This window comes from Lissotriton vulgaris, chromosome 9 (genome assembly GCF_964263255.1).
Source record: "Lissotriton vulgaris chromosome 9, aLisVul1.2, whole genome shotgun sequence".
Lineage (NCBI taxonomy): Eukaryota > Metazoa > Chordata > Amphibia > Caudata > Salamandridae > Lissotriton > Lissotriton vulgaris.
This window is the reverse complement of record NC_141697.1, coordinates 219,581,476-219,653,564: the sequence shown is the minus strand read 5'-3', so window position 1 is coordinate 219,653,564 and position 72,089 is coordinate 219,581,476.

Genomic DNA, 72,089 nt, shown 5'->3' with positions numbered 1-72,089 from the left:
TAAAAACAACAATCACACGTGTTTTTGTTAAAAAAGAGAGGAAAACCTCCTCATTATAAGGTTCAATAAACAAATCAATTTCTCACGGTTGTCAAATTAAATCAGCATTAACACTTAAAAAGCATATTATATGCATCCAAACATATAAAATAACATCTCATACAATTTATAACAACATAATTAAGACAATTTAATAAAACATGACCAAGAGCCACGCGTTTCGGTGGTCGTTTCAGGTCCAAAGCACCTTCTTCAGGCTTTCATAAAAATCATGTGACAGAGGGAGAAGTTGTGTCTTGATATTCTCAGAGCACCTCAAACACTAATATTACAGTAAAGAAGTTGTAATAATAGTTGCAGTGTAGCTCAAAATATTAAATGTGAGGACTATAAACACTGATAGAACTGTAAACAAATTGTGAAAATTGTTTCAATGTATTGGAATAACTTATTTCATTTCATTGAGAACATGTTTATATACTACTGACAGATCTTACATCTTGCAGATGGAAAATGTCACTTACACAGTAGGCATTTCTTCTTGGCATGTAGTGATGTAGATTCACATGGTTTCCATAGTCCTACCATATCGTGTTGTGTTAGGATGTTTGCAAGTTGTTTTTCTTTGAAGAAGTCTATTTAGTCACGTGGTAAGGCTGTCTACTCCTTTTGATGATATTGTGCATGGGAATCAACTCTATGGTCAGGGAGTTGCCTGACTTAATGTCATACAAACAGCATCTCACCCATCCCACTTGTTCTCAATGGGGTTCCCTTATAGACTTTGTAATCCTCCCTTAATGTACATTAGCGTGTTTGTTACTATCCCATCAACTTCCTGCCTTCCTCCCATCTTTCTCACACCTCCTGCTGTCACACCATGAATAAGACGGAGCACATTATATTAAGTTCAGCATTAGACATGCAGGATTTTTTTGAAAACAGGCCAGAAACGGCCACGTGGCGCAGGAATAAATATGAAAGTCACGGGAGAATTAACAGATTGGCCTACCACAGAGCTAGGATTATACCTTACACTACGATTGAATGCGAGGAAGCACAGGCCACGTGGCGTAGCAAAAAAATGCGACACAGAAAGTGAAAATTTCTCTATTATTTGTGAACAAGATCTATTAAGGCGAAGAAGGTGTAAATCAATGTGAATAAAGGTCTGCACTTTTGAATGTAAAATCCTCAAAAAATTTATCTGGTTCTGGATGTTGAGTTATGTAAGAATCTGCAAACTGGGTCATGATTGCACGTCCCCCTGAAGACAACGATACGTTCAGATGTCTCCACTATTAACTATTGATGCTACTTTCTGTGCCTACCATGGTGAAATATGAAAGAAGATTTGAGCAAGTTGACAACTTGCTACAAGAAATACAGTCTGTTTCCTGTAGTGTGTTTGGATTTCCAGCCCATTACACAGATGTGTCCAACATGGGACGTATTAGTCGATCGGCATTGATGAGTAGATACAAAAGACATACTTATATGTACAAAATACATACTCTAGATAACATCGGGACGATTGCACGTCCTCCTGAAGACGACGAAACGTTCAGATGTCTCCACTATCAACTTTTGATGCTACTTTCTGTGCCGACCATGGTGAAATATGAACGAAGATTTGAGGAAGTTGACAAATTGGAACAAGATATTAATTCTGTTTCCTGTAGGGTGTTTGGATTTGCAGGTTATTAAATAAGGTAAAAAGGAATTGTAAAGTATGAGTCCATAGAGGGAGTCTAAGAAATGTCAGCCACATGCAAGGAAGGCTGCAAAAGCTCAAACTACACACTCTCGACTCTGTGACGTACTTACAAAAAATAAGAACACAGGGCTCTTATGAGGCCCTGTAATTGGAATGAGCAAGTTGACATTTCCTGTCGCTTAACTTGGTATAAGAATTAAAGTGGCTCTGTATATGAAAGAAGATTTGAGCAAGTTGACAACTTGGTACAAGACGTAAAGTTTGTTTCCTCTAGGGTCTTTGGATTTCCAGCCCATTATACAGAGTGGGAGTCAGAGTCCGGAGTGGGAGCCTGAGAAACGGCTACCACATCCAAGGTAGGTAGCAAGTGCGCAAATTACCTACTCCCGACTTCGGGTGGTAGAGATGAGAAGTATACGACATACGTATGTGGTAATTCAGGTTTATTGTACAACTTGATGCTGAAAATCAGTGTTCGAGTCTCGGAGTTGCATGCATATCTTGTTATTGTAGAGTAATGACGTAATTTACGCGTGCCTGAAAATGTATTGTAAATATGGTGCTGATGTAAATAGCTGGTATAGTTTTGGGTTGATTTTGCGCTATATAAATATATATTTAAAAATCAAAAAGAGGAATAGCCCATACTGACTGTCACAGGTAAGTTGGTTGCATACGCTATTTATAGCACAATATACAGTGGCAGGGTGGAGAAGCAGCATTTTACAAACATAATAAATACAGAGACACATATAGATAGTTGAAAATGGGACTGGGCACGTGTATTCAACTCCATTTTATTACGTTGCTGGTGGTAACAAGTAGAATAGTAATCATGATATCCTATACAGATAGTTGATCATAACGGTTTATGACTTGTGTTGTGCAAAGGTAGGAACATTGTATGTGAAATAATGTACAGAACATTCTATCGTAAAGGGTTCATGAGTTGTGGTGCATCGAAGTAGGTGCGGTTTGCGTGGAGCCTGTGATGATGCATGGTACAGGCAAAGCATACTGGTAAAAATGTGTTTCGACCTTTGAATTTTGCCTTAACAAGGGCACGTGGTGATTATTTACGGTGTACTGAGTTAGTGGTACGTCTGGTGTTTATCGTGTGCTCACCCTGCGATGATGCGTGGTCTGAGTGGGCTGCACTTAAACCATTTACTGTTGCATACTGGACTATATGAACTTTGAGGGGAGGGGGTAACTAGCATTGATTGTTATCAATTGCTCTGTAAACTAGGTCTACTGATTGCTCTCCATAACAAATTAAACAATTGCATTTCACGTAGTGCATTCTAACTCTCTGAAATGGGTACGTATGTCTGGTGGCGATGTTGAAGGTGATGTCCCAGAATTACTTGGTATTGCCGGTGGTGGAGGTACATTTTGCCACAATTTTTCTACATTATTTGTTATCATAGTTCACAGAATGCAATGATTGAAGGAGCTTGCGCATACTAGCAGTGTAACCACACTATTTTTTTCTCTGCTTTAAATTAATCGAGGCTGAATTTCATTCTGTCTGTAGTGTAGATGAAAAGGTAAATTGAAGTTGTGAACCCTACTGTGCACAGTGTATATGGAAGCTAGTAGTCAGAATAGTTATAGAACAATGCTTTTTTCACTTTTTTAAACAAAATCTGAATGCATACAGTATAATTGTCTCTGCATTAAAGAAACCAAGGTTGAATTTCGAAATGTCTATAGTGTAGATGCAAAGGTGAATTCAAGTTGTAAACCTTGCTGTCCGCAGTGTACATCTTAGGGTGGAGTGCATCATCAGCCATCATAGTAGAAGTGGAAGATCGAACATGTATGCTACGTGCATTTGATTATTCAACTACATCTATAAGTGATATAAAATATATTTTTGAAGGAAGCATACTAAAGGGATTTTGTGTAGGTTTTGTTAGGTGTTAAACTTAGTTTGGTTTCCACTGTGTTGGTGGTACCTGAAACAACAAGGTTCTGTGGAGCTTGCGATGATGTGTGCTCCTGGCAGGACGTACTGATAGTAATGTTTTTTGCCTTGTGAATTCTGGATTACTAAGGGCAAGTGGCGATTTTGTGTAGGTTTGAGGGAGGTTCATTTATTTGGTACTGCACTTTATATGTAATGAATGAAGAATCAGTTAAATTCTGCCTGAATATGGCCATGTGGTGATGGCAGGAGGCAGCGGTTAGCAGGAGCCCATGACTACGTGACATTGATTACAGCTGCACAATATTGGTAATTTAGTGTGTGTGAACGCATCGATGATAAGTGGTGGAAAGAGTTAGTGGCACCTGAAACAACAAGGTTCTGTGGAGTCTGCGATGATGCGTGGTCCAAGCAGGACACCCTGGTAGCAAAGTCTTTAAAATCATCAAGTTTTCTGATAAATATTGGTTGTCCATTCACTGAAGTAAGTTGAAGTATATCTCCAAAAAGTCTGATATATTTTCTTCTAAATAAGTTATCTCATTCAATACGGTCACATGGCGATGATTTCTGGTGCACTGAGTTAGTAATACCTTTGGCACTGAGCTTAACGTACCCTGTGATGATGCGTGGTTTGGGGGGAGGCACAGTAATTGAAGTAATGTCTTTTGTCGATTGAATTCTGCATCAATTCGATTTAAAAGGGACAGTATGTCTCACTGTGACATAAAACTGTTCTCTCTTCTTTGCGATGATTTATGGTGCACTGAGTTAGTAGTATCTTTGGCGCTGAGCTTGTACGTACCCTGCGATAATGAGTGGTAAAGGGGGGACCGCATTCAGACCAAAGTCTTTTCTCTATTGAATTCTGCTTGCATTCGGCTACATGGCGATGAATTATGGTGCACTGAGTTAGTAGTACCTTTGGGGCTCAACATGTACGTAACCAGCGATGATGTGTAGTCCGGGCAGGCCGCACTGGGAGCAATGTTTTTTGCCTAGTGAATTCTGCTTTAACAAGGCCACATGGAGATGACTTGTGGTACAGTGAGTTAGTGGTACCTGAAGAACTCAGCGTGAACTCATCCTGCGATGATTTGTGGTTCGGGCGGGTCGCACTGGTACATTGTTTCTTGGCAATTGGAATGAGCCATGTACAGTCGCCATTCCACCTGAATCGTGAGCCCTCACAATGTAGACCGAAGGCAGTTGTCAGCACAGATATTAACAAATGTTTATTTTGTTACAGTTAACAAAATCTGAGGACACAGTTCAATTGTCTCTGCCTTAAATGAATCTAGACTGAATTCAATGTTGTTTGTAGTGCCTCTCCGCTTCTGGTACCAAGTAGTGAACTCTGTTGATCGCAGTGTACATTTGAAGGCAGTACTTAGTACAGACATTGAGGAACATTTTTTGTGGCATCCATTAACAAAATTGTCTCAGCCTTACATAAATAAAGGCTAACTTGAATGCTGTCCGTAGATAGAAAGCTGAATTTAAATTGTGAACCCTGCTGTCCGCAGTGTAGCTTGAAGGTAGTTGTTGACACAGACATAGACAAATGATTTTTGTCACTTATTTAAATAAAATGTGAAGACATATAGTAGAATTGTCTCTGCATTAAATAAATGAAGGCTGAATTTCCTACTGTTGAAACTTTAAGAAAATTTGATGACATAGTGCAATTGTCTCTGTTTTAAATACAGCAAGACTGAATTCAATGTTTTCTCTAGTGCTGGCGCTCCTGGTATCTAGTTGTCAACTCTACTGACCGCGGAATAGATCGAAGGCCGTTCTCAGCACAGATACTGAAGACAAATTTAGATCCAAAGCTGGATTCAAGTTGTGAACCCTGCTGTCCGCAGTGGAGATCGAAGGCACTAGTCAATACAGACATAAGTCTGCGTTGGTGTGACGGTGAGTTTGCAATCGGCCTGTTTTGAGGAAGCACGCAGTCATGGTGGCAGCCACGTGGCAGGGTGCAGACCTTCGCTGTGATGCGGTCTCTTCTCTTTGCAGAAGTGAACCACGCCCAAGGCGTAGACTAATTATTAAACAGGGCTCTATTGAGGGCCTGTAATTGGAATTAGAATTAGAATAAGAATTGGCAAGCACATCTATCGAAGGCAGCAGATGCAGCAGATGCTCAAATGACCCACTGCCTTGTCGGGGAAGTAGTTACCAAAACATTATTATTATTTTCAAATGAAAATCAATTGACTGTTCTCCATAACATAATGTTTTTTTGCAAAATTTGCAAGAATAATAAGGTCTGCAAAATTGGGACGGATGTCCGGATGCAGAGTTGATGGTGCTGTGGAAGTGCTCTCACATAACTGTGGGGATGAGGAGTCTTCACATGTTTTACCTTGCTGACAGTTCCAAATAAGTAGGAAAAACAGGATATTCCATAGTATCTTTAGTTGCGTTGAACGAATCTTCGTAGCTCTGAAAATCTCCAAGTAATTCCTATTCTGAACGCAAAGGCTTGAAGAGTTGCAAAGGAGCTAAATAGTAAAATTCCCTTTTGTCATGAGTATCGCAACTCAGTTTTTGGTGATTAATTGAAATGTCCTTTTCCTTTGTTTCACGAAACATCCTTCAGAACAAATCACAGCATATATACCATTATTGATGTTTTCTGTAATATTCAGTTTAAAAGTATAGTTTTGCCGCACTTCTTAGAGACAAATGTTCTCAAGATGATGACTTCTATTTCAATAATATGTATCCAACATATTTGTTTTCGCAATATCTGTACTTTCTGGCTCTTTTTCAGATAAACATTAAATTTCTTGTACATATTTAAGTACTCGATTTCGTGTTGCAGCAAGACCTAGACTCACCCAAATGATTGTTGTTGATTTGGAGATCTACTACAACTTACTCCTGTATACGGACAACCAGTATTTAAAACACTTGTGCATGAAGATACCAGAAAGTCTTTGGGTAGCATTGGAAATGTTAACATTTGGTCATATTTTGAATATAAGGAACCTATTACAAATATTCGACAGGCAAAATATGCTGATTATGGAACTATTCTTCAAGATATAAGAATTGGAAAAGTGACTGAACATGGCAAACAAGCTTTACGAAGACACTTACTTTCCAATCTATTTCCAAATGAAAATATCGTTCCTGAGAAAATATATATGAGAACTGCAGGAAACAAATCTGTAACCTGCTGAATGCCAACACTGCATGAATGTTCTATATTCAATAAATAAATTTTAAAGTTGGAAAATGAAGAAATGATAACATTGGAAGCTATTGATAAAATAGAGCATGAATGAATCCCTATTATTTTGACAGAAAAGTTGAAGAGGAAATTGGATTCTTTAGAAAAATTGATATCTAAAACTGCTGGTTTAGAAAAGAATCTATAGGCATGTATAAACTGTCGGTAATTTTACGACGTCATTTGAATGAGAAAAAAGATTTAGTAAATGAAACAATGGGTAAAGTTGTCGATTTAGTTAATTATCTTAATAGAGATGGTATTGAATTTTTGAAAATCAAATTTGATAAAATTGAAGAAGTACAGCAATTTAATCATTTTTCAGTTTGGTTTTTGCAAACTTCTTAAAATGTCTCCTTCAGGCTGTTGACTTATGTAAGAAACTGCAAACAGTGTCAATATCTGGGACATTATCAGTGTCAGCATCTATTCTTGGAATGTTGAGCTATTGATTAACATGGGTCCTTCTGCCTACCCCGCCAACACCTGTGGTTGTTTCATGTTATTATTTATTTCACATACACATTGACAACTCTATCTTACACATACTTACTCCATTATCAAACTTGTGTGTGAATAGAAACAATGGAGTCGATGCCCACACAGAATAAAAAAAGAAGAGGAGGAGTGAACTTACTCGTAGCTTGAAAGACTTCTTCAAAGAAATACCACTTATGATAATCCGGACACAATACTGGATGGCAGGAGTATGCAGAACATGTAATTTTACAGTGGGCATGCGATCACATCTTTAGTTTCTTAATACATACACTTGTTACATTTGCAACCTGACAAAGGTAAGTAAGTTCTTGCATTCGTTTTGATACATTCAAAGTGGACCCATCAGCAGCATTCTAAATTTTGAGCCTTTTGGGAAGAAAGTAAAAATTAATTTGTTACTCTATTTCAATTGTATAAAGGTAAATAGCTTTTTGTTATGTTAACTTAAATTTATTTACATAGTAAACATAGTGAACTGTCCTCAGTCAGCGGCAAAGTGGTGTTCAGTCTTTTACTAGGAATAGCCAGCGAACCAACATGGTGGATGCAACTTAGAAAAGATCCTTACCATAAATTTTCCTTATAAATTGCTGAATCTTTTTGGTTGCAGACACCACAATACTTTTCAATAGACTCTAAATGTAAAAAAGATGTACATTAGCACATCATAATAGCAATGAATGAGATGACTTATTTAGAAGAAAATATATCAGACTTTTTGGAGATATACTTCAACTTACTTCAGTGAATGGACAACCAATATTTATCAGAAAACTTGATGATTTTAAAGACTTTGCTACCAGGGTGTCCTGCTTGGACCACGCATCATCGCAGACTCCACAGAACCTTGTTGTTTCAGGTGCCACTAACTCTTTCCACCACTTATCATCGATGCGTTCACACACACTAAATTACCAATATTGTGCAGCTGTAATCAATGTCACGTAGTCATGGGCTCCTGCTAACTGCTGCCTCCTGCCATCACCACATGGCCATATTCAGGCAGAATTTAACTGATTCTTCATTCATTACGTATAAAGTGCAGTACCAAATAAATGAACCTCCCTCAAACCTACACAAAATCGCCACTTGCCCTTACTAATCCAGAATTCACAAGACAAAAAAGATTACTATCAGTACGTCCTGCCAGGAGCACACATCATCGCAAGCTCCACAGAACCTTGTTGTTTCAGGTACCACCAACACAGTGGAAACCAAACTAAGTTTAACACCTAACAAAACCTACACAAAATCCCTTTAGTATGCTTCCTTCAAAAATATATTTTATATCACTTATAGATGTAGTTGAATAATCAAATGCACGTAGCATACATGTTCGATCTTCCACTTCTACTATGATGGCTGATGATGCACTCCACCCTAAGATGTACACTGTGGACAGCAAGGTTTACAACTTGAATTCACCTTTGCATCTACACTATAGACATTTCGAAATTCAACCTTGGTTTCTTTAATGCAGAGACAATTATACTGTATGTATTCAGATTTTGTTTAAAAAAGTGAAAAAAGCATTGTTCTATAACTATTCTGACTACTAGCTTCCATATACACTGTGCACAGTAGGGTTCACAACTTCAATTTACCTTTTCATCTACACTACAGACAGAATGAAATTCAGCCTCGATTAATTTAAAGGAGACGAAAAAATAGTGTGGTTACACTGCTAGTATGCGCAAGCTCCTTCAATCATTGCATTCTGTGAACTATGATAACAAATAATGTAGAAAAATTGCGGCAAAATGTACCTCCACCACCGGCAATACCAAGTAATTCTGGGACATCACCTTCAACATCGCCACCAGACATACGTACCCATTTTGAGAGAGTTAGAATGCATTACGTGAAATGCAATTGTTTAATTTGTTATGGAGAGCAATCAGTAGACCTAGTTTACAGAGCAATTGATAACCATCAATGCTAGTTACCCCCTCCCCTCAAAGTTCATATAGTCCAGTATGCAACAGTAAATGGTTTAAGTGCAGCCCACTCAGACCACGCATCATCGCATGGTGAGCACACGATAAACACCAGACGTACCACTAACTCAGTACACCGTAAATAATCAGCACGTGCCCTTGTTAAGGCAAAATTCAAAGGTCGAAACACATTTTTACCAGTATGCTTTGCCTGTACCACGCATCATCACAGGCTCCACACAAACCGCACCTACTTCGATGCACCACAACTCATGAACCCTTTACGATATTGTTACCAGTACACCGAGAGGATTACCATTTGTTAGGCTTTCAGGTCCAACAGCAATTTTATTACGATAGATGTATGCCTATGGGTTGTGCGGTCTCCTGCAAGTATTTTGAGACCTTTAGCTCCATGCTGCAATGGGTGTTTTCGCAAAAGTCAGGATGTACGGATGTGGTGCATTACTTAGATGATTTCATGGTGATGGGTCCCGCATCGCCGGATGCCTGCGCGTTGGCCCTAAGCCAGCTGGTGGTGATGCTGAAGGCATTTGGGGTGCCGCTGGCACTGAGCAAGACAGTCGTCCCTGACACGTGCATGTCCTTCCTGGGCATTGAAATTGACACAGTAACTGGGGAATGTAGATTGCCAATGGATAAAGTAAAGGCCTTTTCCCTAGCCATTGAAATAGCGTTGGCGTGTCCAAAGGTGACGTTGCATCAGTTACAAGTGCTCGTGGGGCAGCTAAACTTTGCTTTGCGTATCATTCCCATGGGACGCCCTTTCTCGAGGTCTATAGCCAGAGCGATGGTGGGTCTTACCCAGAAACATCACCGGGTGAGGTTAAAAGCAGGGGTGAAGGAGGACCTCAAGGTGTGGCGTGACTTCCGGGCAGATTTCAACGGGCGGGTAGTGTGGCCCGCGCCACCGGTGTCCAGTGTGGATCTAGGATTATACACCGATTCAGCTGGTAGTGTTGGTTTTGGGGCAATCTTGGGCCCTGCCTGGTGTGGGGCAGTCTGGCCAGCGGAGTGGCACTTAGCAGGTTTGACTAAGAATTTAGCCTTTCTAGAGCTCTTTCCCATCTGGGTTGCAGTTACGGTTTGGGCGGAGCGCTTTAGGGACAGGGTCGTGACCTTCTGGTCGGATAACATGGCAGTGGTTCAGGTTATCAATCGGCAAGGGTCGACTTGCCCACATGTGCTGAGGTTGCTGAAATAGTTGGTGTTGGCATGCTTGAAATTGAATTTGACCTTTAAAGCTGCGCATATACCTGGAGTTGATAACCATGCTCCTGACGCTTTGTCTCGTTCCAAGTTGCAGGACTTCCGGAGGTTCCACCTGCAAGCGGAAGAGCGCATGACGACGTTCCCTACATCACTGAGGAAAATTGGAACCCCGCTTTAGCGGGGCTGGTAGGTGCCGCTCTGTGTGACCGGACCAAACGTGCTTATCAGTCATAGTTTAATGTTTACATATCATTTGTGGAACAAGCCAGAGGGGTTAGGATCTTCTCACCTGAAACAATGTATGCCTTCTTACAGGTTCTGTGGGATCAGGGCAAATCAGTGTCTTATGCTAGGGCCGCCTTTGCAGCGATAGGCTTCTTCGCTAAACTGGCGGGGGAGCGGGACCCTGGGGCTTCATTCTTGATCAGGAAGGCCTTAGCGGGTTGGGCCCGATTGGACGGGCCACGGCGGGACTGTCGTAGGCCTATGGATCTCCCGACCTTGATCAATATTCTGGGGGTACTGCCTGTCATTTGCCAGTCACCGTTCGAGGGAATCATGCTGGGGGCGGCATTTTGCCTAGCTTTTTACGGGGCCTTTCGCCTGGGTGAGATAGTTGGAGCTTCCAAGGTAGACCATGGGGGAGGGTTGCAGTTCAAAGATATCTCCCTGTCCTCTTGGGGCTTAGTACTGCGGTTGGGACGTTCCAAGACAGACCAGACGGGACAGGGGGTCACCATCCGTTTGCTGCCAGCTCCTGGGATAGCAGCCTGCCCCGTATCCCGTATGCAGGCGTACTTGGCCCGACGCCCAGCAGGAGGGGGGTCGGCTCTCGTCCATGAAAACGGGGATTTCCTGTCTCAGTATCAATTTAAAGCAGTATTTGGGTTGGGCTTGGGAAACCTGGGTCTGGGAGCAGCGGGCTATTCATCTCATTCCTTTAGGATTGGCGCCGCTACTCTGGCGGCAGGGGCTGGTCTCGCCCCCAACGTGGTAAAAGGTGTGGGTCGATGGACCTCGGACTGCTATAAGCGATATGTGAGGCCTGAATTGTTGTAAAAACATGTGTGTGCACTGTCTAACGGCCTCATCTCTCTCCTTTCTGATTAGTATGCCCGATTCCGTGGTACGGGTACTCGGGCACTCTTTTGTGCGTCGCGCGGCGGTGCGCTTGCAGCGAAGAGAGGTGGTGAAACCAGCCGCATTGGGCGAGATTGAATTCGTATGGCACGGCGTTGGAGGAATGCGTATCCGACACTTGAGGCGGATCGTTGAGGAGCTCAAGGCACGAGAGCACAAATCGCCGGATTGGATTATTCTACATTTGGGTGGCAACGACATGGTGGACAGAGGATGCTTGGCTGTCAAGGAAGCCCTACTAGCAGAGTTTTCCTGGCTGGGGCATGAGTTCCCCTCAACAAAAATAGTCTGGTCTGGCATGATATCACGCAGGGCATGGGGGCCCAGGAGTGCGTCCTAGATCTTTGAACGTCTCGGTGAGGCGATTGAATGGCGAACTAGCAAGGTTGTGCTCAGTGAAGGGTCGCTTGCGCTACCTCCAGCACCGGATGATTTCCGGGGAAGCAATGTACCACCAGGATGGGGTGCATTTGTCGGACTATGGAACTGATACTTTTATCCGAGAACTTTGGTCATTTATTCTTAACGCAGGTGGGGAGGGTGGCAGACCTGTGGGCCTTAGCCACCCTTGTGGCGGAGAAGAGACCTGCGATCAGTAAATAGTGGCTAAACAAGATGTAATGGCGGACAAGGATAGAAGGGCACTTGGCGTAGGAGACCCAGTTGCGAGATGCGAACCAGATGGTGTTCCTCCCTTAGGGTTGGGAAGGTGATGGAGCTGATATGCTCATAAATGTAGTTATGTTGTAACTTGTGATTTTAGATATGCATGTTATTGCTTGTCATGTTTATACAATGTGGTGAATAAACATGGCCTTTTTAACCCCACCTGAATCTCTGGTGATTTCAAATGTGGGAATCTTGCATGTCTAGGGTAGTTGGGCGGCGGGGGCATATCTGGAGGGTACGGGTCCTATGACAAGCGTGGAGAATCACGACGCGCGCACTTAGGACCCAACCTCTCCGGACCCCGCCCGCTTCTGGTCTCTGGTGGCCCAATCGGCGTCCGGCCGACCCATTTCCGCTCCGGCGATATCGCGTGACCCGAGGGTCAGGGGGTGGAGACTCTGGGCCTATTTAGGGTCAACTCCCTGTGACTGGGGTCTCTGTTCCCGCTATCACTCCTGGATACCTGACTGCTCACGCCGGCACCTGGCCATTCTCGTGATCCGTGCCGGCTTTCCGAAACTCCCACCCACCCGTCCCTTAGATTAATGGTTTGGGGGGCGTTCTGCGGAGAAGAGACCTGCGATCAGTAAATAGTGGCTAAACAAGATGGATGGGAGCCCGCTTGCCGGGCTCCATAGGCCAGCTCTGAGGGGGGATATGGCAAGCTCTCCACTGGGAGGAAGTGACCACCGGCTAGGGAGGCTAGGGCGACAGATTTCGAGCCTCCCGGGCGACCCGGGGCAGCCTGGTGGTCGAGAGGTGGGCACCGGTAATGGCGGACAAGGATAGAAGGGCGGGACACACCCCTCTAAGGTGCAGGTGCACGGCACTTGGCGTAGGAGACCCAGTTGCGAGATGCGAACCAGATGGTTTTCCTCCCTTAGGGTTGGGAAGGTGATGGAGCTGATATGCTCATAAATGTAGTTATGTTATAACTTGTGATTTTAGATATGCATGTTATTGCTTGTCATGTTTATACAATGTGGTGAATAAACATGGCCTTTTTAACCCCACCTGAATCTCTGGTGATTTCAAATGTGGGAATCTTGCATGTCTAGGGAAGTTGGGCGGCGGGGGCATATCTGGAGGTTACGGGTCCTATCGACCCGGATGCTTGTTCGTATGTGGATGACATGACATATATCTCACAGACGACGAACTTTGGGAGCATCTGTGTCGAGTCAACGGGATTATTTGTACCTTTGAAAACTTGGGTTACAAATTCAACTTTGCAAAATCGCACATTGCAGAGTACACAGTGTTTTTTTCTGGGCTACGAGCTCAACAATGAGGGAAATGGATATGCTCTTCACTTCATGGAGAAATGCGCACAACTGCGCGCACCGACAACACTGAAAAAATTACAATCTTTACTGGGCTTCTTGAATTTCGGGAGAACATACATTCCGGAATATGCCCAGCGTATCAAGCCTTTGTATGATTTGATACAACCAACTTTTTACAAATCATGCTGGCTGCCTGAGCATTCAGCTATTCTGCAGTCTTTGCAGGCTGATTTTCTCGCTTCTAAATACTTACTGACTCGTGATAACCAGAACAACCTGGTGATAAGAATTATCCCTGGGACGGTGGGTTTCACGTATCTGACTTTTAATGAAGGAGACACAGTACCTATTGCTTACAAGTCACACTTGTACACTTCGGCTGAATTGCCAGGGCTGGCTCTAGGCATGTGCAAGCTGTGCACCTGCACAGGGCCACCAAACCCCAGGGGCCACCACGCCAATATATATCCTTAATATATTAATCCTCTGAGGATGGATCCATATTTGCGTGGTGACCCCTGGCAGGTATTTGGCAGCCTCCGGCTCTGTTCCACTACTAAACACCCTGACCCCCTCCCCTCTTTACTGGCCTGTGTGCCAGTAAAGAGAGTTTTAATGTATTTATTCCGATAATAAAATCATAAAAGACAAATTAAGGAAACGTTACAAAACATATCAACCACTATACAATATATTGGAAAGAAAAAAACATTAACCATGTTATAATATTACACTGAAATCACAGCTAAAACTGATTATTAAACCATGAAAATTTACAAAGACGTAAGTAAACCTGGAGCTAAAAACTAATTTTACACATTATGCACAATTTACAGAATTTGATGGGATCTTACATAGTACAGTTAGGGTGGGTTCCTTCTGGCACTTATTGCCCACGCCCAGCCTAAAAATGTGGCCAAGCATATCACAAATATTTCTGAGGTATTAGTTTTTAACACCCAAATCGCCTCGGAGGACCTTTTACAAGAGAGGCGCTTAAACAGGGGTTTTAACCATGTAGTACGGGGTTCTGAGTACTGCGGGCAGGCAAACAATAGATGACCCTCTGTTTCCTTTTGACTTGGGCACCAACAGCAACAAGGACTTGAAAGTGATTTGCCCCAGGACGAGGTGAAAGAATTCAATGGTAGGGCACCCACTCGAAACTGATGATAAAGTTTCTTGTCCAGTGGTCTGGTGATGATGTCCCAGTAAGTCTCAAAGGGAAGGGTCCAGCTTAAAGCTTAAGAATCTTCCCGTAAGGCTGCCAGAACTGGAAGCGATTACCAAAGAATAACGGGTTGAGGCCCAGAATAATTCTTTGAATTCTTTTTTAGATGGAAAGGTGTTCGTGCCTGGAGAATCCCACAGATGTTTTAAACCCATATCATACAGACTCTTTTTCACCGAACGAAGCCAGGGGATTCATTCAGAGCCCCCCATCGACCTCACTTTCGCTAACTCCTTAGCAAAGAGTATCAGATCCGGGGAAGTCCACAAACGCCTTCAGAGGGCCACTACTCTGAGTCTTGCCATGTCATTAATTGGTGGGCAGCCCATATCATGGCATAGGGGTATCGATGGGGACGATTGGGGTAACCCTACCAAGTTCCGAAGGAATTTGCACTGGGTTCTATAAAGACTAGAAAGGTCCATATATCCCCATAGGTCAGCCCCGTAAAGTATGGCAGCGTTTATTTTAGAATCATAAATTATCATAGCAGGGATGACCCGTTTGGTAATGGATCTCTTCTGCTCACGCAAAAGACAGCCGGTTAGTTGAGCAAATTTCAGCTGTTGGGCCGCGATTTGCTCTTTCCATGACAAACGGCGGTCCAAGGTGACCCCCAGATAAGTCATAGTTTCAACTTGATCCAAGTTGACCCCACTCAATTGTACGTTGCTACGAACGATATTATTCCTGGTTAAAACCATAAACTTGGTTTTACCCACATTTATCAGGAGATCATTTTCCATACAAAACTCCTCAAAACTGTTCAAGGCCCGCTGTAGGCCTATCCGTGTCTTGGATAGGAGTAGGGTGCCGTCAGCGAAGATAAGCATGGAAAATTTGGTCCCTGCTAGTGATGGGGCATCAGTATGGGTGGACGTGAAGAATTTTACTACTTGGTGTATGAAGAGCAGGAAGAGAGTGGGCGCAAGGACACATCCCTGGCGCACTCCACGGGTAACCGGGAAAGAGTCTGTATATTGTCCTTGTCCTCCCCACATTACCCTTGCGTAGTTCTCTTCATACATTCTAATGATCAATTCTAGTAATTCTCCAGGTAAACCCAGGTCCCTCAATACCTGCCACAATTTACCCCTAGGTACTAGATCGAAGGCTGACTTCAGATCTATAAATGCTGCGAAGATGGTACCACCGCCTAGCGTAACCACCTTCCAGAAAATCATACAAAATCACTTATTTTACCAACTTTAATCAATCAAGTCCTGAGTCCTTTTATTTTAAGATGACACAGAAGTCCATGTCCAAGGTTAGACTTACCGATACTAAATTGTTGTATTCGAAGTCCTTTCTAGACAAATTAGCTGTTGAGGGCTACGAGCTATGGAAGGAAACCATTGACCTTAAATCGGTTTGGGGTTCTAAAAGTTGGCAGGCACAAGGCACTGAGGCTTTGCACCGTGCATGTCTCATCCCAAATCATATGTTGTTTTTAAATTCTACTATTTCCCAGACAACATGTTTTGGATTGGCTACTTCAAAAAAGTTGAATACCCCTACTATTCCTGATTTGGAAGAATATTCCGGTTGGAATAATTTCCCGACGTTTTCCATTCGAGAATTGCAAACATTATTGCATAATTCATCCTTTAATGTATCCAATTTGGATCCGAAGGGTTGGCTGATGTGGCACAGAAGCTGGGTTTAACTGAAGGTTTTACGCTAGTCAGGCCTGATCCCCGTTTTGATACTGATCATACTGTCACCACTTACTCAGTAGGCAAATTATGTCAGAATTGGTTACAACATTCTACATTCACTGCAGTTAAACTACATCTCTCCCAGTTAACTGACAATTTCGATTTAAATGATTTCATAAAGGGCCCGGCTAGTGGTAGATCTAAACGGTGGATTTATGCTGTTTACAATGAAATCTGGAAACTTTTGCAAATTGAGGCTGCTAAGCGCCTGAGGGCTATTGATCAAGCTAATTTGGAAAAGGTGCTTGCAGTTGTCGATAACAGTATTAACATGCTTTCTTCCCACATTTACACGTTGAATAATATTGTTTCTTCTGTGGTTGATATTGTAAATGATGAAGTGTCTGTGTTATACCATGGTCAAAATCAATTGCGTTCTGTAATGCAATTTGGTGGACCCTGCAGACACTTAAGGCAGGTAGAGTGCCCTGGAATTATATGAACGTGTCCTCCCTCTTTTCCCCACTTAATTTGACTGACAAACAGCGCTTGCTTTCAATGCGTGACGCATCCTTTTCCATGTTACACATTGAGAGGTTGGAATCTTTAACGTTCTCTGTAGCTGAGGCCACTGCTGCAACGTGGCTTATCCACTGATTAATCACAATACCTTTCGCCTTGTACAAGTTTACTAATTGTATGCAATATATTGCAATAGGGAGATATGAACCATTAGGGAGCTCATTCCTCCACGAGGCATGGTCTCTTCTGTTCACGTATAGGTGCCTGAAAGTCTCCTGACCATTCATTGATATGCAGGCACATCCAGTTACATGGTTCCTGTAATCAGGACCGGCCTAATTTAGCCTGTGTTTTGAAAGGAACTCCGGTTCCCGCAATTGTTCCCACATTCACATTACTGTCAAACGGTAGTTATTTACTGTTAAATAACGAAGAGTGTCGTGGTTTAATTAAAGGTATCGCTTATGTGGTAACTGTATGTTGTCTGTTGCAAAAACGTTCTGTATCCCCCTACGCATGGGAATTCAGATGTTTCCATCTGGCCATGCATCCCAACCTTGAAAGCGGAGTTCAATGGTATGAGTAGAATAAGAACCCTTTTGACTCAAAAAGAGGTGGCCCTGAGTTTGGCCCGAGAAACATTCGTCCTTCACATAGCTAACACGCGCACAGAGGTGCAGGCGCTTTTAAATATTGATTTACCATGACATTTTAGCGAGCTGGTTTATCAAATCTGTAATGCCTCCTCCATTTCTGGCCTGGCTCACTTTTTTAAAACTAGCAGTGGTCTCGTGACTTCATTCGAGAAAATATTTGGAGTCATCCCTGCCTTCTTTCATTCTTTATTTTAAAGTCTGTTTGGTGGCTTCCCTGTTTTGCTAGCATTAGCTGCGGGCGTTTTGGTGATATTTTACTTTATTAAACATGGATGCCCATCCTGCGCTGGAAGCCGCAGAGCCCCTCCTGCCACTGTTTCGCAACCGGATGCTTGATTCCTATGGCACCCTGCCGCTGGCGACTTTAAGCACGGCATTTGGATTATCGTTTCGATTTTCCTATTTCACATGTGTCCAGCCTGTGTTTCATTGCCTGAGCTGCGATTTTGACTGGGCCCTTGATTTGTGTCTCTGCTTGACGGTGTCTCCTAGCGTCGATTTTAATCATCTGATGAGCCCCGTAGTTGCTCAAGAGTTGGTTTGTACTGGCAAAAGGATTATGGCCTTGGCAGCGATGTATGGACTAATGGGTCATTGGGACATACTCGCAGCGGCGCATGAGTTCTTGGCACAGAGCTTTCTTGAGAACCCACCGAGTTGTCCTCTGATGATGCTAGAGAAACCGGTGCTGGAGGAGCATGTATGTTATTTGCCTCTACTTAATTGGATGGCTGAACTGTTTTCGGATGATGACAGTGATTTCATGCTGGAGGCTGTTGCTGCATATTTTGCATATTCAGTCCTGTCCTGAGATGCCTTGGAGACTTTTATTATTCAGGCACGTACCTGTTTGTATTTTTGGAAGGTGCCTTTTTCTTACAAACAATTCTTTTTATACGCACCAGGCCTACTGACTTAAACTAGGGGGCCTTGTATTGAAAAGTTTAGACTATTCCATTTGGCCACTGTAGGCCGTCATATATGCTTATGAAAATTTGCTTAGCTCATATGGCTGAGATACCCGCCACCCCCTCTCAACACAATCCCCAAAGGAGGGAAACCGGAAACAGTTCTTGAAGTTTTTGGAAGAGGGAGGGAGTGACCCTCCCGGCCGTATTTATTAAAACAAAATTAAAACATTATATTAATGTACAATTTCATGACCACATTGCGATGTTTGGCTAACCTTAACAGATTCTCTAATACAGAGGTTCTCCTAGCCGAACTAACATCCTACAAAACATTGACTTGAAATTTTGAAATTGTACATCCTAACGTTTAAGGGCCAACGGCAAGGTCGTAACCGGTGTCAAGATCCCTAACCAGAAATACCCCCCCCACTTGGGAGGGGCGACAGGACTGAGGCGTACCTCCAGTGCAACTACCAATTTCCCTTGACTTGACGGGGGCACCAATAAACTCGACGCCATTTAAAGGTCGTTCGAGGACTCGTGTGAGGTTATCTAGAAGGTAGCGTAGACCTCCCCCCAAACCCCACACAACTTACCACATCTGCCGTCGCAGACGTCACTGGCCCCGGGAAATTCCCCAGGAGGGGGCTGTAACCCCTCCTACCCAGGAAGGGGCCTTGACCGCCTTTCCTTTTCTTTCGGCGACCCATCCTTAGAAGGGACCGCCTCCCCGTTGAGGGGCCAATGGCCACCTCTCCCGAGCGCTCCCATCCGTGTTGGGTGACGCCCACTCATAGGGATCTTCCAATTAGTGCTCACCGATCATGACCTTACCGTCTTGAGAACCCACCGAGTTGTCCTCTGATGATGCTAGAGAAACCGGTGCTGGAGGAGCATGTATGTTATTTGCCTCTACTTAATTGGATGGCTGAACTGTTTTCGGATGATGACAGTGATTTCATGCTGGAGGCTGTTGCTGCATATTTTGCATATTCAGTCCTGTCCTGAGATGCCTTGGAGACTTTTATTATTCAGGCACGTACCTGTTTGTATTTTTGGAAGGTGCCTTTTTCTTACAAACAATTCTTTTTATACGCACCAGGCCTACTGACTTAAACTAGGGGGCCTTGTATTGAAAAGTTTAGACTATTCCATTTGGCCACTGTAGGCCGTCATATATGCTTATGAAAATTTGCTTAGCTCATTATTATTAAACTCTGCTTTCATGTTATGCCCCTGTTCTGGTCTTACCTTACCTTGATTTTTGACCGTGCTCGGATCATTGGGGGGTGTCATATAGCTAATTCTTTTTTATACACTGTGTTAAGTTAGCATGAGCTTATTAAATGTTTAAACACCATTTTTCCTTTTCGCTTCATTTTGCACACAACACATAATTGTTGTTTTAGCTTTCAACCCAGAAGAGCTTCGTGATTTACTTGAGAAATAATATGTTATTTTTCTGATATCAGTTTTACTTGGTACACTGTCTGCACGGTGAGTGCTGAAGGCTCCAAGGATAACTGACACAGTGTTGTTGTGAGGTCTGATCTTCGCACCTCCATAGACATAACACACATGCTGCTGCCAAAATCTGGCTCTAGGCGGGTTTTATATTGTTGTGCTGAACACACACGTACACACTTGATGTTGCTTTGCATGCAAAGAGCTGGTGGAAGATGATGTGATCCTCTGCAACTGAGATTTCGTGGTATGGGCCCGCCCTGCTAAAACTCAAATGAGACCTTCATAGATATAAATATACTATGCTAAATAGGGAGGGTGAGAATTGCAAGGCGCCAACCCCCTCGGGGAATGGCGTCGTTAGTGGCAGCCAAAGGGCCGACCCGGAGTAGGTTCACTTCCGAGTCAGGCGACCCGGAAGTGGACATGGTGCCAGGACCAATAGGAACAAGGGACGGCGGAGCGCCCCGGAAGTAGACGTAGGGCGCGAGGCATAAAAGCCCGCGGCCAGCTTAGAGGCCCCCTCTTTGTCCGCTGACCGCCCAGGAGTCGGACGTCGCCTAGAGAAGATATTGTGGGACCATCGCGTAGGAGTACAGCGAGGGTTAATCCGACTCGTGATCTAGGTTAGCGGGCCGTGCAGTGTGTTATAGATTACGTTAAACGTTTGCATGTTTATTTCTTGATTTACAACTTCTTTGTTGGAGGGATCGGGATCTAGCCGAGCGGGTGTGTGGCAGTCGCGGTGATTGGGACCCCTAAGGGACTGAATTAATTCTGAGATTGAACAGGGTGGGGGCTCGGGATTGGGTCCACATGTTCAGGGGGGGGAGAGCGCTGGCGCATTCAGCTCAATCTGATTCCCTGGGTCCAGGCTCAACCGCGGCGCGGTGGGCCTAAAGGCGTGTAATATCTGTGAAAAGTTTTAACGTTGTTTTCTTTAAGTGCAGGATGCCGCCGAAGAGGGCACCGAAGGGCAAAGAACCCGCAGTCAAAAATGATGAATACCTCGCCTTTACGGAGCTGCTGGAGTTTACAAGAGAAAAAGGCATGGATTGGGTGCTAAAGAATATGAGAGACGGGGCTAGAGCAGATGCGAATTCTCAGGAAGAAAGGGGGAGAGGCAAAAGAGCGAAGCGTACCCCAGAAAAGCTTAAAAGTACGACTAAAGGCAAGCGGCCTAGGCCGGCGGATTCACGACCAGCATCACCAGGTGAGGAGGAGGTGCTAGAGACAATTGACTCGAATTCAGGCCCAGATAAAGACGCAGACGATACTGAAGGGCAGCACGAGGTGGCTAGGCCCACGCAAATAGGAGGGTTCCCCGTCACTTCTGTAGGGGGGTCCAGTCCGCAGGGTATGTTACCACCAGTGGTGGCTCAACCGGGTAGTGGAGTGTCTCAAGTTTGGGTCCAACCCGGGGGGGGTCGCGCAGTTACCAGGGATGCAGTTATATGGGTCACATGGTCAAGCGATAAGTAACGGCCCCATAAGCTCGATGCTTCCTGCCATGGCCTACCCGACAAATGGGTCCCCCTTAATGATGAATGCTTACTCTAGTTTGGGGGGGCCAACACAGGGCCCAATGGCTAACACCGTGGTTGATGTGGCTGGTCCCTCTAATGGCCAGATGCAAGGGGTGGCAGGGGGGCAACCAACAGGTCACCCATTGCTAGCATTCAGCCCGTTAATGTTTGGTTCGTCCTCAATGACCTTATCGCCATCCACGGGGATCACTTGGCACGTGCCAGTAGATATGAAGGAAAGAATACTCAGAGGTGAATATGTAGAGGTGTTTGACCTTCTTAACGCAGGGGTAGCGGCGGGAAAGCCCAAGAGTGGGAAAGAAGGAGAATATAACCAAAAGAAATCGTGGGTGGAGTGGTCCATGAAAAATTGGATCACGGGATTTGCGATCTACGCCGCAGTTATGTTGGAAAAGTATCCGGTGCTAGGCCCACAAATGATGAGCTATATATCCCTGATACATGGTGCGGCAGCAGAGTTTCCGGGCCAAGGGTGGCTAAAATATGATAAAATGTTTAGACAGATGAAAGCAGTACACCCGGGTATATCATGGGACCAGCGGGAGATCAATTTGTGGCACACAGTGTTTTATTCCGCCCCATCAACGCCTAACACTGCTCCCTCTACTCAGAGTCAGTCCTTTCGGAGTGACAAAGGTGTCGGTGAGAAAAAACAGGCCTGCTGGCAGTTTAACAGAAATGAGTGTACCAGGGGGGTCTCGTGTAGATTCAAACACTGCTGTTCGTATTGCGGTGGAACCTCTCATCCTGAGGTCAGATGTTTTAAGAAAACTGGAAACCCCAAAGAACAGTCCAGCCACGTCACCCCAAAGGGAAAACCACCTAAAACTTCCGACAAAGCTACCAACTCCCATTAAACGGCATGTCCTGACACACCTCCTCAGTAAGTATGATAACCTCGAGGAGGCTCAATTCCTACTCCATGGTTTTACACTTGGCTTCCGTATCCCGTCTTCAGCCCCCCCTTCTAATGTCCCGCCCCGTAATCAAAGCTCAGTGTTACGAAATATGGAGGCAGCGCGAGGCAAAATCATGAAGGAGGTGTCCTTGGGACGGGTCGGGGGTCCTTTCAAAGATCCACCTACCCATAATCTGGTTTGCTCCCCGTTGGGTTTAGTTCCGAAAAAAGAGGAAGGTAAATTCCGTCTGATTCATAATCTATCAAGCCCTCCAGGGTTATCTGTCAATGATAAGTTAGACCCAGACCTGTGCACGGTGAGGTATACCAAGTTTGACACGGCCATTGAAAAATTGCAGGCATTTGGGGAAGGAGCATTAATGGCTAAAGCGGATATTGAGTCGGCTTTTAGGTTACTGCCTGTTCATCCTGAAGATACCTGGTTCTTGGGCTTCACATTTGATGGTAGCTACTTCGTAGATTTATGCATGCCTATGGGGTGCTCTATTGCCTGTGCAGTTTTCGAGACATTTGCGAGGTTCCTGGAATGGGCGGTGGAGCAGTTTCTGACCTCGGACAAGTCACATTCAGTAGTGCACTACCTGGATGATTTTCTATTCATGGGTCCCGAGGGTTCCCAGTCGTGCAGGAAGGCCCTTCTGGGCTTCCAGCGCTTGGCTGGGGCGCTGGGGGTGCCATTGGCGGCGGAGAAAACCGAAGGCCCGACCACATGTTTGACCTTTTTGGGCATTGAAATTGATACAACGGCAGGGGTGTGCAGGTTGCCAGAGGCTAAGGTAGATGCCTTTAAGGCCGCTATTGATAGCTGCCTGGGAGCGAGGAAGGTAACCTTACATCAGCTACAAGTTCTTTTGGGTCAACTGAACTTTGCTCTGTGGGTCATACCAATGGGCAGGGCCTTCTCCAGGAGTATAGCGAGGGCAATGTCCGGGTTGCGGGCCAAACACCACAGGGTGAGGCTTTCAGCCGAGGTAAGAGAGGATCTTCTGATTTGGAAAAGTTTTTTGCAAGATTTCAATGGCACGGTGTTGTGGCGAGCAGCCAGCTCCTCTAATACTGACCTTGAGCTTTTCACTGATGCTGCAGGGAGTATCGGCTTCGGAGCTATATTCGGTCGAAAATGGTGCATGCAGCACTGGCCAGACGAATGGATAGAGCGAGGTCTGACTAATAACATTTCCTTTCTTGAGTTGTTCCCCATAGTGGTAGCCTTGCACTTGTGGGGGGATTTGCTTGCAAACAGGCGTATAGTGTTCTGGTCGGACAACATGTCTGTAGTCATGGTAATTAATAACCAGAGGGCAACCTGCACTTGGGTACTCAGGCTGTTGAAAGAATTAGTTTTGCAGTGCCTGAGCCATAATGTCCAATTCACTGCTAAACATGTTCCAGGTGTTGAAAACAAAGCGGCTGATGCATTGTCTCGTTTTAAGTTAACAGAATTCCGGGAGCATTGGCCCCAAGCGGAGACGTCAATGTCAGCCTTCCCAGCGGAGCTATGGAAGTTTGGTGCCCCACAGTTGCCGAGTTGATATCTGCATCCTTGGCCCCCAAGACTAAGAGTATGTATCAAAAGTCCTGGGATTGTTATATGGCATACCTGAAGGGTGTGGGCGTAGTGGACATCTTTGCACCTCAGAGCGTTTTAGGCTTCTTAGTACAGCAAAAGGAGAAGGAGAAGTCGGTAGCATTCATGAAAAGACAGTTGTCGGCGTTAGCATTTTATGCAGGTCTCCAGGGGGTGTCTGACCCGACAAAGGATCAGAGGGTTAGAAGAGCAATGAGAGGTTGGGAGCGCTTGACACCGGGGGAAAAAGATTCCAGAAGACCGATAGACGTAGGGAAATTGATTAAAATCTTGGAGGCCCTACCGTTCGTTTGTTATTCCCCGTATGAGACGCAATTATTCCGGGTGGCCTATGCCTTAGCTTTTTGCGGGGCATTACGAATCTCAGAATTACTCCCGGCGTCCAGGACAGATAGGAAAGGGGGTCTAAGGTGCTCGGATATAATTGAGTCCAAAGGGGTCCTGAGGCTTAGAGTTCGTAGATCGAAGACGGACCCCTTGGGTAAAGGGACCTGGTTACAACTAGGTAGTCCAGTCAACTTGCTGAGGGTATTCCTCCAAGTCAGGCCTCAGGGAGCGGATGATAGATTGTTAATTCACGAGAGTGGTCTACCCCTTACCAGGTTCCAGTTCACACGAGTAGTTAAAATGACCCTGGCTAGGATCGGAGTTGATCCGGCCGATTTTACATCCCATTCGTTCCGAATTGGAGCAGCGACAACAGCTGCTGGCTTAGGCCTACCCGAACAGGTAATCAAGAGATTGGGTCGCTGGAAATCAGCATGTTATGAACGTTATGTCCGCCCGCAATTAGTTTAACAAATCTGTATCATTAACTTTCCGTCCCCTTTGTTTAGACTCGTTCTCATCGTATCTCTTCATGTTTACTTTAGGTACTTCCCCTAGGAGAACCCAAATATGTTGGTGTGGCCACTCCTTCATTCGCAGGGCCGGGGCGCACTTCGAAAAGACACTCAAAGACAGGGTGACCATGATGCGAGGTTGTGATCATCATTGGGTGGGAATAGGCGGGCAGCGCCTTGCGGACGTCCCGAGGGATGTTAAAACGGCTTTGGCCAGAGGCATGCCTTTCCCGGACGTATTGGTGTTGCACTGCGGAGGCAACGATATGATTCCGGGTGGAAGAAGAGGAGTGAAGGAGTCCCTATTCTCCACTCTAGCAGCAGTCAAAAGCATTTTTCCGGAAGCCATAGTAATGTGGTCGGAAGTCATTCCAAGGCTCGTGTGATCACGGGGCGCACCGATGAAAGCAGTGAACAGATCTATTAAAAGGTTGAACCAGTCGGTGGCGGAAATCCTCCAAAAATCTAGTATTAAAACGATTCGTCACAAGTTGATACAGACGGACAGGCCGGAATTATATGCGGAGGACGGGGTGCACCTGTCGGAGGCGGGCACTGAGATATTTATAGAAACAGTCCTAGGGGCCATCTCCGAAGCCCTTGAGCGCAGGGGGGGGAGGTCGAGTCCGCCAGTAAGCGCCTCGCCCTGTGGCGGGGTTCCGGACAAGAATACCACGGGAACTTCTTGTCTAGTGACAGTTTTTACCTCTGAACAGGTTTGATAAATCATTCTGGACTCTGGGCTGGCGGGAGAGTTGGGGCTGACCTGCTGGTGGCCTTGGCTCTTCAGCCCTTCCCCGGAGGCCGCTGGTTGCCCAAGTGGGCGCATTACTCACCTGCGGCTCTGTTGACCGGAAGGGGGTTAACGTTAAGGGAGCAGGTGATCTGGATTGTGGCCTGCTGGCGCAACCCAAAAGTCAAATGAAAGGCCCATTGGAGAATGGGCGGTAAATGTGTGTATATTGTATATAAGTGCAAGTTTACTCTTAAATACTGTGATGGAATACTTTACGAATAAATAAAGAGAATGGTGGGTCAATGAAGTAATTGACCTGTGAACTTAATTTTAATAAACAAGCACACTGCAGAAAATCAAGCACGACTCCAGAGTTTGATGTTAAATTGGGACCATGTAAAGTATGCAGTGTGGAGGGGGGAGAATGCACTTTGTCTGCCATCTATAGGTATTGTTAATTCATATTCATTACAGCATCTTGGTATGCTGTCACCAATCGCCTTTTATTGACTGATAACTATGCTGATAACTTTGTTGCTTATAATATGTCTGCTTGTATTATATAAGATACTGCGTTTGAGAACCCTGCATTAGTAAATAAATATTTCAAATATGCACGTGTCCTCATTTACTCCACGTTCTGGTTTGAAATGATTATATAGCGAAAGAGTGTTCATGTGTTCCACGATACCTGAGGTAATCTAAGTTCATGTTCTGGTTTGTCTAAGCATTGGGAGTTTGTTATGACCAATGAGACACTGTAGTTAGCTCGGTAAGGGGATTTTGGGTACTGAGGTGAGTTTTGGGTCATCCTAATTCACCGAGGTTCCAGGTCTCTATGCACAGTTCTGTAGGAGAACGGAATTCCCGCTACATCTTGATAGGTCTGAATTTTATTACTCAGTGAATCATGATTAATTATTGACTAGGTTAAAGGTTTTAAAATCTATAAAAAACATTATAGAAATAAGATTTTTAGTATGGAGAGTTTACATTTTAAGGTACAGATGTCTACTCTAGATACATTACAAAATTATTTAAAAATATTAGCCTTTAAATTATTTGAAAGAAAGATTTAGGCAGTTTAAAGTATTACAACCAGTCATATTTTCCAACAATAACTTTCAAAAAGGACTGCTAAATGTTGAAAAACTTGCACTTACCAGAAGTATATAATGACAGCCAGTATTTGTCGGGCAAAGAACAATGTCAATTTTCTCAAAAGGTACCTGTAGAGTTAAAAATGCAATCATGAATAAATTTACATTACAACCCAAATACATACTTTTAGACTTACAACTATTCGAAAAAGTGAATATCAATGCAATATATATTCAAAATAAACAAACTTCCCTTGAAAAACATATTACATTTGTCATTGTCTTCTAAACGTTACTCGATTCTACTCTTAAACATTAATTCAAAGAATCACTAACTTTCATTATTCCTTTGCACCTGTAACACTGAAAAGTCACAAAACAGATATTAATATTTAACCAAAAAGCAGAAGAGCGATATTTGCCCACGAATATATAGAACAACACTGTTGCTGAGATTGCTAAACACTAAGGTTAAAATAAAGGTTTTCAGTACACACATTGATGAAGAATAATTATTTATGGCTAGGTAAAATCATTTCAGCACACATCTAAATTATGTCCAATTACTTTAAAAAGGTACCCTTTAATAGATTACTTTCACGCTCGATCCATGTTTCTGGAATTTAGTGAAACCATCAGGATACACATTACGGCTTACATAATCCAGAAGCTCTTGGTACTTAGTGGCATCCATTTCTATTTCAAATAAAGATGAACGGGAAAAAAAAGTGAAGAAAATTCCATGATAGATGTAAAGAACACATTTATCATGCTCACTTTCAATTACAAATACATAAATAACTATAAAGGTGTGTGAATACACAATTACTAAAACAACTGTCACTCCGTCTTCGCAGCTCAATCCACCCACGAGCTTTAAGTGAGGGACAGAGAGTACCTATCATTACATGCGAGGAAGCAATTTCCTGAGCGGGAGATAACTTACATTAACTATGGGGTGGGCCACATGACGCAGTAATAACTATTACAATCATGCACGCACAATTCAAAAGAATAGAGGCCTGGGAGGGCCACGTGACTCAGCAATAACTATTACAATCATGCACACACTATTTATAAGAATAGAGGCATGGGAGGACCACGTGACGCAGCAATAACTATTACAATCATGCACTCACGATTTAAAAGAATAGAGGCCTGGGAGGGCCTTGTGACTCAGCAATAACTATTACAATCATGTACGCACAATTTATAAGAATAGAGGCCTGGGAGGGCCACGTTACGCAGCAATAACTATTACAATCATGCACGCACGATTTATAGGAATAGAGGCCTGGGAGGGCCATGTGACTCAGCAATAACTATTACAATCATGCACACACGATTTATAAGAATAGAGGCCTGCGAGGGCCACCTGACACAGCAATACCTATTATGCATGCATGCATGCAAAATTTAAAAGAATAGAGGCCTGGGAAGGCCACATGACGGAGCAATAACTATCACAATCATGCACGCACGATTTATAAGAATAGAGGCCTGGGAGAGCCGCGTGACGCAGCAATAACTATTACAATCATACACGCACGATTTAAGAGAATAGAGGCCTGGGAGGGCCATGTGACTCAGCAATACCTATTACAATCATGCATGCACAATTTACAAGAATAGAGGCCTGGGAGGGCCACGTGACGCAGCAATAACTATTACAATCATGCATGCACAATTTAAAAGAATAGAGGCCTGGGAGGGCCATGTGACGCAGCAATAACTATTCCAATAATGCATGCATGATTTATAAGAATAGAGGCCTGGGAGGGTCACGTGACGCAGCAAGAACTATTACAATCATGCACGCACGATTTAAAGGAATAGAGGCCTGGGAGGGCCAAGTGATGCAGCATAAACTATTACAATCATGCACGCACAATTTAAAAAAATAGAGGCCTGGGAAGGCCACCTGACGCAGCAATAACTATTACAATCATGCACGCACGATTTAAAAGAATAGAGGCCTGGGAGGGCCACGTGATGGAGCAATAACTATTACAATTTTGCACGCACGATTTATAAGAATAGAGGCCTGGGAGAGCCACGTGACACAACAATAACTAATACAATCATGCACGCACGATTTATAAGAATAGAGGCCTGGGAGGGCCATGTGACGGAGCAATAACTATTACAATTATGCACTCACGATTTATAAGAATAGAGGCCCGGGAGGGCCACGTGATGCAGCAACAACTATTACAATCATGCACACAAGATTTTTAAGAATAGAGGCCTGGAAGGGCCACATGACTCAGCAATAACTATTACTATCATGCATGTACGATTTATAAGAATAGAGGCCTGGGAAGGCCACATGAATCAGCAATAACTATTACACACACGCACGCACGATTTATAAGAATAGAGGCCTGGGAGGTCCACGTGACGCAGCAATAACTATTAAAATCATGCACGCATGATTTAAAAGAAAAGAGACCTGGGAGGGCCATGTGACGCAGCAACAACTCGGACATGCGTGATATTTGAAAAACCAGGCCAGGAACAGCCACGCGGCATAGCTATAAACATGAGAAGTCAAGGGAGGATTAAGGCCTACCGTAGAAGTAGGATTAAACATTATAGTACCATTACATGCAAGGAAGCACAGGGCACGTGGCGCATCACAAAAATGCGACACAGAAATTCACAAGAATCAATTTCTTGAGCGGGAGAAAACTTTCATTAAATTTGGGGTATGGCATGCACGATTTATAAGAATATAGGCCTTGGAGAGCCACGTGAAGCAACAATAACTAATACAATCATGCACGCACGATTTATAAGAATAGAGGCTTAGGAAGACCGCTTGACACAGCAATAACTATTACAATCAAGCACACACGATTTAAAATAATTGATGCCTGGGAGGGCCACGTAATGCAGCAATAACTATTACAATCATACACGTACGATTCATAAGAATAGAGGGCTGGAAGGGCCACGTGACGCAGCAGTAACTATTACAATCATGCACACATGATTTATAAGAATAGAGGCCTGGGAGAGCCACGTGACTCAGCAATACCTATTACAATCATGCACGCACGATTTATAAGAATAGAGGCCTGGGAGGGCTTCGTGACACAGCAATAACTATTACAATCATGCACGCACGATTTAAAAGAATAGAGGCCTGGGAGGGCCACGTGTTGGAGCAATACCTATTACAATCATGCATGCACGATTTATAAGAATAGAGACCTGGGAGAGCAACGTGACGCAACAATAACAAATACAATCATGCGCGCACAATTTATAAAAATAGAGGCCTGGGAGGGCCACGTGATGCAGCAATAACTATTACAATAATGCATGCACGATTTAAAAGAATAGAGTCCTGGGAGGACCTTGTGATGCAGCAGTAACTATTACAATCCGGCATGCACGATTTATAAGAATAGAGGTCTTGAAGGGCCACCTGACGCAGCAATAACTATTATAATCATGCACGCATGATTTATAAGAATAAAGGCCTGGGAGGGCCACGTGATGCAGCAATAACTATTACAATCATGCACGCACAATTTATAAGAATAGAGGCCTGGGAGGGTCACGTGACTCAGCAACAACTATTACAATCATGCATGCACGATTTATAAGATTAAAGGCCTGGGAATGCCACATGATGCAGCAGTAACTATTACAATCATGCACGCCCGATTTATAAGAATAGAGGCCTGGGAGGGCCATGTGACGCAGCAATAACTATTACAATCATGCACGCACGATTTAAAAGAATAGAAGCATTGGAGGGCCATGTGACGCAGCAACAACTATTCCAATCACGGGAGAAGTCAAGGGAGGATTAAGTGATTGGCCCACCACCGAACTAGGATTAAACCTTACACTACCATTACATGTGAGGAAGCACAGGGCACATGGCACAGCACAATAATGCGACACAGAAATTCACAAGAATCAATTTCCTGAGCAGGATAAAACTTTCATTAACTGCACGATTTATAAGAATATAGGCCTCGGAGAGCCATGTGACGCAACTATAACTAATACAATCATGCACGCACTATTTATAAGAATAGAGGCCTGGGAGGGCCACGTGAGGCAGCAATAACTTTTGCAATCATGTACGCACGATTTATAAGAATAGAGGCCTCGGAGGGCCACGTGATGCTGCAAAAACGATTAAAATCATGCACAACGATTTATAAGAATAAAGGCCTGGGAGTTCCACGTGACGCAGCAATTACTATTACAATCATGCACGCAAGATTTATAAGAATAGTGGTCTGGGAGGGCCACGTGACGCAGCAATAACTATTACAGTCATGTACCACGATTTAAAAGAAGAGAGGCCTTGGAGGGCTACGTGACACAGCAATAACTATTACAATCATGCACGCACAATTTAAAAGAATAGAGGCCTGGGAAGACCTCGTGATGCAGCAATAACTATTACAATCATGCACGCACAATTTATAAGAATAGACGCCTGGAAGGGCCATGTGACGCAGCAATAACTATTACAATCATGCACGCATGATTTATAAGAATAGAGGCCGGGGAGGGCCACGTGATGCAGCAATAACTATTACATCCATGCATGCACGATTTATAAGAATAGAGGCCTTGGATGGCCACGTGACGCAGCAATAACTATTACAATTATGTACGCACGATTTATAAGAATAGAGGCCTGGGAGGGCCACGTGAAACAGCAATAACTATTACAATCATGCACGCATGATTTAAAAAAATAGAGGCCTGGGAGGGCCATGTGACGCCGCAACAACTATTACAATCACAGGAGAATTAAGAGAAAGGACATTTCATTAAGTTCAGCATCAGACATGCATGATATTTGAAAAAACAGGCCAGGAACAGCCACGCGGCGTAGGTATAAATATGAGAAGTCAAGAGAGGATTAAGTGATTGGCCCACAACAGAACTAGGATTAAACCTTACACTACCCTTCCATGTGAGGAAGCACAGGGCACGTGGGGCAGCACAAAAATGCGACACAGAAATTCACAAGAATTAATTTCCCGAGCGGGAGAAAACTTACATTAAATTCGGGTTATGGCACGCACAAGTTATAAGAATATAGGCCTCGGAGAGCCATGTGAAGCAACAATAACTAACACAATCATTCACGCACAATTTATAAGAATAGAGGCCTAGGAAGACCACGTGACGCAGCAATAACTATTACAATCATGAACACATGATTTAAAAGAATAGATGCCTGGGAGGGCCACGTAATGCAGCAATAACTATTACAATCATGCACGCACGATTCATAATAATACAGGCACGGAAGGGACAAGTGATGCAGCAGTAACTATTTTAATTATGCACGCATGATTTATAAGAATAGAGGCCTGGGAGGGCCATGTGATGCAGCAATAACTATTACAATCATGCACGCACAAATTATACGAATAAAGGCCTGGGAGGGCGAAGTGACGCAGCAATAACTATTACAATCATGCACGCACGATTTAAAAGAATAGAGGCCTGGGAGAGCCACGTGACGCAACAATAACTAATACAATCATGCACGCACAATTTATAAGAATAGAGGCTGGGAGAGCCACGTGACGCAACAATAACTAATACAATCATGCACGCACAATTTATAAGAATAGAGGCCTGGGAGGGCCACATGACACAGCAATAACTATTACATTCATGCACACACAATTTAAAAGAATAGAGGCCTGGGAGGGCCATGCGACGCAGCAATAACTATTACAATCATGCACCACGATTTAAAAGAAAGAAGGCCTTGGAGGGCCATGTGATGCAGCAATAACTATTACAATCATGCACGCACGATTTAAAAGAATTGAGGCCTGGGAGGACCTCGCGATGCAGCAATAATTATTACAATCATGCATGCACGATTTATAAGAATAGATTCCTTGAAGGGCCACCTGACGCAGCAATACCTATTACAATCATGCATGCACAATTTATAAGATTAGAGGCCTGGGAGGGCCACGTGACTCAGCAACAATTATTACAATCATGCATGCACGATTTATAAGAATAAAGGCCTGGGAGGGCCACGTGATGCAGCAATAACTATTACAATCATGCGCGCCCGATTTATAAGAATAGAGGCTTGGGAGTGCCATGTGACGCAGCAATACCTATTACAATCATGCATGCACGATTTAAAAGAATGAAGGCCTTGAAGGGCCATGTGACGCAGGAATAACTATTACAATCACGGGAGAATTAAGAGAAAGCACATTACATTAAGTTCGGCGTCAGACATGCATGATATTTGAAAGAACAGGCCAGGAACAGCCACGCGGCGTAGGTATAAATATGAGAAGTCAAGGGAGGATTAAGTGATTGGCCCACCACAGAACTAGGATTAAACCTTACACTACCATTACATGCGAGGAAGCACAGGGCACGTGGCGCAGCACAAAAATGTGACACTGAAATTCACAATAATCAATTTCCTGAGTGGGAGAAAACGTACATTAACTTCGGGGTATGGCACACACGATTTATAAAAATATATGCTCGGAGAGCCACGTGACGCAACAATAACTAATATAATCATGCACGCATGATTTATAAGAATAGAGGCCTGGGAGGAACAGGTGACACACCAATAACTATTACAATCATGCACGCATGATTTATAAGAATTGAGGCCTGGGAGGGTGACGTGACGCAGCAATACCTATTACAATCATGCACGCACGATTTATAAGAATAGAGCCTGGGAGGGCCACGTAATGCAGCGATAACTATTACAATCATGCACAACGATTTAAAAGAAGAGCGGCCTGGGAGGGCCACGTGACACAGCAATAACTATAACAATCATGCTCGCACGATTTAAAAGAATAGAGGCCTTGGAGGATCTCGTCATGCAGCAATAAGTATTACAATCATGCACGCACGTTTTAAAAGAATAGAGACCTGGTGAGGGCCTCGTGATGCAGCAATAACTATTACAATCATGCACACACGATTTATAAGAATAGAAGCCTGGAAGGGCCACGTGACACAGGAATAACTATTACAATCATGCATTCACGATTTATAAGAATAGAGGTCTGGGAGGGCCACGTGATGCAGCAATAACTATTGCAATCATGCACGCACAATTTATAAGAATAGAGGCTTGGGAGGGCCACTTGTCGCAGCAATACCTCTTACGATTATGCACGCACGATTTATAAAATAGAGGCCTGGGAGGACCATGTGAAGCAGCAATATCTATTAAAAACACGGGAGGGATAAGATGGAGAACATTTCATTAAGTTCAGCTTCAGACATGGCCCAGCACAAAAGTGCCACACAGAATTATACAATGATGTACTGGAAGCAAGACAGTACTCATAGTTACAGTATAGACTATTACAAACATAATGCAAATTTCTCACTTTGCAAGGACAGGAAAAAGATGAGGTATGCATTCGATAAACTCGACGATTGAGGTATGCACACGATGAACTGGACGAATGAGGTATGCACTCACACAATTTATTATCATCATTATCGCAGGTTCTTCACCCGGTCAGTCCTCACGGTACCAACGAGGCCACTCATGTAGTAGTGGGCCTTTATGTTCGGTAGTTCGCGCCTACATGAAGCTTTCAAAGCACTAGAATGGACCATCACGGTGGTTGGGATGGGAGCATCTTTAAAATGGCATAGAACACGTGTGCCCCCGTCTTCATTATAGGTAGGGTCACGTGTGTAGTGACGGATGCGCTGGATGGGTGTGGTGTGGGTGTATACCAGCCATGAGGTAGTGTGTGTATGCCGTTCTGACAACTTGTCCTGGAACTAAGAAATCACTACAATGGAAATCTTGGCCATGTAGTGTTGTTGTATTTTCCTGATAGCGTAAACGGAGTGGGCTGGCCAGATGTACACTAGTGCTGCGCAAGGTCCTGAAGCATGATTCCGGAGCTATGGGCATGATTCCGTCGTGAGCTATATGAAAAATCATGTGATTCGGGTGTCCATTTTGTAGTGATGACGTCACCCGGGTCCTAAAAGTAAATGTGTCATCATATCTGTAAAGTTCCACAACTTGGCCAACATGGAAGGTACGGGGTATCACTGACTGTATATTCGCCGTACAAACGTACATGACGTCACGCGGAAGCGCTGATGCGACGCGTAATGTCAAAACGTATCTGTGACGTATGAGCGGATACGTGTACAGTACGATTACAGTTGCCCAGCCGTGTGCGAGAACAGTACGCAGACTACACGTTTACCACGCAAAAAAAATAGAAATTAATTTTCATATATTGAAAAAAAATCAAAATTAAAAAAACAATTTAGATTTTTTTATTATTTGACATTAAAAATATGTAATGTAATTTAAAAAATAAAAATAGCTAAAAATATTTATTATAAAAAATTTAGTAAATTAGTATCAAAAAAATAAATATAACAATTAATACATTTAAAAATTGGCATTTACAAAACCTGTAAAATTCACTGAAAAAAACATATGTTTCAATCATGTTATAGTTAGGAATTAGCATTTAAAAAGCCTTTGAAATTCACTGAAAAAAACATAGGTTTCAGCCACGGTATAGTTAGGAATTAACATTTAAAAAACCTTAAAAATTCAATGAAAAAAACATAGGTTTCACACATGTTATCGTTAGCTGGACATTTCACTCATACAAAACCATTGAAATTCCCCCGTTATAGTAAGTTCAACTATACCTTGCGCGCCCGCAATCCACTGCTGATGACATCATATATTACATCACTCATGACATGGTCAGTGACATCACTCATGATATCACTGATGACATCTCAAATGACATCAATGATGACATCATCCTTGTGAAAGAGTGGCAGACCTCCTCTCTCCCTAATATAACCTTTGATACACACACATTGAAAAATAGAATCTAAAATTTTCAAAACAATGGAGATACCAATACTAGTTAGAACAAACTATTCAGTAATTCCAAAATCTACTTACGCACAGTTCTATATAGTCACTCATACAAGTGCTCACTCATCATATGTAAACATACACTTATACATCCTGTTACACACCAACACTCATAAATAGAGTTACTCACACATGCAAATAAACTTTCACACATCCCTTTACTTGCATATACAGCTATACACACACCACTACACTTATTTCTACAGAAACTTACACATACTTACTCTCTTAAACAATCACTTATAGAAACACATACTTATTTATACAGGAACACTTACAATCTCTCACTCTCATATATACCCACTTATAAACATCAATACTCGCATATACTAGCTTAAAAATATGTACTTACTCATAAAGACACTATTGAGACAATCATTCATTCACTAACACACCCATACACACACTCATCCACCCATACAGTCTTGCACACACGCTGTCTTCAAAACACATACAAACAGTGAGTCACTCATTCATGCATCTATATGCTAAGTAATATCCCCCACCGAACCATACAGACACTCATACTGATACTCTAAAAACCAACTAATAACCCATATACATACTCCTGTAGCTACTCACTAACCAATGCAGCCACTTATACACAAAGTGAGACACTGATACAGATATTTAAAGATTTAAACATTACTTGCTAATACATGTATTCACTAAGATACACTTAATAAGACAGTTATACAAGCAATTTTAGAAAAAAACATCCATTTAGACACTTATTTACCCATTTATTCCTCCATCAAGCTTTAGATATACATATATAAAAAATATTTCTTTTTTCGGAAAGACACACATTTCACTGACCATTTCATGAGTGATGTAATATGTGACGTCATCAGCAGTGGATTGTGGGCGCGCAAATTATAATTAGCTGAACAAACTATAACGGGGAAATTTCAATGGTTTTGTATGAGTGAAATGTCCAGCTAACTAGAACATGTGTGAAAACTATGGTTTTTCCAGTGAATTCCTAAGGTTTTTAAATGCTAATTCCTAACTATAACGTGGCTGAAACCTATGGTTTTTTCACTGAATATATATATATATATATATTACCTACTGGCTATCGCCAGTAGGTATATATAGTTAGAATTTTTTCCCTATGGGACTTTTGAAAATTCTATGTCTAATAACTTTGGCGTTTGTGGACGGAATCGGCTGAAATTTTCAGGAAAATGGCACATTTTGTTTCTGAGCAGCCCCTGAAAATTTGGTGGGGTTTCGTCAAGGGGGGGCTGAGAAAAAAGGGGGGTCCCAAAACGCGTTTTTCCCATTCATTTTTCCATAGGGCGGTTGGACTCACTTTTAGCTCGAACGGCTGAATGGATTTGCACGAAACTTGGCAAAATTGTAGGGTCTGTTAGCCCGATGTGCCTTTGCTAGGTCTCAATATATGTGCTCCAGTAGTTTTTGAGAAATTAACGTTCAAACCAAGATATATATCTGTAACAGCGCTCTGGGCAGCGATCCGGTCCGCTTACTTTTCGCTTATCGGAACTTTGCGCGCAGAAAGCTGATTGGCTCTCCGGTGTCTGTCAACATTCTAAACAGTCCGGAGCGGACGCCATCTTGTCTCTCGGTAGGATCGAGAGAGAAGAAGAGGTGGAAAACGAAGGGGGAATTTAATGAAAGGGGGCAAGGTATCCCCCTCTTGACCCCCTAGGAATGTTGTTGGGGTTATTAAAGGGTCCCGTGGGGAAAATAAAAAAAAATGATTTTTCACGGTAGAAGCGCGGCCGCGAACTGGTAGCGAAACGGGAATTCGCCATTTTGTGCTTCGTAAATTAAATTACTAGTTATAAGTGGGTGCGGGAGACGTATCCTAATCCCCTATGTTTCCTGAGGGTGGGTGAGGAGGCTGATATATGTTGATACATCTCTTCCAGCGGCTGTGCGTGAGCTTTTTTTTTTTTTTTGCTGCGTGACAGTCCGGAGCGGCCGCCATCTTGTCTCTCGGTAGGATCGAGAGAGAAGAAAAGGTGAAAAACTAAGGGGGAATTTAATGAAAGGGGGCAAGGTATCCCCCTCTTGACCCCCTAGGAATGTTGTTGGGGTTATTAAAGGGTCCCGTGGGGAAAATAAAAAAAAAATGATTTTTCACGGTAGAAGCGCTTCACGGGCCGCGAACTGGGCCGCAAACTGGTAGCGAAACGGGAATTCGCCATTTTGTGCTTCGTTAATTAAAGTACTAGGTATAAGGGGGTGCGGGAGACATATCCTAATCCCCTATGTTTCCTGAGGGTGGCTGAGGAGGCTGATATATGTTGATACATCTCTTCCAGCGGCTGCGCCATCTTGCCTTTTTTCGAATGCCACAATTTTGTCGTGCACGGCAGCCATTTTAGATGCCAGGCTGGTTCCAGGCTATCACCTAACCCTGCGGATGTAGTTTATGGCCCCAGCTGTAGAGAATTCAGACATGATTCAGGCGTGTGAGTACTGATTTCAGTGCTAGTCTCCCGCCTCCCGATTTCTGCAAGCAAAAACCCGGGGGCATATTACGAACAACTAGCGATAATTTTTGTCTCTAACTTGTTTAGAGACAAAAATTATCGCCGCACATCGGCGATTTTTATCGCAGATAAACCTTGCTATTATCGCAGAAAAGTCAGCGATATTCATGTATTATCGACCTAATGCTCTTAGCCATGTTATCCACCTCCCATTGGATAACATGGCTAAGAACTGCTCAGGGCAGGTGTTAGATTTTGGAGATATTCGCGCTTAGCGCGAATATCTCCAAAAGTTGGTAATAGAAGGTAGCGATGTTAGGGACTGTTTCCAGTCGCTAACATCTTGGCACGCCACTTTGCATGTCATTAGTGATAAGTATCACTGACATGCAAAGCGGGGCCCAAGATGGTCGCTATCTCCTTTTAGCTGTCACTAACTGGTGTTAGCGACAGCTTGATAATAGGGAAATAATTTTATCTCCGCTTTCATGGTTTTTAAAGCCAAAAAAGCGGAGATAAACCCCCTTGATAATATGCCCCACGATTCCTTGGGGGTTTCAGCTGACAGGGCTTGGTATTGTGTTACATGGTAATTTTTCCATGAAACGTCAGAGGGTCGATGCAGGGGTTCTAGAAGAGGTGATAAACCATTTAAGCCTCATGAACAAGCGCATGGTCTTTTAAAGATTTGTGAAGTACTCGGGGCGGCGGTGTGTGTGTGCCCTCTTTCAGGAGCGGGCGGGGGGGCACTGCCAGCAACTTGCCAGGTCAGGTAGTGTTCAACACGTGCATCACCCTTTCTCTGCCTGCTATTGCGCTCCATGCTTCGGAAAGGTAAGAAAAAGAACGTGCATTTGAGTTTGAAATGTCCGATCCTGCAGCAGCACACTTCCAAAGCCCACACATGACAATAACCCGATTCAAGGCCCCATTCACCCGTTTTTAAAAAAATAGATAACACTCCAACAAAGTAAGGTTATAAAACTTTATTAACTACTAACTTTAACAAACGGAACAAAAACTAAAAACATTTAAACATTTCTCAACACAAAAAGCAACAATGGTTAGAAGCTGTCTTTTGTGCGAATAGTCCCAAGGCAGCACAACGTGCAGAGTTCTGGACGGCACCCAGGTGATGTCGCCTGGGTGCCGCACTGGTTTAGGGATCCTACAATGCTGCTCTGAAAATTGGCGTGGGGCGTCCCGGGTGGGGCGGGGGGAGGCCTCGTCAGTAGCGGTCTGTTGTGCGAATAGTCCCAAGGCAGCACAACGTGCAGAGTTCTGGACGGCACCCAGGTGATGTCGCCTGGGTGCCGCACTGGTTTAGGGATCCTACAATGCAGCACAGAAAAACAGCGTGGGGCGTCCCGGGTGGTGCGGGGGGAGGCCTCGTCAGTAGCGGTCTGTGTCCAGTGTCACATGGCTGACACAACATGTACGACAGGCACCCAGGTGATGTCCAGTAAACTGCTGCACTGGTTTTGGTATCCTACAATGCTGCTCCGAAAATTGGCGTGCGGCGGCTCGGGGGGGGGCGTGGGGGAGCCGGCGTGAACGGGCCTCCCCAGGTGGCGGCCATCTAGCTGAGTTGCGCTCGCTCTTGCGGCCACAGCGTCTCGCTCACCATGTTGTTGAGTTGCTCCCACTCTTGCAGTGCAGCGATAGGCGGCTGCCACATGGCTCTTAAAATGGCGGACAGCTCCTCGGTTTTAGGCCTGGTCCACTGAAATGGTCCTGGGACACTTTGGAACTCGGACGCTTGCCTGCTAGGGCTTGGGTTCCATTCTCGAAAAGCGTCCCCTCAGCCGTGAAGATTGTATAATAGTCTTGGGGGCCCCCGACTCCCGCAGGGTTCCGGTGGGGAGCGGCTGCCATGATTGCTCGCGGAATGACCACGACGGAGCCACGAGATGGTGGTGCTCTCATGCTGACGCCAGCTTCAGTCTGAATGATCCAGAAACAAGGTGGGGCTTTCATCGTTTGGGAAAAAAAAATGTTCTAAACCAATGAAAAGTGTTATTTTTAGGTCATATGACCAAGCCTTCCATCTTTAGGAAACCAAAAGTAAAATGAACCAATGAAAAGTTTTATAAACAAGTCACATGACCTGTTATGCGGCATAGGGCTACAAAAAGCGTAGAAAATCCGTTGGCACGTGAGGCGGCGTCAGTAGCGGACCGATGTGCGAATAGGCCGAAGGCAGCACAACGGGCCGAGATCCGGATGGTACCGAGGTGGTGTCCAGCTAATTGCCGCACTGGTGTGGCCATCCTACAATGCTGCGCCGAAAGACGGCGTGTCCAGCTGAATTGCGGTCACTGTTGCGGTACAGTGACTCGAACGCGCCGAGATCCGGATGGCACCGAGGTGGTGTCCAGCAAATTGCCGCACTGGTGTGGCCATCCTACAATGCTGCGCCGAAAGACGGCGTGTCCAGCTGAATTGCGGTCACTGTTGCGGTACAGTGACTCGAACGCGCCGAGATCCGGATGGCGCCGAGGTGGTGTCCAGCAAATTGCCGTACTGGTGTGGCCATCCTACAATGCTGCGCCGAAAGACGGCGTGTTCAGCTGAGTTCCGGTCACTCTTCCGGCACAGTGACTCGAACGCGCTGAGATCCGGATGGCACCGAGGTGGTGTCCAGCAAGTGGCTGCACTGGTGTGGCCATCCTACAATGCTGCGCCGAAAGTCGGCGTGGGGTGCCCCGTTGGCTTATGAGGTGATGTCAGTAGTGGACTGATGTGTGAATAGGTCGGAACCAGCACAAGGCGCCAAGATCCGAATGGCAAGTCCTGGATGTTGAGTGCCTCAGTTGAGATTTCTGAGCAGTGCTTGTAGGACTGTCTGAAGCTTATTTGCACCTGCTGCAGCTTCACTAGGTCCGGCGGAACTTTTTGCCTTTTCCTTTCTGCTTCTTTTCCTACAATGCGTTTCATCTGAAGACACGACCAGGTCCCTGAATGTGTGCAGGGGGACGCTATTGATTGAATGAACGCGCCGAGATCTGGATGGCACCGAGGTGGTGTCCAGCAAATTGCCGCACTGGTGTGGCCATCCTACAATGCTGCGCCGAAAGTCGGCGTGGGGTGCCCCGTTGGTTTATGAGGTGATGTCAGTAGTGGACCGATGTGTGAATAGGTCGGAACCAGCACAAGGCGCCCTGCACTGTTGAGCCTTTTTCAATGCCTGTTTTTCGTTGTTTCCCCTCCATCAAAAACAAAACAAAAATACAAGGTGCCAAGATCCGAATGGCAAGTCCTGGATGTTGAGTGCCTCAGTTGAGAGTTCTGAGCAGTGCTTGTAAGACTGTCTGAAGCTTATTTGCACCTGCTGCAGCTTCACTAGGTCCGGCGGAACTTTTTTCCTTTTCCTTTCTGCTTCTTTTCCTACAATGCGTTTCATCTGAAGACACGACCAGGTCCCTGAATGTGTGCAGGGGGACGCTATTGATTGAATGAAAATGGCGGCTTGACACAAAGCTGACTCAAGCGTTACTGTTGGTGCTATACAGACAAAAATTGGTTTTCAGTTTGTACATTCTTCAGGTTTTTTTTTTCCATCCAAGTCTGATTGAGAGTTTGTAGAAAAATGGCTTCAGATTTTCCACATACTACTCTTCAACATTCTTCCTAAATGTAACAATGTGAAACTCACTAGGAGAACGGCTGTTTCTGTTTCCTTTCAAAATGCTGCCACCAATATTTTCTGAATGGAAGACACCATCTTGTAGCATAAAGGGCCGAAAGGGGTTCTGGTCTGGCCGATGGTTGGTGGAAACATTTTGACTATATCTTGGACCTGCCCGGCCTCGCCCAAAATGGCGCCGGTATAAATGGGACTCGTAACTCTTTGCCCGCAAATGTATATCTAGAAAATGTTATTGTAAGTGGCCCTGTCGTATTTTAATTACAAAATGTACGTCCACCGATTCCGCAACTGTTAGACACCTTTGTTCTTGTCACCTAATGGCCCGCTCGTTACGTTCTTCTACAGTGTAAATGTCTCCTCATCATATACGATTTCAGTTTGCTCCGTGGCCGGCCCACGTGGTTATAGGCCCGTATTTGTATACTGACATTTTCACAATAAAGGTTTTTAAAACAAAACACGGTAGTAGTATTTTCATTTGTAAAGTTTTTACTTTTAGTGACTGTTTTCGAATCAGTAAAAGGCAAGTGAAATAAAGCAGTCCAATTACATGACGGATAAAAGGTATAATATGTAGGAACGCAGTAAAGATAAATGGTCAAGGGCAGTTGTGTTTTTCATGTCTGCAACATAAAGTGATCGATAAGAATCTGATAATCAGGCGTATCGGCGACTAAGACAGCAGGCCGAATCTCTTTTACTCAACGGCTCCGTCATGGAAGGAAGAAACGCCCTTTTTCTCGAAAAAGGAATATATTTTACTTGCAAGACAGTTGTAAATTTTCCGGGAAAGTACATTAGCCTGGAATATTATAACATATGTTTGAAAAAAAAATATTGTTCGAAAATAATAAAAAGCGTAATTTTTAGGTCATATGACCAAGCTTTTCATCATTAAATTAACAAAAGTAAAATGAACCAATGAAAAGTTTTATTAACAAGTCACATGACCTGTTATGCTTACGTTACGCGCTGCGCGCCGCGCCTCGGATCACTTCCGGGTGCGCTAACGCGGCGTGTCATAAAACGCATTACGCGACAACGTAGGTCAAGAATATAGTCTAAATGTCTCCACCAACCAGCGTTCAGAACACAACCCCTTTCAGCAGTCCAAAAAGTTCTGTTAAATGACAACAGAGGGGACAGGCAACAAGAACCATCAGTCAAAGAGGGGAGGGCAAGTTCTTCTCTTCCGGGTCATGTTGGGGCGCTACCGGAACTGATCGAATTGGTAGTCTACAGTGTTTCTGGATGTTTCAGACTAAAGCTGGCGTCAGCATGAGACCACTACCATCTCGTAGCTCCGTCGTGGCCATTCCACGAGCAATCATGGCAGCCGCTCCCCACCAGAAGCCTGCGGGAGTCGGAGGCCCCCAAGACTTTTGTAGAATCTTCACGGCTGAGGGGACGCTTTTCGAGAATGGGACCCAAGCCCTAGCAGACAAGCGTCCGAGTTCCAAGGTGTCCCAGGGCCATTTTAGTGGACCAGGCCCAAAACCGAAGAGCCGGCCGCCATTTTGAGAGTCCTGTGGCAGCCGCCTATCGCTGCACCGCAAGAGCGGGCGCATCTCAACTACATGGTGAGCGAGACGCTGTAGTCGCAAGAGCGGGCGGTAAACAGCTGAATGGCGGAAGAGGCACAGTGTAGCAAAAGCGGGCGGAATGGCAACTAAAACGATAAAGGGGCGCCCCACTACAGCTTGTCTTCAGGTCAAACGGATTGTGGGACAAGGTCCAGAATTGAAGAGTCATCAAAAGGCAAAAAGTTCCGCCGGACCCCGGGAGCCGGCCGCCTATGTCGGGGGCGATCTCAGGCTACACCAGTGCTATAAGACTTGGGGAGGGTGTCGGAGCCAAGCGTCTTCTCTGAGTCCATGGCCATCACACCGCCCCTCAGGGGCCTCCGTCAAGCTGTTTAGGAAGGTAACATATCACATTGTTTTCTAATGCAGTCAGGTCCACAAACGACACTCACTTACTTTGAGAATAGTGAAGCTGCAGTAGGTGGAAATAAGCTTCAGACAGTGTTACAAGCACTGCTCAGAACTCTTAACTATGGCACCCAACATCCAGAACTTATGCTATTTGAGAATGGTAGTGACATCGAAGCATCTCAGGGACCAAAACCATTAACGTACTTTCACGTATGAAAATCTTACTTGGGGAGGGGGCAGGAGCGAAGCGCCCCCTCCCAGTCAGCGCCACCACACCGTATGTTGAAAATCTGAAGCCATCATTCTACAAAGTCAACCAAACTTGGATTGAAAAATCTAGAAAAATGTACAAACTGAAAACCAGTTTTGGTCTGCATAGCATCAGTAACAACGCTTGAGTCAGCTTTGTGTCAAGCCGCCATTTTGATTCAACAAAGCACAGGCATTGAAAAAGGCTGAAATTCAGAACTCTAAACTATGGCACCCAACATCCAGGAGCTTGCTATCCGGATCTTGGAGCCTTGTGCTGTTGTCGATCTATTCACACATCGGTCCACTACTGACATCATCTTATAAACCAACGTTATGTAAATAGTTTTTTAATAAAATGTTTTACCCTGTTTCTTTGCTGGTGTGTTGTCTATATTTTTAATATTTGCATAGGGTTTGTCGTTATTTTGTGCGGGATGGGTGATGGAGCCGAGCTGTCTTGCAGCCCTCATGGTGTGGAGCTCAGTTCATCTCACTATTTTCGTATTTCTCAAGAAGGGTTGTTCCTAATATTTCTATTTTAGCGAGGTCAAAAAGAGATCCAATTAGTGGCCTACTGATTTTGCTCGATTACTTTTATTTTTTTACACGATTTTTCACTATCTGCAAAGACTAAACAGAGTATTGCGACTTTGTGCTTGTTTGTAAATAGAGAATGATCCAAAGAGAACCAATTCTAAAACAGTAAATGCTTGGACAACAATCAATCAAATGGAGAGACAAGGAGGCACGACGGATTACAACGGGGGTAAAGGCCTGCGTTAACTACCCTTCAGTATCTGCAAAGAGAGAGTACTACTAAGGCAAAAGAGGGGAGGGGGGGGGTGCAGCGTTCAAAGCACATCAGCGTGCATAAATACGAAAATGTTTTTATCTATCACGTACTTGACATTTTAAAGCTTTTCATATTTGCTATTAAAAAACCAATGAAATTCACAGAAAAAACCATAGGTTATAGTGGATATATAGTTAGGAATTTGCATTTACAAAACCTTGAAAATTCAATGAAAAAACCATAGGTTATAGGCCATATATAGTTAGGAATTAGCATTTACAAAACCTTATTTTACTCGCATAAAACCATTGAAATTCCATATATAGTTAGAAGCGCTAACTATATATCGCGCACCCGCAATCCACTGCTGATGATGTCACATATTACATCATTCATGACATGGTCAGTGACATCACTGATGACATCACTGATGACATCTCAAATGACATCACTGATGACAACTCAAATGATATCAATGATGACATCTCAAATGACATCACTGATGACATCACTGATGACAACTCAAATGACATCACTGATGACATCTCATTTGTCATCACTGATCACATCACTCATGTGATAATACAATGAACCTCTTCAGACTCTAATATAACCTTACATACACTCAGTATAAACAGACACTCACAGACTGTCACTCATCCATGGAGTTACTCACACACCTAGTCAGTCATGCAAAGAATCAATCACACCTCCATTTCCTCAACTATACAGTTATACACATCTTACTTATTCAAACATATAATAACACATATTTACTCTCTTATATAATCCCTGATACAAGCTCACAGTGATCGATACAGCCACTCACACATTCACTGGCTCTTATGTTCAGTTATTTATATATCTCAACTCTCACATGTATTGTGTTTTACATACGTACTTACTTGCACATGTAGCAATGAGAAATCCATTCACTCACCAACACACCCATGCACAGTCAACCGCCCATATAGCTGTTTCCACATGCACTCTTGAACTCATACTCCTAGTGAATCAACTGCTTACACATCTATGCACAGAGTCACGCACCTCCCAGCCACCCACACACACACTCAGCCTCCCATTCAAATACTTGGGCAACCAATCAATAACCCATATGGCCACTCTTATAGCTACTGATCAACACATGCAGCAGCTTACACAACAACAAACATACTGATGCACGAATTAAGACAGTTTAGTCACTAACCCATGTACTCAGTGAGACACATTTAATCACTCACTCATACAGTCAGTCATGCACCTACTAAATTCTTCATCCAGACACTTATACATCCACTCATTCTTCAATATGTGAAACATATTTAAACTTTACAGACACATACAATCACTGGATGTTGTGATCAGTGATGTCATCAGTGATGTCATTTGAGATGTCATCAGTGATGTCATCAGTGATGTCACTGACCATGTCATGAATGATGTAATATGTGACATCATCAGCAGTGGATTGCGGGTGCGCGATATATAGTTAGCGCTTCTAACTATATATGGAATTTCAATGGTTTTATGCGAGTAAAATAAGGTTTTGTAAATGCTAATTCCTAACTATATATGGCCTATAACCTATGGTTTTTTCATTGAATTTTCAAGGTTTTGTAAATGCAAATTCCTAACTATATATCCACTATAACCTATGGTTTTTTCTGTGAATATATATATATATATATATATATATATATATATATATATATATATATATATATACCAATACCATAAAATCCAATTGAAAAAACATTCTATTATTAATTAAAACATAAAAGTATTTAAAAATCTTCAAACTTAAATTTCCCACACCAGTGAGTTCAACAGTAGGGAAAGTTTTGGATAGCAGAGGGGTAAAAATCACTATTCACACTCCAGTGAGTGCAACAGTAGAGAAAGAGTTGGATAGTGGTGGGATAGATTTGACTATCCCCACTCCAATAATTGTAAAAGTAGGGAACGTCTAGGATAGCGGAGAGGTAAAAACTATTTACTCTCCAGTGAGTAGGAAAAGTGTTGGATTGCAGAGGAGTAACAATTACCATTCCCACTCCAGTGAGTTCAAAATTAAAAAAAGCAACATTTTAACCACATCCGTGCGGTCCCGATTTACCGCTGGTGCTGAGCCCTAATGAAAACGGGCGTGGTCATGCTGGAACGGTTCCGTCATGAGCACAGCTCAACCAATGCTCTTGACGGAACCGTTCCGTCATGAGCATCGAAGGGGTTAACAACAATAACAATATGTAATAAACAAAATACATTAATAAATGTATAAATATGTTAAAAATGCAAACACAAATATATTTAATATTGAAATACATATAATATATAAGAATATTATATTAAATTTTAAAAAAGAATTCCAAACAAATAAATATTTTTTAAAACATTATTACATAAATTTACTTTTTGGTATTTCCTACCCTATAACACCAGACAATTCTCAAGACACATCTAAATTAAAATAAAATGTACTTCCCCAACTAAAATTATTAATTACCAATTAAAGAAATATAATTAATTAAAAAATAAATGAAATTTCATAAAAATTATATAACTTACCACACTTTACCTCTATAATTCCCACAACCCACAGCTAAAATAAAAGTTTAAAACAATTAAAAACACAATAAAAACATATTTCAATTAAAAAACTAATAGTATTTAATAACTAGGTTTAAAGTAAAATCAATGTACACCCCAAACTGTACCCATATAACAATAAAACCCAAACAAACAAACAAAAACAAATACACCAATTAAATATAATTCATTTATTAATATTAATGATCAACTAATTTGTAATTAATTAAACAAACATTACTTCCTACCCTTTACCCCTGTAAACCCCAAAGCCCACAGCTAAAATTAATTACACAAATTCCATATTTAATTTTCAATTAATTAGTTAATATAAATGAACAATGAATTATTAATTAATCAATAATAAATTACCTCCCGTCCTTTTACAGTATAAACCCCACTACCCACACCTAAAATAAATTACACACTTACCATAACTAATTATCAATTAATTATTATTAATTAACATCCAATTAATAATTAATTACAAATACATTACTTCCCACAATTAACGCTATAAAATCTAAATTAAATAAATTTTAAAAAATCATTTATTTATTAGAATTAAATTACTTCCCACTCTATTACCTCATAAAGCCACAACCTGCTACGAAAATACAAAATGCAAAATGTAATTAAAACAAAATTCAGAACTACTACAAATATATTTTAAAAAATCAATACGAATACAAAAAAACATACATCACATATTTTCAAAATATAAACTAAAATACATAAAACTTATTTAAAAAATCGATATTTTAAACATCTATATTTTTGCAAATAATATTAATTGTTTTAAAAAAAAATGTATTTTTTACCTTAAATATTCTTGACCACGATATTCTTGTTATCGATATTTCTGAATCACAATATTTTCAACTCAATATTTGTGAAGTCGACATGTCCAACTTGATATTCTGTCTCAGCATCGGCCCTGCACTGCACTCTCTTTGGGCTGCGAAGAGCCCCTCCTGCTCACACTGGATGTGGAGGAGCGGAAAGAGAGGAGAAGCTGTGATCTTTACTGTGGTCTCCCTATCCGTTTTTTTGATCCTTGCAGCAACTGTTTGCTGGACTGGTGAATTGCCTACTTCCTGGCGGCTGCCATTTTAATGAAAGCCCCTAGTCGCCGCTCAAGCTAAGCAAGACCGTGATTGGCTCTCGATGGGCCCCTGCTCACCCCCGATCACTAGTGCTGGCAACTTTCCCATTTTTGTCCTCTTTGTTTGAAGAGGAAGGCATTACTGAGATGGCAGGATATTGGTAGGATTGAATATTCAGGCCGCCAGAACTCGCAGGATTCGCTGCTACTTGGCCATCTTGCAGGCCACATCCTCCCACAATGCAAGTCTTGTATCTGAGTACAGGCGCGCAACGCCCATTGGGCTCAAAGGGCTTCAGCCCCCCTATACCCCATCTGGCTGACATACACGACGCACACCCAGACAATCTGCCTTATGGCAGCCACAACTGAGTACTTCACAGGTCTTTAAAAGACCATTTACGAGTTAACGAGTCATTGTTGTTTTTTCACCTCTTCATCTCCACTCTGCCTTTTGCTGGAAAAATTAGGCCCCTCCCAAAATTTTTAGTAGCCCCCCCGCCGAAATTTGACTCTAGTTGCACCTCTGTCTGAGTGCGTGTGCATATCTCATAAATAACCGAACCTGTGAGAAATGTACAAGTAGAAAGAGTGCTTACTATATATATTATTTCATGAATAATAAAGCATATCATTTGTGAATTATATATTGCCTATTACGATATGCCCGGGCATCCTTTGTGGCTCTGCACTATGTGATAAAACATAATAACAAAAACATACATATTTTGCTGAGCTTTCTGAGTCAAGCCCCACCAAATAGGAGGAGGTAGAGAAAAAGTTAAGCTAATTCCAGGCAAAACATAAGAGAAAGGGAGAGCTTAAAAATGTCATGAATACAAAATACATGGATGAGTGGAGGTCTTTGGTACCCTCGCTGACCTCCAATCCCTGTATCCAAAGTTGCTTGTACGTCACAAAAGGACTCGCACATCATGAATATTAATCATAAAAAGACTTGCACAGTGCCCTTCCAATGGCCATTGTGCGATGCCTATAGATAGTACACTGTGAGAGGCCTATTGAGAGAGGTAAATCATACAAACTGCACAATTTCTACGTAGGAAACAGACGCTTATCTTTGATAAGCAATGAGATCCCTGGGGTGATCTTTTTATCCAGCAGACCTAGCACTGATAAGCAGATGTTTTAGTGTTGGTTTAGCGAATTCTTCACTTTAGGCTCACATATGCCTGATTTAATGTACTTTATTAAACACTCCTTATTAAGTTCATTATATTTTATTATGTTCATTAGGTTCATTATTAGTACTATTCCCAGAAACCAATATGTTGCTTCAGGGTATTCTTCAGTCGATTCAGAGATCATATTGCAGCTGTAAAAGTTGGCTTCTCGAGCAGCCTTTCTCAAGGGGCCCGGTCACAAAACTTTGTTGTCTGCCCCTTTTCCAGCCGAGACCTAGAAGAGCAGAAATGGGCTTACCTTTAGTGCACTGCCGGCGTGAACCCACTTTATGTAGTTTGCAAAACCTCTCACACACTTTTTTGCCTCTCCAAACATACGGTTCTCGGTAAATTATTTTCTCTATTGGAGTTACAAGTCACAGACCTACTATTGGCAGCCAAATCATGCTGTGCGGCGGACCCTTGCCCTCCTCGTATTCTGCTTTTGGCTCCTGATATCTATACTACTATTATAAAGGAAGAACTTTGAACCTTTGAGGTGGGTAAACTCGGGAACCACAGCGCCAATCCACACACCAATACATCGTTGTAATCGTCAGGGTGTGCAGATGGACATAGCTATATAAACTTAATAAATATACGTTATTTAAAAAATTTACCGAAAAAAAGCAGTCCCTTGAAAGAAGCGCCGGCCGCGACGTGCGTGCCCAACGTGAGGAACGCGGGGAGGAGCGGCGTCAAGGAGCGCAAGGAGGACCGGTGGACATGGCGTGGGGAGGAGCGGTGAGGAGCGGCGGACAGGCGGGGAGGAGCGGCAGACAGGCGGGGAGGAGCGGTGAGTGGCGGATGAGGTAGGTTATTTATTTGGGAGGGGTGAGCGGCGGAAAAATGAAGCAAAAATTAAAATCGTGAGCAAGGGGAAGCAAACGGAGCATTACAAAAGTGAGCCAAACGGTGCATTACTGGATGAAAAAGATACGTGTGCAGGTTACAAAAGCGTAGAAAGTAAACATAGAGGTATAGGAGGAAAAATTGATGTGTGCAGGTAGCAAGAGGAAGCAAAAGGAGCATTAAAAAAGTGAGACAAACGGTGCATTACAGGAGGAAAAAGTTACGTGTGCAGGTTACAAAAGCCTACAAAGTAAACACAGAGGTATAATACTGCAGTATATGGAGGAAGGCTCCGGGGGACCCACGGACAGCGTCGGGGCGGGCGGGGGCCCTGAAGCCTACTTGCTCCCGGACAACGTCAGGACGGGCTGCTAGTTATAACTAAAAATCTTACATCCCTTTTTAACCTCCCTATAGAGACTGCTGTCTTTTCTCAATTGTGGAAAGAAACCACCATAATTCCACTTTAAAAAAAAGAATGAATGTGAACTTTACGGTTTGGAAACGCTACAGGCTGTTCTCACTACTTCTCCTAAGGGTATTATCAAGAACGGCATTAAAATTATTGCCGGTTTAGCGGCAGAAAACTGCAGCGATAATGGGCTTGATAATATGCCTTAGAGAATTCCAATAGAAGCTGATGTTCACACCAGAACATGGACTTCTATTGGAATTCGCAAGGGCATCTTATCAAGTCCATTATCGCCTCTTTAGCAGCAGTTTTCTGCCGCTAAACCGGTGATAATTTTTAACACCGTTCTTGATAATATGATTGAGAAAGAGCTCCCAGCTGAGAACTGTTATCAGTCATAGAGATCCACAGTCCTTTAAACAGTTGCCAGACCAGTTTCAGGAAATTACATAATACAGGATCAGTACTTGTGATGGTAGCTGATGAGTTCAGAGCGATTCTGTGTAAGGGTGGCTCGGCTGCCTTGATACTGTTGGACCTGTCTGCAGCTTTCAACACCTTGGCTCACTTGGTGTTAGCGGCCGGGGTGTTTCAGGTGGACATTAAGATAAGGCTCTAAGGCTTCGCTCATGTTTTCTTGCAGGCCGAACACAATCAGTGTTATGTAAGATCACAATATTTCTCTCTTCCCTGTGCTGTTCTACAGAGTTCTTCTCTCAGTCCAACACTATTCAATCTGTACCTGGTACCGTTGCCTGAGCTGGTGATTAATACCTCTAAAGATTCATGCATGGTTGCCAATAAGTTTCAGGACTGCATGAAAAAGGTTAATACGTGGAAGAGGACCAATTTGTCTAAGAGTAAATGGGGAGAAAAAGAAGTACTTATATTTGTCGGCTCACCTAACATCTGATTACATATTTGATGGCCATCTAAGTTGATTGTAAAATCTAGGCCCAGAACCAGTTTTTTCAATGGAAGTGTGTACCGAGCATACCTTTTATAATGAAATGGAACTACCTTGTATGTCATGCAGCTATTAATAGGGACAGCGAGGAGGATGGACTGTTGAACTGTCCGAGTTTAGCAGCAGGGAGTTTGTCCCAGAATATCTGGTATATCGCAATTCACTATGAAGAGAATTGAAACCGTGGGGTGGGGGGCTTTAAGTAGGTTTTTAATAATGATAAAAGTTTCTCTTGGCGAATTGGTGGCTGATAGAATCTTGCCCTCGTAATAGGAGGCCTGGGCTTTTTTCGTTTCTGCTTTCTAGACAGGGATAGCTGCCCTGTATTCCAGCTATTTTATGAGTAGGAATTCTTTCCTTCGCTGTCTTTCCTTACCTTTCAGAGCTGTTTTTAGGTGCGCAGTCATGAGGGAAACCAGGGAGAGTTATGAGACCCGCAGGTCTTCTTTATCCTAGTCTTTTGAAAGACCGAGTCAAGTGACTCCTCTATCCAGTTAGTGAAGTTCTCAATGGCATTCACTGGGCATGGGTTTGGTCTGGGTTTGATCCTTTCCAGTTCCTGGGTCCACTTCTCCAGGGTGAGCTTGGCCCAGGTCCATATTGATTGAGCCATAGGTTTAGTGACCTGAGGGGACCAGGAAAGGGCGACCAGGAGATGGTCTGACCATGAGAGAGGAGTAGGATCTGTCCCTTTAAGGTCCTCTAGACTAGAGAACACTGGGTCAAGGATGTGTCCTTTAACATAAGTAACATGCACAATTGTTCTAGCCAATTGGGGAGCCATAAGGTCTCTGGCAAGCTTGACTGCATTTGCAGCTTGTGTGTCATCAAAATGGCGATTAAAATCTCCAAGGAGAGTAAAGATAGCCGCTGAGCTTGCCATGTTAACAGCTGCCTCCAACAATGATTTGTTGAAGAATCCTCTCTCGCTCCAGGGGGGCTATAGATGTGAATGCGTGTGAAAGATAGGAGTGGCATGAGTTCTATGATGAAATGGACGTTCTCACAGTCTGCGACGGGGTTCCCAAGTAGGCGGCAGATGAATTGTTCCTTATGGATGATAGCAATCTCATCCCCTCTGCTTGTTGTACGATCTACCTTCTGCATCACGAAACCATGAGGCAGTGCTTGCACTATGTCTGGTTCAGAACTAGTGTTAAGCCAGGTTTCTGTGAGAAACAGCACATCTGGATCAGAGTCTTTAAGGAGCATCCAGATCTCTGCAGTGTGTTTAGGGAGGGATCCAGGGTGCCGTTTAACTGTTTGAGCTGAGTGCTGGTATAATGGTACTGAGTTCAGGTAGGTGATGAGGGGTCTGGCCCCTGGCACAGTCGGGCGTGGTCGGGCACAGGCGGGCTTGCCTTAGGCACCCCTGCTGCACGAGTCCGCGGCACGGTCACATCATCACGCGCCTTTATACCAGTAAAAGCTGCGCCTGGCCCAGCAACCAGACTGCTGACCCGGTATGGAAAATACGGAACTGAGTGTGCCCCTTGACCCCCAGATCACTGAACACAGCTCTGCCCCACACAATGCGACAAATTAGTTTAAAAAGAAAGAACACAGTTAAAATAGCAATAAAAGAGCTTTTTTTTAAAAACCACTCGCCTGCAGACTCCCTCTGTGTGCATGAGTGATCTGCCTCTGGACCTTGTCAGCCCAAGATCGATCACTTCATCACAAGCCTTTATATCAGTAAAAGCTGTGCCGAAACCCGCAACTAGACTGCTGACCCGGCAATCGAAAATACGGAACTGAGTGTGCCTCTTGACCCCCAGAGCATTGATCACAGCTCTGTCCTCACACAATGCGACAAATGAGTTTTAAAAGAAAGAACACAGTTAAAATAGCAATAAAAGAGCTTTTTTTTTAAAACCACTGACCTGCAGACTCGCTGCCATCTTATATCGGCACCGCCCCTGCTATACTTCGCTGATAGTAACAACACACTGCTAATTCTCACGTTCCCACTAGTGTGACAATTCAGCCGATTTCAGTCTCCCTAAGCTATAAGATTCCCTTTGGAGACAGGGAATAGTAACAAACAAACGGGGAAACTCTGACACAAGGAGGATATCTCTGTGGACCTACACACCTGCTAAATAAATAGGTGTACAATGCAGATCGCAGATCCCGTGGTCACTCTTCTGGTCTGGGTGGCCCTTTATGGCAGCGTGGAAGCTTAAACCTAGAAGTCTACCATAGAACACTAATTTAATGTGACACATGCCACGTAGAAACCACCTTGGATAGAGTAGGGGAAGTGTCAAACTCCCACCACCGGAAGCAGAGCAGCCTCTTATCTGCTATTACGTGTGCGCATTACTACAACGCTAAATGCTTACCCTTGTACAAACACGTTAATCTTTGTGGCACTCGAACGAGGTCAGATTTTCCACAGTCTGGGTCTTTTCGAGTGGAGATCATTGTAAACCTGGCATGTTCACCAAATTGCTACATTTGTGCTCGGACTAATACTACCAGAATTTGGCAGTCGAGTTAAGGGTGGGATTTTATGGGCCCACCCATGATCGGCATCAGCGTGGTTGCTTCTCAAACTGGGTTAGCAAGGTGTTTGTCCCTGATGAAAGCATTGTTAACTGTGCCCACTGCACTATCCCTCTCCGAGTTTGCGAGCATGGGCGTAATGTAAAAGCAGAAAGTTGCAAAAGAGTAACTCCTACTCGGCTGTCTAGTCTGCTCTTCTATGTATGTACGGAGCAGGGAGTGCATTGCAGTTTGCTTGTTCCCCTGTGGTGAATCTCCCTCGATGATTTTCATTGCGGCCTTGTAGATGATTGTCATGGTATAAGGTGACAGGTGCTCATGTAAGGCGCCTCAATAGCTTCAGCTTGAGTATGTGCTAGATAGAACTGTGAAGAGACAACCAATGGCACTTTGTATTTATTTGATTAAAAAAGTGAACGTTAAGCAAGCAGTTTGAGCATCAGTAGGTTTGTGGTGAGCCCATCCATTTACGGCGTAGGGGCTGTTACTCCTGATGTGACTTTTTGAGTCCATAGTCCTGCTTGCTGTAGGTGGAATGATGCTTGTTGATTACATAACTGGATGCGATGACAGAGGAGGCAGAACCATGCAGCACACTGTGGTAAGCAACGCTCCTGGTGAATTGTTTTGATCCAACGCCGGAGTGAAAGCTTCTAGTTCAGGGTCAGAATCATTAGGCGACTGCAGCACGACAAAGGTCTTTTCATTTAAAGGAACTGGTGAAAAATGGTGCATGCTAAGTAGTCGTTAAGGCCCACCTCTTGCAAGGATGGCAAGCAGGGGTCACACGGGGGAACGAGCTATCAGCTGCCAGTTTTTTGAGAAAATAACCAGCATGAATGTATGAGGGAGGCTGCTGAGTTGCCCTAGCATTGTTTGCCTCGTTTCGGGGCCAGTGATGGCTATTTTCAGGGTAAGGTTTGAATTCTTAGTTGCATTTGGATACTTAACAGGTGGCCCTTACTCATGCAACACATTGATTAAGTTATAATTTTGTGGAGTGTTGAACTAGGTTGTAACTTACAAGAAACTCATCATAGATCTTGCAGTCCCTTCATTGCTGAACATAAGAATTTTCAACATTCTTCAAGGAAGCCAAATTTGTTGCTTAGTAAAAGTATGCAGCTATTACCCTTGGATAAGGCATTGGCCCGGGCTGGCGATACGTTCAATGTGGTGGGTTGATTAAATAGATGGATACTAGGACAAAAGATGCGGAACCATGTGGCACGCGATGCCAAACCATCCTTCACCAGCCATTTAAGATGTTCGGCAACCATAGATAGACACACCTCTAATTTCAATTATTGCAGACTGATTATCAGCAGCAGTTGCGTCGATAAACACTTTAGTTCCATACGCTCTTCGTGTGGTGAGCATGGAGATGTGTTAGCGCAGTTGGTAGAGGACAAATAGGGAAAAGAGGTGTGTAGCTTCAATGCGAGTATTAGGTGGTCAAAGGGTAGTGTTGACTTTTTCAATATCAGAAGAGTAACTAAGGATATCAAAGTCCCCCCTGTGTACCTCCGGCAAAGCCCAACTATGTCCTTTAAAATCTCTGGATATATTTTGAGGCCCTCCTATATATGATAAGGGAGATAAAGTGCCTGTCGTTGACAAGTTCTGATGGCTTAAGGAGCAGTTAATGCTTGGTCTGATCACATTGGCAGGTGATTTATGCGTGGCTTAGCTTAGTATGCCACCAGGCAGTGGCTTTACTAACTAGAGTGAGGCAGTGGATAGGGTTGCAAGCATTGCGCTCAGAGAAGGGTCCTTTGACATCATTATTACTCTTAAATTCAGTCAGTGTACAGGCCAGGGAATGGCGGCATGGTTTGTTAGTGGCAATGTAGTATACGTTTGTCGCAAGCTTGCACATGCTGTTTCCGCAGAGTTTGGGGCAGGTTATCTTCCCCTGCATGTCTCCGTGGGGATGATGTGTCTTTCGGGTCATTATGAACAAGTAGAGCTATATCAATTGGTACAGCTGGACATAGGATTGCCAGGCTAGAATCCAAGGAATTGTAGAACAAGTGTTACGTGTTCTGAGCCTGGTATATTTATGTGTGAGTAAAAATGGTAGCCACCAGTTTAACCTTGCGTCACTCAAAATTCAAGAGAATAGGCATTGCTTTAAGAGTGAATTAGGCCCCATACAAGGCTAAGAGGGAACATTCACCTGGGTTAACTGGGACTATGCAAACCAGTATGATCCGGGTCGGATTGGCACATTTGATAATGGTGCGGGATACTTATTGTTTTATTCTAGGAAACTGGGATTGTATGCCCAGGGTCTGTCCTACCAGCCCAATGGCGGGAAGGTATAATTTTACTCTCACTTTGGGCAATTACAATGCAAAGAGAGGTGCTGTGAAAGGTTGTTGAGACTGCATTGTGCAATTGGCTACAAGGGCCATTGATGAGGAAGATCTGCTGCCACTGGATAAAAAGAGGTACCATGTACACTGGTGGGCATTCTAGCTTTTGAAAGAAATGTGAGACACCCAGTAGAGTTTCAATGCAAGCCCTAATTTAGTTGGGCAATTTCGTTTGTAAAGCATTAAAACCAGTCAGCCTTGGGAATTAGGCAGGCATACCATTAAATAGGATGTGTGTTCAAACCCAAGCGTCTGGTCAACGGGGTGTAGTAAGTGTACCCCAGAACCAAGCGTAGGTGACATGTTCCTGCAGTTAAGCTCAAATTCCCTGCCCGGTTAGCTATATTAGCCCCGCTGGGGGGGGGAGCGCGGTCAGCCAACCTAGTGTACTGCCGTCCGACAGAATGGGGAAACAAGGTGTCAGGCACAAAAAGGCTACCAAGTAAAGGAACATTTGGCACGTCCAGTGTTCATCAAAATTAAAATTTTACGGATAAGGTAATTTTCACCGCTGGGGCTGCTCAGGGTGAGCAGTGGGAACACCCCGCCCCGCCCCCTTTTGGGGAATATTCTAGGATGGGGTAAGTAGGACTTAGTCAATCCTTAATTTTAGGCACCAAATTGCAATCAGTGCACTCTGTTTAAAAGCAGACAGATTCTCTTCGCTGGTATGCCTAGGGGGTTTCTCCACAGAGGGAGCTGAGCTGGCGAAATTCCCATAAGGAATAAGGTTTGCATTGCAAGGACAGGAGGGTCCCCTTGCTCACTATCACGTAATTCTAGTTATGAACATTTCTGAGCGTCATGATTTAGAAAGCAAAGGGACGGTGCAAATGTTAAGTTAAATCCTTCTCGCCCTAATAGCCAAAGTAGGCAGGCGGGGTGGGAGCGGTTACCTAACAAGTGAGTTGCTGTCCCAAAGAGTGGGGACACAGGTGTTCAAGCACACATAGTCCTAGAAGGACAGCAGCTAGGTGAGATCAGCAAATAGATGGGGCAATGTGAGCCATGGTGCCTATAATCGTCGAGCCCAAAGTTGGCAGAGGGCTGCGTCATGTGAGGCAGTTGAATTTTCACGCAGGAGGGTGAATATTTCTTGGCACAGGTTCACAATCCAGAAGTGCCTATGGTTTCCTCAGACACTAGCTGATCCTAGCTAACGTCAGGGGCTATTTTGACATAGATGGGGAGAGGAATCTCTTCCCTTAGATTGGCAGGACTCCTGGAAATGAGTGGTTGCAGGTGAGAAATAAGCTGTTTGGTGAGAACAGCAACTACATGGGTCTATGTGTGCTCTGGTGGTCTGAGATGATCCCCCGCAGAGGTGGCACAGAACTAAGTCAGAGAAGGCCATTAAACATCCCTGTAAGAGTGAACTGTTCATGGCATAAGTTCGATGATCACAGGGGTCTCGGTTTCATCAGACACGAGCTGATTCAATCTAATGTTAAAGGCTACTTTGATAAAGATTGGGTCCATTGTCACCATTACCATCCAGGCGGACGCTTAAGTTAGGTTGACAAACATGGGGTGCATTTGTCACAGGTGGGCATGGACTCTTTCCACTGGACATGCACGATGCCCGGTTGCAGGTCAGAAATGAGCTATTTTGGTGGGGGGGCTCTGGCGGCGATGGGGGCCGCCTCCAGAGCTGTGGCTGAGTAACAGGGCGATCTGGAAGCAGACTGGTACAGTAAGGGTACCTCTGCAGCAGATGAGGACAGTAAGGGTACCTCTGTGCAGCACAGTAGGGGTGCCAAAGACCAGGAGCCTCACAGCATGTTCCTGGAAAACCGCAATGGCGCCCCGTTAGTCCTTCGTCGGTTGGGGGCTTGACCAACTGGGATTTTGCCCTGCTATGCTCCGCCCCGAAAAGGGCATGAGTAATAAGAGACCAACGTGTCACGTGATCCGGAGGAGGATCACCAAAAAGGTGTAGCACTGCCTGGGTGTCCCAAAGTGCTGGCTCATCGGGCGGGCGGGAGGAGGAAGCATAGGTTGGTACAGCTGCTGCCCTTGGATCGCCTGTAAGATAACCCACCATATTACATACTTTTGTATGGAATAATCCTGCAGCAAAATTTTCCCATAACAAAAGTTGTCTTGTGTATTTATTTATTCATGCATGCTCAGACTGTGTGTGGGGGAAGTTGCTGATGATGGCACTATGCTTCTGTCAGCTGCTCCCCGCAGGGGGCCATCCCAACGCTCAGCCTTTTAGTTCCATTTGGCCACCAGCTCACCCCTCTCTGGTGGTTGGGTACTTGTAGGACTCTGCTCGCCAGGGCAGCATATGGGCGTCACATGAGGTACGCCGGCGTGGGGGGAGGGTATATATGCCTCCCCCGCCCCTCCTGGCAATCCTCTGTTGCACCAGCCATGCCGTCTCCCACCACACCTCTTACTTGGCAGACAGGCTGGTGGATAAGGTACTCAGAATGTTTTAACCACATCGCTGCTGTGGTTATTTTTCCCCTGTGCTGAAAATAGCTATTCTCCTCTATTCATGACAAGCTCAGCTCGTCATCAGCACAGCTCAACTGTGCCTCATGACGAGCTGAGCTCGTCATGAGCATGGAAGGGGTTAATATTTTCTTTTTGGGTTGCAGGCAGAGTTACAGGGCGATCTGGAAGCAGACTGGTACAGTAAGGGTACCTCTGCAGCAGATGGGTACAGTAAGGGTACCTCTTGCAGCACAGTGGGGGTGCCAGAGCTAAATACCAGGAGCCTAAGGGCAGGTTCCTGGAAAACCGCAATGGCACCCTGTTAGTCCTTCAGGCGGTTGGGGCTCTGACCAACCAGGGGTTTGCCCTGCTATGCTCTGCCCCAAAAAGGGCGTGAGTAATTAGAGACCAACGTGTCATGTGATCCGGCGGATGATCACCAAAAAGGTGTAGCACTGCCTGGCTGTCCCACAGTGCTGGCTCATCAGGCAGGGGGGCAGCATATGTTGGTACAGCTGCCTGCCCTTGGATTGCCCATAAGATAACCTACCATATTGCATACTTTTGTCTGGAATAAACCTGCAACAATATTTTCCTATAACAAAGGTTGTCTTGTGCATTTATTTATTCATGCATGCTCAGACTGTGGGTGGAGGAAGTTGCCGATAATACCACTATCTAAAAACAGTGCAGCCAACATTCTTTTTACTGCATTGAATTAAGACGGAACTGCAGTAGGGACAATAGGATGTCTGAGATCTATCGAGAACCAGGGGATAGGAATATTCTGTTTGATTGCAAATGGTTGGGGTGCATGGTGTGTCCTGGGACATTAGTTTATGTCCTTGGTAAGGTTACTGTATAACTTACTACTTCGAAAAGATGGACACTGTGACATGACTTTAAATAAAGGAATACGTTGTAGATATATTATTGTTTTAAACATATTTAATATTGCAATGTATGGAGAGATTGAGGGATTTGCCCAGAATATCACAATGTTGCGGCGCCGAGATTTGAACCAGGATACCCAGCATCCGAGTCAGAAGCTCTGGTTGCTGCTCCATATCCTCTCCAAACCGTTGTATTGTATCAATGCTTGTTAAATCAGGGTTCTTATTGTATCTGTGCCGGGTTATCACTTGAAGCACTTCTGATAGTCTGTACCCAGTTTAGGCCATCACAATGTGGTGCTTCCCACAGCCATCTCTCACTCCTACTGTCAGGGTTTCGGTGGTGGTGCACCCTCGACTGGTGTGGTTCCACCCTCGACCAGTGTGGTTCTACCCTCGACTGCTGTAGTTCCATCCTCCGTCCGGTGGTTCTCTCCTTCCCACTGCCATTGACAGCTATCTCCCCGACCCCACTGCTTCACTCTTCTGCCAGCTCTGAATCTAAAGAGCGGCTGGGGAGTGTCAGGACCTTCTGGGGAGGCCAAGTCCTCGCCACTTGGGGTTACATTCAGCATGAATGGGGCTATATATGGGATCAGGGCCGAGCTAGCGAGGGTAGCTCAAAAGAGGAGCCTACTGCTCGGCTAGCCGTACCGCTACTTAATGGTCAGAGTTATGTGGGTGTCACATTGTCAGATTGAATGCCTTTTTATATCTCCTTGGCAGGTACCTTCAACTTCGAAGGACTCCCTCCTTAGTCCAATGTTTACATCACTGATCCCCAGCAGCCAGCTACAGATGACATAGGTTTCCATAGGTGCAGCTACCATGTGCCAGACATTGCATCATTTGCTCTGGCACTACAAAGCATAGGTGACCGTCATCTTCCCAGGTAGGTACTGCTACCATGTTCAAGACATTGCCATACCCTGCCCAGTTACTCTCATGTCAAACAAGCATTTGCAATGAAATAGGTCTTTCATTTGCGAGAGTTTGAGCTATAGGCTTTGTAAATCACAATCCCTTGAATTTATCTGTTTTGAAAGCCAACACATAAATAAGACATTGTCATTTATAATGACAATAGCGCAAACTCTTGCAAATGAGCAGACCTATTGCATTGAAAATGTTTGTATTAACCCAGTTGCCACTGCAGCGCATGCAAAACAGGCATCTGAGGTAGGTTAACATGTTATTTATTATACTTATTGTTGTTTTATTCATGTGTTTTAATTGAAAACGTGCACCGACAACTAGTTTCATATTGTTGCAAACAGACACAGTACAACCTTTGTTTAAGCTGTAAATTGTTTGTGAAAGCTTCAAATTGTTTGTAAAATCAAGAATATTGTCGCAATTTGTATTCAAACATTTAAGGGCCGATTCCGATCGGTAAAAACCACTCTGAATAGCCGTAGGGAGCATTTTTCCCATACGAATCGTACCCTGCAACGTCGCTGTATGTACGATGAAGTACGATTCGTACTAGGAGCAGGACTCCGTACGAATCGTACAAAGACAGTACAACTCTAATCTCAGCACGATTCTCCCTCTGAACCCGCTGTACGCGACATCCGTATGGTTCGAAGCAGGTACGATTTGTGTCGGGTACGCACCGTACAACGCTTTTTTTACTGGAGCCCAAAACGTCTGGAGAAGTAAAGTTTGCCTCGAAACAGGTACAGAACGCCCCCCCCCAGGCACGGTGCGTACTCCCCATGTCTGCAGGGGTACGGTGCGTACACACCACGTCTGCAGGGGTACGGTGCGTACACCCCATGATTGCAGGGGTACGCACCATACCCCTGCGATCATGGAGGGTACGCACTGTACGGTGTGTATGTGATTGTGTGGTTGTCCGTAAGAATTGCCCTTACCTGTCGTGGATTGTACGAATCGCGTTTTCATACCCCGGTCCGGATCGTACTCGTCAGGTCGTACAGCATGTTTACAAATCGTACGGTTCACTGTGAGGGTCCGTGTAGTACATTTCACCCTTGCAATTCGTACGGTTCACAACGATTCAGACGGATTGACGAGATACGGATCTTACTATGCGATTCAGACGGACGTGTACGATTCGTACGGAGAGGGCTCTGGATACGATTCGGATGGACGCTTTTTTCCCGAATCGGAATCGGCCCCTTAGTTGTGTTTCACTCCCTACTTGGCACTTTATATGTTTGCCGCCTGTTTTCCTTTATTACCAGTGCATTTATTTTGTTTTTATTTGTTTTGTGGTTGTGTTTCAAGCTTATTTACCAGGTTTTGTTCATCAAAAGGCCTTATTTTTGCAGAAATTCCTGTGTTTCTAGCTCTGTTCCGGATATGACATTCTATATGCTTGCCATTTGCTTGTTTTTGTAATTACTGACACAATGTTTGTTGTTTTAATTTGTTTCCTGCTCATGTTCTTAGACCAAGGCATCTGATGGCCTTGGTGATTTGGGTACAGGGAAATCAAATCAAGCACTACAAGTCCCAGAATTCCCTGATATGGTGTTCTCCTCACATGTAGAGATGGCAATTCCATGGAGGCATGAATCGAATGAGTTATGTGGTCTATTCCTGAACACTTTGATGCATGTGGTCTTACAGCGAGAAGTGCATCACACAGAGAAAGCCACACCCCCACCGTTGGTGCATGCTTGAAAGTTGCGCCTCGACTTTTTTTAATAAAGCACTAGTGAATTTGCTAACTACAGGAGGGCTGGGCATGTACACTGTGCCACTGGTTTCTAAAGGGCCCAATGCTGTCACGTAACCTGTTTGTGAGCACATATACTGGAAGACGATAACCCCATCGGGGAATGGCGTCGTTAGTGGCAGCCAAAGGGCCGACCCGGAGCCGGGTCACTTCCGGTTTGCGTGACCCGGAAGTGAGCGTCGCGTCAGGGCCAATGGGAACAAAGGTCGAGGTACGCCCCGAAAGCGTTAGTAGGGCGCGAGGCTTAAAAGCCCGCGACCAGCCTAGAGGCCCCCTCTTTGTCCGCTGATCATCCAGGAGTCGGACGTCTCCAAGAGAAGACATCGTGGGAGCATCGCGTTGGAGTATACAGCGAGAGTTACCCCGACTCGTGGTTTAGGTTAGCGGGCCTTGCAGTGTGTGCTAGATTTCCTTAATTTTACAGCCTTTCGTGCTTAGTTTCTGGATTTAAATATTGTTGGCAGGGGGGGGGGGTTTGCTGCGGTAAATCCTCGTGTCCGGGGGGAGGGCGAGCGCTGGCGCTCGATCATCCGATTTCCTGGGCCCGGGCCCATCCGTGGCGCGGTGGGCCTAAAAAGTCGTTTGCGTCTCTCGATAAGTTTTTAACGTTGTTTTCTTTAAGTGCAGGATGCCGTCGAAGAAGGTACCGAAGGGTAAACAACCCGCAGCCAAGAATGAGGAATTCCTTGCCTTCACGGAACTGCTGGAGTTCACAAGAGAGAAGGGCATGGATTGGGTACTAAAGAATATGAGAGACGGGGCTAAAGCAGATGCGAACTCTCAGGAGGAGAGGGGGAGAGGCAAAAGAGCGAAGCAGACCCCAGAAAAACTTAGAAGCTCGGCAAGAGGCAAGCGGTCTAGGCCAACGGATTCACGACCAGTATCACCAGGTGAGGGGGAGGCGCCAGAGACAATTGATTCGAACTCAGGCGCAGAAAACGACCCAGATGACGCAGATGGGCTGTATGAGGCAACTAGGCCTACGCAGATAGGAGGGTTCCCCGTCACTTCTGTGGGGGGGTCCGGTCCGCACGGTATGTTACCGCCAGTAGTGGCACAGCCGGGTAGCGGAGTGTCACAAGTTTGGGTTCAGCCCGGGGGGGTCGCTCAGTTACCAGGGATGCAATTATATGGGTCGCATGGTCAAGCGATAGGTAGCAGCCCGGTAAGCTCAATGTTTCCTGCTTACACAGCTCACGGGTCCCCCTTAGCGATGACTGCTTTCTCTAATCTAGGGTGTCCAAGTCAGGGCTCAAGGGCGAATGCCGTGGGTGATGTTGCGGGTCCCTCTAATGGCCAGATGCATGGAGGGTTTGGGGGGCAACCAGCTGGTTCCCCATTATTAGCGTACAGCCCTCTAATGTTCGGTTCTTCCTCGATGACCTTATCGCCATCCGCGGGGATAACTTGGCATGTGCCAGCAGATATGAAGGACAGGATACTCAGAGGCGAATACATAGAAGTGTTCGACCTTATCAATGCGGGGGTGGCGGCCGGAAAGCCCAAAGCCGGGAAGGAGGGAGATTACAATCAGAAGAAATCATGGGTAGAATGGTCCATGAAGAATTGGATCACGGGATTTGCAATATATGCCGCTGTTATGCTTGAGAAGTATCCTGTGTTAGGCCCACAAATGATGAGCTATATATCACTGATACATGGAGCGGCAACGGAGTTTCCAGGCCAGGGGTGGCTGAAATACGATAAAATGTTCAGGCAGATGAAGGCAGTTCACCCGGGTATAGCTTGGGACCAACGGGAGATTAATTTGTGGCATACAGTCTTTTATTCCACCCCTTCAACGCCTACCCCAGTACCCTCAACTCAGATCCAGTCCTTTCGGACTGACAAAGGGGTCGGTGAGAAAAAACAGGCCTGCTGGCAGTTTAATAGAAATGAGTGTACCAGGGGGGCCTCGTGTAAATTCAAGCACTGCTGTTCCTACTGCGGGGGTACCTCTCATCCCGAGATTAGGTGTTTTAAGAAAACCGGTAACCCCAAGGAACAAGCCAGCCACAGTGCCCCAAAAGGAAAGCCAGCTAAGACCCCTGACAAAACTTCCAACTCCAATTAAACGGCATGTCCTGACACACCTCCTCAGTAAATACGATAATCTTGGGGAGGCTCAATTCCTACTGCATGGTTTTACAATTGGCTTTCGTATCCCGTCTTCAGCCCCACCTTCCAATGTCCCACCTCGCAATCAGAGCTCAGTGTTGCGGAATATGGAGGCAGCTCGAGAGAAGATCATGAAGGAGGTAGCATTGGGGCGGGTTGGGGGCCCTTTCACAGAACCACCTACCCATAATCTGGTTTGCTCCCCTTTGGGTCTAGTTCCGAAAAAGGAGGAGGGTAAATTCCGTCTGATCCATAATCTGTCGAGTCCCCCAGGGCTCTCAGTGAACGATAAGTTAGACCCGGATCTGTGCTCAGTGAAGTATACCAAATTTGACACGGCTATTGAGAAATTGCAGGCATTGGGGGAGGGAGCCCTAATGGCTAAAGCCGATATTGAATCAGCCTTTCGATTACTGCCCGTGCACCCGGACGACACCAGGTTCTTGGGCTTCACATTTGACGGTAACTATTTTCTGGATTTGTGCATGTCTATGGGGTGTTCTATTGCCTGTGCAGTTTTCGAGACTTTCGCAAGGTTCCTAGAATGGGCGGTCGAGCAGTTTCTGGCTTCGGACAACTCACATGCTGTAGTCCACTACCTGGACGATTTTCTGTTCATGGGTCCCGAGGGTTCCCAGTCGTGCAGGAAGGCCCTGCTGGGCTTCCAGCGCTTGGCTGAGGCGCTCGGAGTACCTTTGGCGGCGGAAAAAACCGAAGGCCCGACCACGTGTTTGACCTTCCTGGGCATAGAGATTGATACAACAGCAGGAGTGTGCAGGCTGCCAAAACTCAAGGTCGATGCCTTTAGGGCCGCTATTGATGGCTGCCTGGGGGCAAGGAAGGTAACCTTACATCAGCTACAAGTTCTTCTGGGCCAACTGAACTTTGCTCTGCGGGTCATTCCTATGGGCAGGGCCTTCTCCAGGAGTATAGCGAGGGCGATGTCTGGACTGCGGGCCAAACACCACAGAGTGAGGCTCTCAGCCGAAGTTAGAGAGGATCTTATGATTTGGAGAAGTTTTTTGAGGGACTTCAATGGCACGGTATTATGGCGAGCAGCCTGTTCTTCTAATACGGATCTTGAGCTATTCACCGACGCTGCAGGTAGTATTGGTTTCGGAGCTATATTCGGTCAAAAATGGTGTATGCAGTGCTGGCCAGATGACTGGATCGAGCGAGGCCTGACTACTAACATTTCCTTCCTTGAACTTTTTCCCATAGTGGTAGCTTTGCACTTGTGGGGAGATCTGCTGGCAAACAAGAGTATAGTATTCTGGTCGGACAATATGTCCGTAGTCATGGTGATTAATAGCCAGAGGGCCACCTGTACTTGGGTACTCAGGTTGTTGAAAGAATTGGTTTTGCAATGCCTGAGCCATAATGTCCAATTCACTGCGAAGCATGTTCCAGGTGTAGAAAACAAAGCGGCTGATGCATTGTCTCGTTTTAAGTTAACAGAGTTCCGGGAGCATTGGCCCCAGGCGGAGACGTCAATGTCAGCCTTCCCAGCGGAGCTATGGAAGTTTGGTGCCCCACAGCCCCCGAGTTGATATCTGCATCCTTGGCTCCAAGGACTTTGAGTATGTATCAGAGGTCATGGGAGTCGTATATGGCATACCTGAGGGGGGTGGGCGTAGCGGACATCTTTGCCCCCCAGAGTGTATTAGGTTTCATCGTGCAGCAGAAAGACCAAGCGAAGTCGGTAGCATTCATGAAAAGGCAGTTGTCAGCGTTAGCATTTTATGCGGGTCTACAGGGGGGTGCCTGATCCGACAAAAGATCAGAGAGTTAGAAGAGCAATGAGAGGTTGGGTGCGCCTAGCGCCCCCGGGGAGAAAGATTGTAGGAGGCCGATAGACGTAGAAAAACTGATAAAAATCTTAGGAGCTCTCCCTTTCGTTTGTTTCTCCCAGTATGAGACACAATTGTTCCGGGTGGCCTATACCTTAGCCTTTTGTGGGGCGTTGCGAATTTCAGAATTACTTCCGGCGTCTAAATCGGATAAGGAAGGGGGTCTGAGGTGCTCTGATATAATCGAGTCCAAAGGTGTCCTGCGGCTAAGGGTGCGGAGATCGAAAACGGATCCGCTGGGTAGAGGTACCTGGTCACAACTGGGTAGAGTAGAGGGTGAGCCCTTCTGTCCGGTCAATTTGCTGAGGGTATTTCTCCAAGTCAGGCCCCAGGGAACCGATGATAGACTCTTGATTCATGAGAATGGGTTACCCCTTACCAGGTTCCAGTTCACTCGAGTAGTACAAATGGCCTTGGCACGGATCGGTGTGGATCCGGCCGGATTTACATCACATTCGTTCAGAATTGGAGCAGCGACAACGGCTGCTGGCCTAGGCCTACCTGAACAGGTAATCAAAAGGTTGGGTCGCTGGAAATCATCTTGTCATGAACGTTATATCCGCCCGCAATTAGTCTGACGTATCTTTCGCTTGTGTTCCTTTTGTGAGAATCGGCTGCCTGTATCTCTTCACATTTACTCTTCATATTTACTTTAGGTACCTCCCCTAAGAGAACCCAAATCTGTTGGTGTGGCCACTCCTTCATTCGCAGGGCCGGGGCGCACTTCGAAAAGACACTCAGGGACAGGGTGATCATGATGCGAGGTTGTGACCATCATTGGGTGGGGATAGGCGGGCAGCGCCTGGCGGACGTCCCGAGGGATGTAAAAGCGGCTTTGGCAAAAGGCATGCCTTCGCCAGATGTATTCGTGTTGCACTGCGGAGGCAACGACATGATTCCAGGCGGGAGGAGAGAAGTGAAGGAGTCCCTGTTTTCTACCCTAGCAGCAATCAAAAACATTTTCCCAGAAGCTATAGTACTGTGGTCGGAAGTCATCCCGAGACTCGTGTGGGCTCGGGGCGCACCCATGAAGGCAATAAACAGATCTGTCAAAAGACTGAACCAATCGGTGGCGGAAATCCTGAAAAAATCGAGTATTAAAGCGATTCGCCATAAATTAATTCAGGCAGAAAGGCCGGAGCTATATGCAAAGGACGGAGTCCACCTGTCGGAGGCGGGTATGGAGATATTTATAGAAACAGTTCTAGGAGCCGTCTCCGAAGCCCTTGAGCGCAGGGGGGGGAGGTCGAGTCCGCCAGTAAGCTCCTCGTCCTGTGGCGGGATTCCGGACAAGAATACCACGGGAACTTCTTGTCTAGAGACAGTTAACTCTGAACAGGTTTGCTAAATCAGTATGGACTCTGGGCTGGCGGGAGAGTTGGGGCCGACCTGCTGGTGGCCTTGGCTTTTCAGCCCTACCCCAGAGGCCGCTGGTTGCCCAAGTGGGCGCTTTCCTCACCTGCGGCTCTGTTGACCAGAAGGGGGTTAACGTTATGGGGCAGGTGATCTGGATTGTGGCCTGCTGGCGCAACCCTGAAGTCAAATAAAAGGCCCAGTGGAATGGGCGGTGAATGTATATATTGTATTATAAGTGCAAGTTTATTCTTAAGTACTGTATTGGAATACGTATGAATAAATAAAGACATTGCTGGGTCAATGAGGTAATTGACCAGAGAACTAAAATTTTTAATAAACAAGCAGCACACTGCAGAAAATCAAGTACGACTCCCGAGTTTGATGTGGGGTTGGGTCCTTGAAAAGCATGCAGTGTGGCGGGGGGAGAATGCACTTTGTCTGCCATCTATGGAAGACGCCAACCCCATCGGGGAATGGCGTCGTTAGTGGCAGCCAAAGGGCCGACCCGGAGCCGGGTCACTTCCGGTTTGCGTGACCCGGAAGTGAGCGTCGCGTCAGGGCCAATGGGAACAAAGGTCGAGGTACGCCCCGGAAGCGTTAGTAGGGCGCGAGGCTTAAAAGCCCGCGACCAGCCTAGAGACCCCCTCTTTGTCCGCTGATCATCCAGGAGTCGGACGTCTCCAAGAGAAGACACCCACCCACCCATCCCTATTAATAAGGATTCAATTAGGGCAATAGCGGGATTCCGGACAAGAATACCACGGGAACTTCTTGTCTAGAGACAGTTAACTCTGAACAGGTTTGCTAAATCAGTATGGACTCTGGGCTGGCGGGAGAGTTGGGGCCGACCTGCTGGTGGCCTTGGCTTTTCAGCCCTACCCCAGAGGCCGCTGGTTGCCCAAGTGGGCGCTTTCCTCACCTGCGGCTCTGTTGACCAGAAGGGGGTTAACGTTATGGGGCAGGTGATCTGGATTGTGGCCTGCTGGCGCAACCCTGAAGTCAAATAAAAGGCCCAGTGGAATGGGCGGTGAATGTATATATTGTATTATAAGTGCAAGTTTATTCTTAAGTACTGTATTGGAATACGTATGAATAAATAAAGACATTGCTGGGTCAATGAGGTAATTGACCAGAGAACTAAAATTTTTAATAAACAAGCAGCACACTGCAGAAAATCAAGTACGACTCCCGAGTTTGATGTGGGGTTGGGTCCTTGAAAAGCATGCAGTGTGGCGGGGGGAGAATGCACTTTGTCTGCCATCTATAATAGATAGGCTGCTATACACACAGCAATATGCCTAGGGTCATACAGTTTGTGTACGTGCTGAACCCATGTTAGACTCCAGGGCTTCAGTATCAATACCTTTTTTTCACTCTGCTAAACATTTACTCAGTTCATTAAAATGTGTGATACTGGACAGATCACTAAATTTCCTGGTCCCTCGTGTCTACTACCTATGAAAAATAGAGGAGGTTGGAAGCCCTCCTACGCCACTGTTAAGCGCCATATCAATTGACTGTCAAACAGGACTTGTTTATTTGAGTGTTTCAATTTTAGTTTAAAAGTTACATGGGAGTTACGTTACTTAAAAAGCACTTCACATTTAAATGGTACTATCTGAAGACTGAAGTACGGGTAGAGTGTATTTTTATTAGGCGCAAGAGGTACGTTTTCTCTGCTCTGCTTTGTGTCTCTGTGTAGCAGAGTTGTGTGTACAGCATTGACACGCTTAGTGGTAGGTTACATGAAAAGTGCATTAACCTGCAGAGCTGCCAGTCTTTTGTTCCCAGGTGTTCATTCCTGCGGTGGGCTTAACTTAGAGACTGTGACCAGGTAATATTACAGGACAGGGTGGCTTCAATAACATAGTGTGACATCACCTAACCTAAAGTGAGGTTATAGCATGAAAGAAATAACACAGCATCATACCACTACACACATCATTCAACTGCACATAATTACACTCTACTCAATACCACATAAATACAGCCCACATAAAACCAGTCACATAGCAACAATACACGTAGATACGCAAGACTATGCCACATAATTCGAATCTGTATAATTATCCTTAACGCTGCAGTTTCACCCCACACAATTGAACTCCACACCTTTCCATTTCACACCACATAATTGGACACCAAACCACATCATTCAAGTCAACATCACACTTACACAACACACCACATATATCCAATCCATACCACAAACTTTCACATCATGCCACAAAATTCAACACACCAAATAATTAAACTCCACAACATACCACACCACAACACAAAATACCATTCCACATATTTACACTTAACCACATGGCTGCTGCGGGGATTTTTGCGCTGTGCTGCAAATTGCTCTTTTGCTGCAGATATGACGAGCTCAGCTCGTCATCAGCACACGACACCCGTGGGTGATGACGAGCTGAGCTCGTCATCAGCATCGAAAGGGTTAATGATGCACAATCCCATTCCATATAATTCCAGTATGCTCAATATCACATAATTAATATCCACACAATCCCACTGCACACTATGCCACACAATTCCACAACTACCAATATCAATTTAACCCACATATTCCCACTTCACACCACATGGATTCATCCACTCCAAACAAAAACATATGGGTAAAATACATTGTCATTTACAAGGCCAATAGCTCTAACTCTCACAAATGCAAAACCCATTGCATTGCAAATGCTTGTTGAATATGGGGCCAATTTCAACCCTGGCCCCCGTTGGCGGTAAAGGTGCCACTTTCATAATGGCTGTGAATATTTCTTAGAAGTAGGCATTCCAAATGCCTGGCACGTTCAGGAATAGATCCACAGGGATTCTGTCTAAGCCATGCGCTTTATTGCGCACCACTCCCTTAATGGCAATACTAATTTCATTTGCAGGAATCGATCCTTCACCAGTTTTCTGGCAGAGAGAATTTTCTGTTGGGGCCACCTCACTGGCGTCATCCACCTCCCCACTGGCTTTGTCTAAAGGACCTAAACAATTAAAAGCAGCACAATGGCCACATCCTTTAATGTTCCTTTATTTATTTTTACTGATAGTCCATTGCATTTTTATTCAATCATAAACTAAAAACATAAAACTGAATAAAATGTTAGGCTATTTAATAAAATAAAATAATTTCAAAGTGTCCTACAAAAGCGCAAATAATTAAATACACCTGGAATATTAGGACCCTGGGTATAGTTTATCTGGCTGGAAGTTGCGAGATAAAGGCAGCTTTATTTCTGAAACAGCGTATGGAGCTGTCTGATTATGTATTTACTGGAGAAAAAAATCAATCATACAGCTTTTCTACAGCAGCTGGTGATATATTTCAGACGTCTTTATTCTCCTCAGATTATATTGCTAAAGCGAAACTACTTCTGGCGACAAAGGAAAGCAGCATGCGCTTTTCATAAAAGCTTTGGCCAAATTAAAGTATTTTTGCTTCAAGTGCTCCTGCAGTTTGTTCTGAAGTTGATGGAAGCATAATTTGGATTACAAAATGTCAGAAACAGCGTCCAGACAGGACACACAGCGAGTGAACCGAGAGCAACGAGAAGGTAGATGATATGTAGTGTGTGCCATAATATTATTTATCTTTAAAAATATATGCAGTTTCATAATGTATTTATCTGGAAGGAAGCAATGCTGTGATTAATCATAAAAGGTGCACGTGCATGCACTTAAAGGGTCCTATACACACCTCGATTGCATGGTTCGTCCTTTATGCTTTGCATCGGCACTATTCCCTACCTTTCCTCCTTCACAGAAGAACCGGCAAAACTTACAGGTCTGGCTTTAATACTGTAACTCTTACAAACAGAGGCATACACGTGTTCCTACAGACTAGTTTTGCTTATTTC